We start from the raw sequence: 72089 nt of genomic DNA, 5'->3' as shown, positions 1-72089 counted from the left end.
TATTCCTGGACCAGCTCCACTGATTCCTGTCCCTTCTGACTTTGATGACTCAGTACCAGAGCATGAAATCTCTGCACTAAAGGCCCTTCTACCAAACATCCCCACATTACCTGACTCCACAGCTGCAGTTGAAAATACCCCACCCTCCATTACCCCCACCCCTCCTGACTTGACCCCACCTCCAGTCTTTATTCCAGATATTCCTGCTCCTGAAGTCCCAACCCCAGAAAGTGAAACCCCACTTGAGATAGAAACTCCCGCCCTGTCTGTTTCCACACCTGACAGCCAAGATGAAATCATTACCAGTACACCCAGCACAGTCCCAATCCCTCCACCCACTGCACAACCAGCCAGCTCTACTCCTCCTCCAGTGGCCCCCACTCCACCTCCTGAGCCTGAGGTTGCAGCTGTGGCATGTGAAGAGGCTGTAGACATCGCTGTGGTGGAGCAGCCTCCTCCCCTAGTTACAGATGCTCCATCCATATCACCATCTCCCAAAGCTGAGCGCTCAATCTCAGCACTCTCATTCTTGGAGAGGGCAGAGGACATGAGCCCGGGGAAAAAGACCCCAACATGTGACCAGAGGATCTTCAGTGCTCTGGAGAAGGCTCGCAAGATGGGCACCAGGTATATGACCCACACCTTTATCCCTGCAGAAGTTGTGTACCATGCTTCTGAAAAATGCTAACAATTTATAATGTCTCATCTGTTTTCAGCCCACTGACAAACCCCACCACCTCATCATACTCCTACACCCCACCTCCCGAAGAGATTCCTCCTCCTTGCAGCCCCACCCACTCTATCCTAAATCTCCCACCCATTGATTATGAAGATCGGGGTGGGCATGCCCTCCCACCGAAACCGGAAGAAGTTAACGGTATTGATCATGGTAAATCCCATCTAATCCCATCTCTCTCTCAGACTCTTCTCCTCTCTGCTGTCTTGCTTTTAAGTATATTTGGGGTTTTTTTGCATTTTACTGTTTACCTCATCTCAACCTGAAGTACAAGAGAACATATCTCTGCATCAGGACATCAGGTACATACTGTACAGCTACAGATCTCTTTTTGCCAGGGTACGCTTTGAGATATACAGAAAAGCATAGTATGGCTTTTGCCACAGGGTTGCCTGAAGTGTTGATTGGGTGTAGCAGCTTTAAAGTTACACATAAAAAAACACGCATACAAACATTGAGAGCAGTCCTGACATTCCTCCTTTGTGCCAGAAACAACTGAGCAGCAGGTAGGGCAGAGCTGCAGAGGTATGTCAGCAATGACAGAGAGGAGGAGCACTGACAGGAGCGTGTCCATCGTTATGACAGAGCTGCACTGACAAACACTTTAATGCCAACTATGAAATATGTAATATGACATGCATATATATATATATATGCATTGAGCCCACTGTTTTGTTGACAGTGACCTAATATACTAATTTACTATATTAATTGTGCATGTGGGTGCATGTTTCTATTTTAAACAACCTCATGTCAGTTATTATATCATCAAGAGAGTTGTCATATAGTATTATATATTTGTACATCTCTGCTTTCAAAAAAATCCAAATTATCCTTTGAGTCCAAATGATAATGTTCTTTCTTTTTAAACAAAATGATTGTATGGTAATGACTGTGAGGTAAAAATGCATTGTAGGGAAGAAAAGTAGCTAAATTTAATGATATTGCACCTTTCTAGTGTCTTATAAGTACTTTAAATCAAAACAAGTTGCAGAAAAAAATGTAAAAGTCTTTAGCATATCAAGACTGCTTTTTATTTCTTTGTTTAGCTGTTCGTATTTTTCTCTCATAATTATGTTATCTCTGCTCTGTTGAGTTATATCACAACAACTTTCACGATGTGTTTGACTGGTTTGGTTTCTTCCACTCAACTTTCCTCCTCTTTTTTTTCTTTTCTTTTCTATATGTGTTCAGAAACTTCCTTTGGGTGTTTCAACTGAAGTTTTAAGCATTTCACTGCTTTTACTGCGTTGCATCCAAACGCTCTTGATGCTAAAATATGGGAGAGAGATGTGGTTGGAAAATGTCAAACTAGTCAATGACAATACATGAAATTCCATTGAGGACACATTCATATTTTGGGATTAACTTCTTGCAGGGCAAGCCTCTCCAGTATTGGAAGGCATCTCTGAGGAGGGTTCTGAAGTCATTCCAGAGTTGTTGGTGGTTCCACCTCCTCCACCCAGGAGGACCCCCCCATCCCTTGAGTCTGTGAGTCCTGCTCCAGAGACACCTGCTAGACCTCCCTCTGCCACCCTGAATGAGTTCATTCCTCCCCCTCTGGAAGGTAATGGTTTGGTCACCTATGTCAGACTTTCAGCTTTGTGAAACCAGACTTGTATCCATTAAAAGCTCCCCTAACCTCAGTTTTAAATTGTTTTGTACCTCCGCTACAGAGATCCCTGCTCCTGTTGACCTCTCAGAGACCTACAACACCGATGTTTCAGAGTTTGTTGATGTGGCTTCAGATGCCCACTCTCCAGAGCTGCCAGTGTCAGAGTGGGGAAATGGGGAGTATCTAGATCCAGATGCTCCAGATGAACAGAACCTTCCAGAGTTGTACGCTAATGGAGTAATTGCTACAGGAGTTGGGAACGAAGAAGCGCCAGCATTGGAAGATGAATACCAAGATAATCTGCCAACCAGTTTACCAGAGTCCTCCTCCCCTATCACTCAGGACTCTCAAATAATAACAGAGTAAGATACACAAATTCAACACTAATTTCTTTGCTTTCAAATACTTTAATCTCTGAGAAGTTAGTTGTGATTCCAGTTTATACAACTTTCTAACCCACCCAGGCCCAAAGCAGAAGTTGGCAACGGTATCTATGAGAGTACGGAAAATGTCTATGAGGATGTCACCACATCTGTGACAAAAAAGAAAGGAAAGGGTGACGGGGGCAAGAAACGCAAGGGACCGCCAAAGAGTAAGGACTCTTTATGGTTATCACACAAGCTATGTCACACTTTTTAAATAGCAGATATAATATAACATCTGAACATTTATACTACTACTGCATCAAGGGAGACATTTAAGTGAATTGTGCAATTCTCCATTTGGATTTCTTAAATATTTCATATACCCAATAGGAGATTTGAGTTAGCATTAGCATCCTAGCATGACTTTGGTATGATTCTATCAATTTATGATATAAGCAATATTATTATGGTAGAAAACTCAACCAATCCAGCACTGCCAGAAATCAGTTCTTACTTTAGGATTCTATCAAAAATGAACATTATAAAGTTTCTCATTTTAAGTTTACTCAAACAATTTTGCACCCTTCCAACTGTGTGTTTACTACAGATCCATATGCTGAAGCACCACAGGAAACGGTAAGTAACTCTGTCACCCTTTTAAAAGGAAATGCTTTTTGTATAGTGAGGTGTTGCTTACCTGTCTGAGATTTAGTGTAAAAATAATCTAGCCTTATCTCTTTGTTGGTGTTTACAGAATGAAGAGAAAAGCAAGACGGGCAGGTTTGGCAAGTAAGGCCCTATTTTTTTTGACCCAATTCTCTTTTCATCTCAGTTATCCCAGACACTGCTGGTGATGAGAGAGTTTGGTCTGCCTTTGTTTTCCTCATAATCTCCTCTGCTGTTTAAACACGCTGCGAGGAGTCCCTTTCAAACAAGACCATATCATTTATTCTCTCTTCCACAGAAGCGACAAGAAAACCGCCACAGAAGGGCCAGATGAGAAAGAGCTGAAAAAGAAAGAGAAGCAACGCCTGGAAAAGGAGAAGAAGGAGCTAAAGGAGAAGCAAGAACGGGAAAAGAAAGAGCAGAAAGAGAGAGAAAAGAAGGAGAATGAGCTGAAGAAGAAATTCAAAGTGAGTGTTGTTATTTTGACAGAGTAGAGAGGTATGAAAGGTGAGAAGGAACATCAGGAGAGGAGGGTGGGGTATATTTCTTGGCATAAAAACCTGTCTGGATTCATTCCTCCCAGTGGAATAGTTGAACTGAGCAGTGAGTGTAGGTGTAAGTGGAATGAGTGTAAACATAGTTTCATTGTTGATGATATTTCTGACAAAAGAGCAATAGACTATTCTACTGTTATATAATTACAGCATAAGAACACACTTTCTCCACAATCCATTTGGTCCTGCTTATGTACACACAACTCTGTCTAGAGACCAGTGTGGCTGAACAGACAATGGGACAGTTATTAAAGAATTGGCAATACAGTCCTCATATACTAAATATGTAATTAGCATTAAAGGGCTGGTTCACAATTTTTCAGGTCCGTCCTTAAACAATAGTGAGGTGCCCAAATGAACATTGACCCTTTTTTCTTATTGTCATCATCTCTCCTGTTCATATTGATCATTAAGAGATCCCTTCATCATACGCTTTCAAATCAAGTGATGGGGACAAAATGTACTTTGGAGCTTCAGATGTTAAAATTTGTCAGATCAATTATACAAACATAACCATAACCACCCCAGCTCCATGCAACTCCTGGGTCACGAGGGCAGTTGTTAGGGCAGTTCCACACAAGAGCGCACTTGTACCACCAGGTCAAGGTGAAGAGAAAGATGAGCACGTAACATAGACCCATCATCAGGGTCTGTCTCCTGAAGGAAGCTGAATGAGGCAGTAGTAAAGACTGTCCTCCTCTGGAGCCATATAATAGTAACCTCTGACTCCTGAGGTAAATAGTACATCAAGTACAACATGAGAAGATTTATTGACATATATCTATTGCTGCTTCTATTCCATTTAAACTGTTTTAATGCACAAAATGACAGAATTGACGGGATTACATTTCACTGTGATTGTACCTTATGTTTCATGTGACAAATAAACTTGATTGATTGAGGAGGAGGCATAATAATAGTGAGCAAAACCTTCAATGTTCATACTGTATGGGCACCCGACTATTGTTTTAAGATAGATTTAAAAACTTGTGAACCTTCCTTCATCATCCTTTCCAGATGTTAACACACAGTCCAGTATATTTCAGTATATATTTGCCAAAATAAGGTCAGTAGTTTATGTAATTAAGTGTAAAACTCCCAGGATTATTAAATTATGGTCATATTTATCACTGTCTATAACAAGTGTAATATGTCATGTTAAGTTGAACTTTTAACCTGTAATTGTATTTGTCAGGTCACAGGACATGAGGATGCCATGTACCAGGCCAAAGTTACAGTAACGACTAAGGGACGCAAGCACGATCTGCCCGTCAAGGATGGTGATAGTATCAGCATCATACGAACAACCAACTGCCCCAAAGGGAAATGGCTGGCCAGGGACAGCAGCAACAACTGTGAGTCAGAAAAATGAAGACAAAACTGTTATCATGAGCAACATGTGCACGTCAAGGGCAAACAGGAAGAACGCACGCAGTTTAATTAACCTGTTAGTTGCAGCATGGGTGTGATGAGAATAGAAATCACACAAGAAAGCTGCTACATTTTTAATACTCCCTTTTTTATGGTTGTATAAATTCTAACATAAATTACAATGGACAGAAAATCTTAGGGAAAGTAACTCAAAGTCCTGTAATACTTGATTGTGGACCTCATCAGTGACTGTGTGTGTTTTTCAGATGGATACATAGCAGTGGATCATGTGGAGCTGGACATCAAGGAGATGTTAGAGCTGGGTAAGAAGGCAGCAATCACTCGCCAGAGCAGCACCAATATTATAGAGCCAGAGGTCACCAGTATGGGAAGCAGGTATGTGTGAGAAACTTATACTCATCTGTCATTACATGGAAAAGAAAAAGAGGATTTACAATTGTTTTGTCTTTTTCTCAGGACTTCAAATCACTACCCACTATCAACAGAAAGCTGTAAGTATTCTTCTAGTCACATACACAATAACAGTACATATTTGACTTATTTAGCAGCAGTTTGAAAGTGGTTGATGTTGTGTTTTCAGTTGAAGATGACAGTGAGGAGTGGACCTGTGATGATGATGAACTTCTCTCCACTCCCACTGAAACTGTGGATGCGCAGGCGGCTCAAGTGTAAGTCCACGTTAGCCTGAATCACACCAGCTACAGTTTTGGTTCAGTTCACATGACTTTATAGATACAGACCTATCAGGAGCACTTATAGCCATTTATCACTGAAATGATGTGTTTTTCTCTGCAGGAGCCACACCAGAGCTGTCTCCATGCCAGATATGGGTAAGACAAACTAGACTATTTGAACTGTGTTGTATGACAAACTATACTGATAATGCTTCAGGTGGCAAAAAGAGTGACTGCTTGGTTATTATTGTTACCTGACAGTACGTTATTTATCAGTAATGACCACCCAGAAAAATGTGACAGATGGAATTGTGTCCTTTCATGTAGTATCTCCTCTACATGTTATCTTTATGGCGGTATGCAGATTCAATAAACAAGAGATAGCACAAACATCTCAACTCTGTAAACCTAACAGGGTTATTACTCGCAGTACAATGTTACATTAGAGAGGTTGATGAATGTTTCATATTTGCACAGTATTTATTTTTCATTTTGCATCCAAATGGGTTTGTACTGTGAAGGCATATATTCAGAGGCAGTGGAGGCCTTTCATCATCTATCACTTTGTGCCTGTGAGCTGATAGCATTACACAGTTCTTGCAAAGCTTTTGGTGACACATTAGGATTTGCATTGTTGACATGAGATCTTACAGCTGGTATATGCAGGTCAGAAGATAAACAATGACATGTCAGACTCACATTTTTTTCACTTGTCAGTTTTAGTGTTAGCTTTGGAGTTCAAAGCAGTAAGAAAACTGAATCTGGCACATGCACCCACATCAAGGTTTTCTATAAAACTGGCACAACAACGATGTAACTGAGATTCTCCTCTGAGCTCTCAACAAAATGGTCTCACCTATAAGACTAACGGACTGGCAAACTGGCTGATTTCTCTTTTGACATAACAATTCCATGTTATAAGATACTGATGTCATGCAGTCCTATAAAAACTAACTTTCCTCTGAGCCCTGTTTGCAGACTTCATATGCTGAATCACGGCTGTGTGACTCATTAGATGAGCAGGTCTATTAAAGTGTGTAATGACAAGCTAGGGGTTTATTATCTGGTGTGATTATGGATGTAATTAATACTGCAGATATGTGTCACGACAGTGTTTTATATTTAATCGTCTTGTTTTTATTAATTTTCTAAGGAAATACAGATCTGAACATAATCCATCAGCACAGTCACAGTGACATCAGCCCAGATGGGCCCCATGTCCAGTGAGTTTACATGCTTTATTATTATTATTATTATTATTATTATTTACAATCAATTACCCACACAGACAGGCTATGGATGTACAATGCATGTTTATTTGTCTTTTTTATTAGTGCAAGACATGAAGCACTTCAGAAGTTGGCCACATTTTTCTATTCTCCCAAACCTGTGGAGCCAGCTAGCAGGTAGGCATGATGAACCTGTGCACCTACTGCATACTACACACACACACACACACACACACACACACACATACACACACACACACATATATATACAGACACAAATGGGGTTTTAATCTCTGCTTTTCATTCTTTCTTTCATTCTTACAGCAGCACTGAACCTGAGACAAGTAAGTGATGCCTGAAAAAGCTCCCTTCCTAAAATACAGAACTAACGTATTGAAATACTGACTAGAAATATACATTTCATCTGTATAATCATGTTCAATGTTATCAATCTGTTTTATAAAATATCACAAATATTCAGACTCATGAAAAATCCTTCTGTCCCATTTATAAAGCATCTGATATGTTTGATAAGTGGATTTTCAAACTTTAATGGCAAAATACTTTCTGGTTCCATCTCAGGTCATGTGCTTACAACGGAAGAAGCACTTCACCTGTAAGTAAGACAGACACGCACACACACACACATGCACACGAGCACACAAAAAAAATGCTGAACATGTTGTGCAACCTGTAGAAATACGAGTCGTCTTCCTTTTTGCATTGAATGGGTTGCTGCGTATGAACAGAGTGAGTGAGTTTGTCTTTGTGTGTGACGGGGAATCCAAGCCTCTTCTACCAGGAAGTGAAGCTTAATGATCCTCCACCTTCTTTTTCAGTGGTGTCATATGGATGGTCACCTTGTGTTGCTGCTATAGTTACATTGACAAACACTGCAGCTCTTACATATTGTCTCTGACGAGTAGGGAGTGGTGGAGGAAATGTTTGTGAGTGATCTTTAAATCTTTAGGATTCACTCAAAGAGAGCAACTATGTGAGGGTTGTATTGTTTCTTCACAGGCCTGAAGCTGGTTCAATACAGGAAATCGAGACACTCATTTTACCCCCTCCTGACGTGTATGCTGATTAAAAACGTGGAGTAACCAGCGTGAAACAAGGTGAGGATGAATAGACTCTCCTCGCTGCTCATCACAGTGCACTTCACATGCTGACATGATTGTTTCTGTTTGTAACAGAGGAACAAAAAGCAGCCAGACAGAAGGATTTTATCTATCATGTTTTTCTTCACATTGTGACCGCTGTGAGTCACTTCATATACTGTGAAAACAACTTCAACATCTTGACTCTGACCTTATTTACCTGGTGACTTTACTAATGGGTCAGCTCGGTGATTCATCTAACAAGCAAGAAATGTGGATTTTATGGACAAGCTACGCACCATCTCAGCAAATGGAGCTCTTTGTGTGCTGTTTCTGCTCTTTGAAGCAGTCTGTGGGAAACCAAGAAGGGAGAAGTTTGACTGGTGGCTCTTTGTGACTTTGAACATTGGACAAAAGTGAACTGCTGATTCCAGGAAGGACACAAGCTGTTACAGACACACACACAGGTTTTGAGGGTACTGTGACCCTGGAGGCTACAGAATGAGAACGACCAATGTATTTAGGATATATTCAGGTTGAGGCACCATCATGAGGAAATACATAGAGGACACGGGTGGTGAAGAACAAAGGGAATTTGTTTACTTATCATTTTCATCCATGCTTCCAGCTGTCAGTTATCAGTTAAACCAGCCTGTTCCTCAGGATTGACCACTAATCCACAGTCCAGAGTTACAGAACAGTTCAAACAACCTCACAGGTTATTACTGGTTGGGTTGGATGAAATTAGTGTCCAACTCACTAGTTACCAGTTTACAGTGTTGGTAGGAAGGGAAATAAACATACAACAATATAGCTAATAATCTTATAAATAAAAATAAAAAAAGAGATTTGTATTTTTAGTCATTGGTAATAATTAGGAAACTGGAAGTGATCTATTTTCACTAATTTCCTGCTCTGTTCTGTATGTGGATCTCTGAAACAGATGAACACTGTTAAAACCACCTTCCAAATGTACAATTTCTACTAAGTATTTGCCTTATTGTGCTTTTTTTGTATACCTGTTCTGCTTTGTGTTTTTTTTATTCACCCTCATTATGTTGTTGAAGGTCATTGTGGATTTTGTGGATTATGGATGTTCTTATTGTAACTACTCTAGTATTTAAGTGTTTTTAATAAAACCTTATAAAACCTAATAAAATAATTATCTAAAATGGCACAGTGGTAATCAACAGCATGTAGACATACAGCATCAGGATTCTGCTCGCAGCAGTTTCTGCTTGTTGTTCATACTTGCAGCTTCTGGAGGGAAACATCATCCATAAACCTAATTCTCTTTGCTTTTTATGGAGTTGATGTCTAGCAGGTGTCACTTTTATTATTGCATTAAAGAGGAATTAAAGCAGTGATGATCACCTGAGGTCCTGTTCATTTTTGTCTAGAAAAACAAAACGCAAAAATAATCCTCTTTAATGGTGTATGAAATATTCCAAATGACATACTTCCAAACAAAAAAATGTTTATGTTTGTTTATTGTTTTTCAATAAATACTCATTAAAGTGCAAATCATAACAGCAATATCATGCAGTGCATAACAAGAGAAATCCAAACCCCAATCAGACAGAAAGACAGGGAGAGACAGTTGAAACGCACTGTTACATTCACACATCCTTCTACACATTCACCCTCTCTCTCTCTCTCTCTCTCTCTCACACACACACACACACACACACACACACAGGGGTGTTTTTAAGGTTACACTAATAATAAGAACCCCACCACAGATAAACAGAGAGCTGTGAAAATACTCACTTTGGTACAACACGTAAAGTTTGTAGTTGATTAGGCCCTCTGGCATGTGTGTCACAGCTCTAAACACATTAGAGTTTACATGACTAACATGCCACTGGTAGTTGCATACAGTTGTAATGGTACAGTACTACATCTGACAGTAAATACTGGTTATATCAGAGGAGTTTTTAAAATGGCAACATGACTTCTCCAGGATAGTGCACTTCATTGATCAACATTTCTGTCACAAACAGCAGAATCAGGAATAAATGCATAACTGGCCAGATGTGATCCTGATGTGACCAAAGAAAGCTCACTGTACAGATGTCACTTAAGACACGGCAACACAGTGTACTCAAAGAACAACATGGACTGGTGTTTACAGAGGTGTGTGTGCAGTTGCATGTGCCTTCCAGCAGGGAGCAGAGTTTCTCCCCAACATCAAAGTGTATTCAGAGGTGTGTGTACAAACATGACTCTGCGGCAGACATTAAAACAGAAGACATGCACTAAAGGGTTTTAGCAGAGAACAAAAGATGTGGCTTTCACTGTTTCAACCGTAAGCCTTCACAATGCTCTCATAAGGCAAAAAATGACTGGATCGATGGTAAACATGAAGCAGACAAAAATGATTTAGAACAACTGTGAGAACTGTGCAGAATAACCAACACATGTAGTTGTTGAAGGTCCAACAGAGTACTCAGTTCACATGTTTTTGGTTGAATAGTCCTAATCTAGACTGATGTGTGTGAACCTGCAACATGGCCAAACCCCTCACATTATACATTTTTATCTAATTTATTATATAATTTTTAATTTCTTGTCACTTTTCATGACAGCTTTATCACAAAATAAATTAATGATAAATAAAACTTAATTTAATGAGCTCAGGGTTAGATTATAGTTATATATATATATGTATATAGTTATATAGTTTAAAACAAAAGCAACAAATCCTGGATTAAAAGACAGAGAAAATGATTGATCTGAGCCGCGCCGACTTACATTCAGTAAAAGTTTTCATGAATCTTTTCAATTCAAAAGATTCTCAATAGATACGATGTTATGACAACAGCGATACACACCTCACTACAGTGCAGAACACTTATAAAACAGCGTGGCATTCATCAAAATCTAGGCCCCGAATACAACAGGTGCAGTAACGCTATGTGTGATGCGATCTGCTGGCCTCGACGACCAAGTTTTAAAGTGCAGACTGAAGAGACGACGACGGCTAAACATAAGATACAAGCTCAGACGACACACCGAAGCGACACATTTCGACCTTTCCACGCTCTCTACTGCTCTCACGGGTGTTCAAACCACTGCAAAGATCCTCCTAATAAACCAGTGTTAAGTCAGTAAGAAAACAAGACAATCACGTGACACACTCTGCCCATCTCAGCTCTAGAACACACACTGGCTCACACGCATGCTCCCCATATACAGATCCACACGATTTACTGTGTTGCATTTTTTTTAAGGCAACTGGAGAAAGGTTTCTGTGGCTTATTCTGTCCTGCAACAAATAAACACCATCTCACATGTAGTCTTCCTCTTTTCCTCCTCCTCACTCATCATATCCTTATTATCTATTGGATGGACAGAGGGCTGGTTTCATTTATTATGGCGCTTAAGCCCATAGAAATTAATTAAAACTACTAAAGTAATTTATCAAGTAAAAATAAACAGAACATTTTTTTTAAATGTCTAAATTAATATATAATAGGTGATTTTGGTCACACAAATGCATTTAAAAGACATTTAATTAGGTATAAGGCTTTATGATAAAATGAAAAAGGAATAATAAATAATGCTAAAAATAGTGAACTGTACATGGCTTCAGTCTTCCTTCAGTTTACTGCATATGTGACAGACTGCCATGTCTGTTCTCCTAATGTCACAGGGCTGCTTGGTCTGTTTTTTAATTACATTCAGTGCATGCATGAGCGAGCGGCGTATTAACAGTTGCTCAGCTTGTCATTTGTTAAGGATTCAACTGAGGTGAAAGGACTCTGTATGTGCACGCGTGTTTCCCTGTTGCATATTTGTGACGGCTATATATTGATAGTTGCGGAAACGCGTGGTAGCTTTGAAATACATCTGGATAGGCCATTGCTCTTCAGAGAAATTCAGATCATTTAAAGGTTGCAAAAATGCACGTGAGATGGTGTGTATCTGTTCTTAATATTAAATGCAGCACACTGTCAGTACCATGCAGAGTATTATCGTCTCTCTAAGTTCATTAATCATCTACAATCTATTTAAAATCAGAATAAAACTCCATATGACGCAGTGTTTAAACAATGTACCTACAGTGCCTAAAAAAACAATCTCTCAAAAATAAATATGGATCTGATATCTAAATAATAATCATCTTTTTATGATGTATAAAGTCTGTTATTTGGTATGCCTCTGTCAACCTTTTCAGCTACGTAGTGTGATTGTAATATAAATATAATATACATGGATAACAAAAGCTGTTTCTTTACAAACCATATAAAACCTGAAATAAAATTGTACATGTGGTAACACTTCCTCAGACACTAATTTAATATCAGTTCTAACAACGGGTGCCCTTATCAAAATATAAGACAAGATGAAAACTGACCTCTGATCAGTGTCTGGGGAAAACTCAGCAGGATGTCCCGCCATTAACTGTTATGGTGGGTGATGACATTTCAGCAGTTGATAATAGATTGAGGGTATTTGTGACAGTGAACTTGACCTTTTGCTGACTCCGACAAGACTGAGAACTGGCCCTCCTTGCTGGCTTCCACTAGTTCACAGATTCCAGTCCCTGGAACAGTTTTCAGAGACCGTGACCTGATGTTTTAACACCAAGACTCCAACCCAAAGACTGTGTTAAAAGCAAGGGGAGAAAAAAAACTATTAATCCCTCTTGCTGCTAAGGGCTTCCTCTTTCTCTCTCCTTCATCTGAGGTGAACACCAGACTGACATTGCTTTTTCACTTTTCCGTTCACCTTTTCCAGTCCGTTACAACTAGAACAGAGATGAAGAGGAGACAGAGAGAGGAAGTCGCTCCAAACACCTACACTCCCTACATCCCAGATCTGCACTTGGCTTAAAAACCCCACTGACATCCACGTTACAGTGAGGTTAGGAGTCGACAGGTCTCAGCGTGCTAGTGTGGTGATCAGACTGGCACACATTTCAAAGAAGTCCATGGTGTGTGATCCCTGACGTGGGGTGAGTAGAGGGGAGCTACCGGACAGCGAGCCTGGCAGAGAGGAGCTGAGCTGAGGCAGATCCATTGCTGGGCTTGCTGAGTCAATGCTCAGTCTCGGTCTGTGGAGACCGGCTGTAGAGCCCGACCTCTGAGGAGTGGACGAACCCGATTTAAAGCCCGCTGCCTCAATGATGTCATCTGTGGGCCAGAGGAGCAGAGGATTGCAGCATCAGAATTTTGGTCTTTTGAATTGAATTGAATTTTTATTTTGTTATTGAATTAAAAAAGAGAGTTATTGAATTCAGAATCAATTCCAACAAAAATCTGTGTCTGAAAAAAGACTCTTACTATTACCTATACTTGTATCATCCTGTTTTTCCACACTGTAATTTCTCTATGTGGGTCTGTTCTGTAAACACACTGCCTGACTGTCCTGAGAGAGGATTGTGAGCTAACCCTTTCTTCTATTTTTCCCCTGTGAAAGGTTTTCAGGGGAGTTTTTCCTTACTCAAATCAAGGATCTAAGGAGGACTGTAAAGCCACATGAAGCGAATTTGTGAATGATATGTAAATAAAAATTGCCTTCACTACTCCAAAGGCTAAAATTTCAAATTCAATTCACTCAAAAACAGAAGATGAAAAAAAAGCAGAAGTAGAAGAAGCAGAGGCCAAATTAGTGTGCAATAGCTTATCAGTCTTGTGTATAAATATGTCAAATAAATGAAAAGACTTAGTATGACTTAATATGAGTCAGTGCAGTGATGTTTTGAATCAGTTTTGTTTATCACCAACCATCAATGCTCTTGAAGTCGAGGAGGTAGGATCTGTTGTCCACCTGGTATAGCTGCAGGCTCATTTTCACCAAGTTGCCTGTCACTGGATTCTTCTTCCGCACTCGCAGATGGTACGGGTTCACCACCTGCAACACATATAAAAGTCCCTTTAATTAATGAGTAAGCTTTTGTAATTACTTTGTGTTAATTCACTTGTGTGTGTGTGTGTGTGTGTGTGTGTGTGTGTGTGTGTGTGTGTGTGTGTGTGTGTAAGACATATCCTGTTACCTTCCAGTCAAAGTTGAGCTGTTTCATAGCCCTGTACACCTCAGCCATGATGTCATAGGGTCTGCTCTGGCTCCTGATGCCCAGGTGCCATTTGGCTTTCTTCACTGCCAAAGGTTTAGGCCGAGTGGTGTTGAGAGCATCCAGTGGGCAACGAGCCTTGGGGCTGTCAGCCAGTAGTGGAGGCATCCTCTCTGGGTGGGGTTTAACCCCTGGGGGCAGCAGCATGCCCTCCTCTATAAATGACCCCTGGGGAGGACTGGAGGCCAAGTAGAACTCACTGGCCTGGGTCATGATGCGCCGATTGTCTATGATGAGGTGATAGGCTACTGCTAGCTGATCCTGGATGGACAGATTGAGGAAAAGAAGTTAAAAAAGAGAAAGAAGATAATTCACTGAGGCTACGAAGAGACCTTCAGATTATTAAACAACTCTTATATTATTCCAGAGAATACACTTGTTTAACTTAGTTATAATGCCCTAATCTGATTCATGTATGATACCTAACAAAAGATAAATAGAACTTAATCTCTGCAGGTCTCTGTCCAGTTTCATCAAATTGCAGCTGACTTTGTAACTTTAGACTAATATTCTCCTCTAATATCTCAGCAACTGTCATATCCCTTGTCCATCTCCTAATCCAAGGACTGCTTTACTTTAGAAAGACGTTTTTTTAGCTTTTAACTTAATGTCAAAGCATTCCCTCTATATTTCTGTCGCAGTGCAGAGCTGCTCTGATGATGCCTCAGCCATATTCATCTTTTATAATTGTTTTCAGTCTCCTACTACTGACACTTCCTTCCTTCTGGTCTACTGATTTCTGCACAGTGATTTTTCTCTTTTTTGAAATTGAAACTCGTCCACCAATGGAACATGGAGCCTTATATGAATATTTTAGGGGTGTGGATTATGCTATTGATAAAATCTCATGAACAAGCATTCATCAGAATGAAATGGGCAATTTAAGACAAGTTCAAGTAGTTCAGAGGGTTTGTTAAATCCGACTTGGAAAATTCATACAAGCAAACCTCACAGAGAAAAGTCCAACAGTTAAGATAAAAATACAAAAATGTTCTTGCATGAGGCCTATAGTCACATTGTTTGAAAGCCAAGTGATTTGTGACAAGGTTACACCACCAAAGATGTCCCTGAATGTATAAAAACATAGCATAACAGAGAAAATACAAATATCTTTGTGAAAAGACAGTGAATATGTGTTGTGTACCTGTGGATCCCCGCTAAAGAGACTGGACATGACCTCTGACTCATTGCATTCAAACTTCTCACACACTTCTCTGACTGCCTCTTCGTCCAGGACTGTAGCGTCGTATGATGGGTCCTCAGGGAACAGGTAGCCTGGCAGTTCCTGCTTAAACCACTCGTGCTCCCTGACAGAGAACAGGATAATCCATCAACTCAAACCAATGTCAAGTTGACTCTTTAACTAAACCTAATGTTGATTTTATCCATCGTAAAATGTCATTTAAACTTGAAGGAAGTCAAACTGTTGTCAAACACAGTAGTCTGTTTGAATGACACCTGAGAGGGGGGAGCATTAATGTTACAGACCAATATAGATAACATTTTCTATCGTAACCATAACAAGTCCTGCCTCAAACTGAAAATAATGAACAGATCAATGTGATGTAAAGTGATTAAACCATATGTTGCATTAACCAAATTAATGTTGCTATATATCCATTAAAAATGCAATACTAAGACTAAACAGATAACACTAAAAAAAGCCAGCTATTCATTCTGTAGGGTCAAGTGGCTTCTATTGAAACCACTTGACCCTACAGAATGGCGTCAGTACCTGATGTCTTTGATGGTGGCTCTTTTCAGAGGGTCCACCTGTAGCATGAGCATCAGCAGCGAGGCCACAGAGCGGTTCAGGTACTCTGGGATGTAAAATACTCCTCCTCTGATCTTCTTAAAGAGCGTGGGGACATGCTCATCATCAAAGGGCAGGGTGCCACACAGCAGGGCATACAGGATCACCCCACAGCTCCAGATGTCCACCTCTGGGCCTGCATAGAGCCTGACGGCGAGATGAAAGGATGAGACGGATAAAAAAACTGAACATCCAGACGCACTTTGTTAGTGTTGTAGCTGCAATGAAGAAAAAGGTGGTGCTTTATTTTAACCCCCATTAGGTAGCATTTACGAGCAGTACATAAATACATCAGCTATCCAGTATAATTCAAATATTCATAATTACTGCAGCTGTAAGCAGGTATGATGCCATTCCTCTATGGCCTTAGAGGTTCATTAATGTATATGTCAGCAACTATAACTCCTCCAGTGTTGCAGCCATAACTGCTGTGTAAATAGATAATAGGGGCTTGATAACACAGCACAGCTTGGTTGTTATATAGTAATTGATTGATTTGTTTTGGAGTTTTTGTTTGATTATATTATTGAGTTCAAACATAGAGAGACTCACTTTGATATGTATAGAGGTTTAAAGCTTTATCATGTATTAAGTGAAAATTATAGCTTTTTTATGTCAAGGTTTCAGTCCAAAACATTTTGTTCCTAAAGCCACATAGCTTATTTAATGATGATTATATACTGTAATTGGAATTTATACATTGAGGAAATAAGTTGTGATTATTACTGCAGTAGTACTGTGATCTCACGCACCTTCCTGAGATGACCTCTGGAGCGGCATAGTTGGGTGAGCCACAGCTCGTCCTCAGGAACTCCCCATCTGACATCATGTTTGACAGACCTGTTGGCCGATGACAAACAAACACACGTTAACTTCCCCCTGTCTTTACCTTGAGAGTGGTACAGGCAGTCGATATAATACACTATTATCATACTCTCTATCAGTCCTTTTATAAACACAGGTTACAGAGTACATGACCCGGAGCAGGGTGAGAACTATACACTGAGGATGCCGCTGATATCTTTATCCTCCTTTACCCACCAAGACTCTATAAGCTCTAAACACAAAGCTCCTCTAATTGGATGAGCTTCACTCTGCCTGCCAAGGCCTCAGCCAAACGCTAAACACCAGACACCCTGTAATGTGCTGACCCTTCCCTTTATCTTTTATCCCTGTGCCTTTAACACTCTCTCTCACTGCTCACTAGTGTCTGTTGCTCTCAGCCAAAACACTTCTCCTGCTGTATACCCCTGCTGCAACAACCCCCCCCCCCCCCCCCCCGATTCCTTGCCTATCAGATGACACTGGGCCTCAAGGCTTCCTGCCAGACTTGATATGAGACCTTTCCGTTGCTAGGGGACCTCTCTCCACCCTACACACCCTGCTGTGCACAAGGGTCTTCACATGTTTTTAAATATTTCGGTCTTTCATGGTCATATTACATCAGGCACTGTCTCCTAACCAGTCAGCTTGAAGAATTATTGCACAAGCAATAAGAAAATGTATTCAGTGAAATTAATTCTCATTTAATAATGAGGTTAACAGGTACTTGATTGTGATTTCACACTTTTCCACAGGTGTATAATCAAGTGTGTAATTATGCTTTTCCCTCAATAAACTGTCGTGTGGCTCTTGTCAGGCTGTCTATTACTAGATTAATTCCACTCAACACCACCACCACCACAAACTCTGCCCCTTTTCTCTTCTTCTTCTCCCCTGAACATATTCTGTTATGTTTTCCCTCTTCTTAAATTGCCCCTAACAATTCTTCTGCCAAGCCAATTCCTCCCTCCCTGTAGCTGTAACTCTTTCTCATCCTTTACAAATCTTACCGAAGTCTGCAATCTTGGCGTTTTTGCTGGCGTCCAGCAGGACATTCTCCGGTTTGAGGTCTCTGTGGACCACCATGTGTCTGTGGCAGTAGTCTACAGCTGAGATAATCTGCTGGAAAAGACGGCGTGCCTCTGTGTCCTCCACCTGAAAGACACAATATGAATGGAGATGGTTGGACTGTGGTTGTACTTCTATGATGTATACGTGTTTAACTATATATGAATGTGAGGCAGAATATTATAGAGCAAGCTCAGAAACTGGCCTATTGCACACAAGTGGAAACAATGGTGGATAATGAAGTAATGTGGTGTTTGGTTAAGAACAAATTTACCATGTATGGGTTTGGGCATAACATTGCTATGGCTCAGAGCCCAGATAAAGCTCAAGTAGGACTGTTTTATTAAAACTAGAAGCCAGCCCCAGAAGTGATCACCTCTATCTAAAACAACTGTCAGTATCTGTCTTGAAGGTGTGTGTGTGTGTGTGTGTGTGTGTGTGTGTGTGTGCTCATGGAAGACCATGCTTGACTGTAAATCTCAAAAAACTGCGAACATTTAATGGCGCAGATGTTAAAATAATCATTTATAGCTCTCAGTTATGATGGTGCTGCAGTGATGATGTGTGGGAACACTGCTGTCAAACCAATTTTCATGACTCATAAACCACAAATCAAATCACTTGGAAGTTTGCAACAGCAGTTAAAAGAAGGGAAAAGTGAAAAGTTTTATGCTAAATGTGTGTGAGTGATGAGGATAGGTGCAGTATAAACAATGTGCAAAATGGGAGCATTTTAATCCCTCCAAGAGAATAAGAATAAATGAGTAGTACTCAAATTTATTAAGTAATATCAAAAATATATAAATAATAACATGTAGAAGTATGCATATGACGGCTAATGTCAAGAAAACACCAATTTTAAAAAAAAATCAATGAATCTGTGTTTAATGAAAGGTAGTAGTGCACACTGCTTCACAACAATATTACCATCTTGAGCTGTGGCTGTAAGCTAACAGTTTCTGACTCAGATTTAGCAGTCAATGAATAGATTAAATGACTTACCCGTCCATGTTTGCAGATGTAGTCAAACAGCTCACCCCCAGACACATACTCCATCACCATGAAGAAATCTGTGGGTGTACTTATCACCTGGTACCTAAAACACAAACATACATTTGTATTATTTGTAATGACAAAGACTAACTGAGGATACATTAACCCTTAAGCCTGTTTCATGTCCTAAACCTATGTAGCCATAACTATAAAAATATATCAATGATGGGTTTTTATCTCATATATAAAGTATATCAACACAGTCAAGTGCAGCATAGAGCTACAGAACCAAGCACAAAGAAAGGTGAGGCTGTAACATATGGCTGCTGAGTAAGTGCATTATTTTCATAAAGGTCAGGTGTATTAAATCCTGGCCCAATCTCATGAATGGTTGCTTGTGGGAGATTCTGCACTTCATCACAATCCACTTCATTCCTGTCAAGCTGCGTGTAGCACAACACTGCCAGCACTGTGGGAAAAAATCACCAAATCACTATTTCCTTTTCTGTGTTACATATACACATAAAGAATTTGTAGGAAATGTAAACAGTGAGAGCACTTGAGGGAAATGTTAAGTCATATGATCTAATTCATTTCATTTATTGCCGATTTTACAAAAAGGGCCACTATAATATCACAGTCTGCTTGGTTCAGCGTTACTTCCATGCCTGAAGCTACCTATAAAAGTGCAAGCAGACTGTTTGTGTGTGTGTGTATAAATTAATTATATATTTTTGCCTGTGTTGTATATGTCTATCTCCTCAGTGCTCCACCATCCAGCTCACAACATGAGAGCTCACATATCTTCCATAGCTTACAGAGTGACAGAGGACTAACCCTAACCCTGACCTAAAAATAACACACAGATTGTTGTGAGAGACACAGAGACATGGGCGGACAAGGAGAAAGAGGCCAGTGAGAAGGAAGGAAAGGGAGAGAACGACGGCAAGGTCAAGGGAAAAAACTAAACAAGAAGTGCCAACACACCTTGATGAGGACAAGGATTTAACCATCTAGGAATTACAGCAACTTCTATCATCTTAACTGGAGAGTTGTACTAACCAGAGCAGATTTCTTTTTCTACTCCAAAGCCTGTGTGTGTGTGTGTGTGTGTGTGCGTGTGTGTGCTCTTGCAGGGTTGTGCGTTCTACCTCCTGGGAGCCCTGTGGGCATGCTCAGTACAGTGCAGCTGTAGTAAACAAACAGGAACAAGCAAAGCATGCCACAGCACACAGAAAACATGACCTAGTGCATGGCCCCAAGTTACAACAGCAACTAATTTAACAGAGCTCAGCTATCTCTTGATGTAGACTGTCAGTGGTGAGAGAAGGAGGACATGTCGCCGTTCTGCACTTACAGCTTGATGATGTGTGGGTGTCTGAACAGTTTGAGATTCTGAATCTCTCGTTTGATCTTCCCCACAACATCGAGGCTGCGGATCTTCTGTCTGTTCAGGATCTTTACAGCCACTTTATGGCCCGTCAACTGATGCTCGCCGACTGGAAACAAAAGAATACAGATATGAAGCAGACGCAGCTTATACATAGGCAGTCAGGCACAAAATATGTGGATGCACAATGGAGGTAGAGAGAGGTAATAAAGGTTTGATTTGGAGACTTGTTGCATAGCAGGCTTTCCACAAAAGGCAGCAAATTGTGTTTTTAAGTATGTTTTTGGCTCTGATGTAGCCCTTATTTCCTGGCTTTCTCATTGTTTACGGTGTTGAAGCTATCTGCCTGCGGCTTTGTGCCCACATTGTTATTATAGCTGCCAAAACCCCATTTACAGCTAGACTACAAACACATTATCAGTGATGAAACATTAATACAAAATGTGAATGAAATGCTACAACTTCCACCTAGGGATTTGCCTAAAACGAGTAATCAGTAGCACAATTTTGATTTGAGAATGATTTTAAACTGATTTTTCTTTCTATTACTTGCCAAAATATGCAGAATAATTCCTCCTCAACCGTATTAAAGCCCGATTAAAATGTAGTCATGGCTTCGGGTGGGTTTCCAACCCCTGCTATGTTTAGTTACATCCACCAAACTGCGCACTACAATAACAGGCGAGGTGAGAACGGAGTTAACGCTGAAAGCTCACAAGGTCACACTGGGAACTCAAACACTAGCTAAGAAAACTGAATAAGGTCCTGACATATGCTTCTCTAGTAAAACTTTAAGCCTGTAATGTTTTTCCCCCCGACTTGGTGGGTACTTCACTAGCTAACTCTGGCTATCAATGTGGTAACATATCGGACTATCATTAGCTATACCGTGTATACAAATATTGTCAGTTAATTAAGCTCACACGGTGGGCAAGCTGTGAGCTTCACTGCTGTCCTTTACCGTAAGACAGGGCAAAGAAATGCACCACAACACAAAGTCATACCTGGATATACAATGATAATATGAGTATGACTGTGCATCTCCTCGTAGCCATTGTCTTCCAGGTAATTACACCTGCCATAGCTGATAACAGTAGCTGCAGATAGGCGCTTGGGTGAAAGAATTTGACTTTCAAGCGGCCGGATTCTCAGAACGAATTTACGCTTTAAATTCCTTCCGTTGCTAGCCTTACACCATACAGCTACGCAGACTGCTCACTGACCACCGGTAAATTCAATACTGTCCGTTGAAGGGGGGAGTTGGGGGGGGGGGGCACAGCAACTACTTCATACTCCAGCGGAAACACACAGACGTTCACACTCCGCTCGGCATGACATACAAACATGACTTAACTCTTTACTTTGCCGAATGTCCCCACTCCGAGCGTGTCGCCCAGGATGTAATGGCCGATCTTTACCCTGCCTTCGTGCTTCTGTTGTTGCCGCTCTGCCATCTTCTCCGTTACCGACGGCTGGGTTCGCTCGGTGCGGTGGGTGGGTGGGTGTGCTGCCTGCCTGCCTGCGGGGAGCACGGAGGGGCGGGGCAAGGGAGAACCACAGATGACGGTCAGGTTTTTACTTTGAATATTGTAGCAGGAAAACGCAGTCGCTTTTCTCTTTCCATATGCATAAACGATGCGTACGCACACAAAAAAACATGCATACGTAATTCCTGGTATTTGTAAACACAGAAGGTGCGATGAGAATGAGCCATTCTTCACACCAGGCGCACACATGTATTTTCTAAAAGGCGATCTGAGGGTGAGGCGATGAAGTGGACATAAAATATGAGGTGGGAGGTGGAATCTTAAAGTATAACATCGTTCTTTGGTTTATAACCAGCTACACGTATGGTGTGATTTCTTGCGTTTACACAGCAATTTACAAACGACATGTTTATTAATAATTTGGTGTGATTCATTTTTATCATTCTTTTAATTCACAGGGGAGTAAGAAAAAAAGTCAATTTTAACAATTTTTTATCCTTAGTTGTGACACACCTTGTGGAGTCGGTTTAGATGTGAGAGTCGAAACGAATCGTTGCATTTCTTAGATGGTTTACAGGTCCATGTAGGCTAATGAATTAATGATCAGGACGGTATAAAGAGCCGCACAACCGTGCGTAATAGTCGCGCGTAATGACAGCTGTTCTGCTGTTGGGGAACCTCGCAACACAATCGGTGAAACTGCACTTCTTCTTTCCCGTTTGTTTCATTGCCAGGTGTAGACTACCGATCGGTGGGGCAGGCGGCGAATTGATATGGAAACGGGTCGGTCAAGGCGTGTCTTCATCCATTAGTGGTTAATTGTGGGAGTGGAAATGATGCTTGTGCACTTGCGCCCAGTTCCCTTATTGGCTGAGATTTAGGCTATATGTACGCACAGCTTTATAAATCTGACGAAAAGATTGCGTATGCATATTTCTGACTTTGTGCGTACACACAGTTTTGGTCGTAAAGTTATATAAGTTATACATGTGGCCCAAGGTGTCATCTGTCATAAACCAGAGCCTGTGTGCCATACAAGTGTTCCGGCTGATGACGTCCGATATGGGTATAAATATGAGATGTACGATTGATTTCTTGGGTTTGTTGTAATAAACAACTTCAATTCTCGGTGCATAAGTCTTCTCACATATCGTGTCACATTTATCTTAATTTGCTTGTCCCAATCTCAGCCCTATATAGTCTCTAACAGGCTGGTCTGTGAAGTGAAATTACTGTTGGGTTGCCAACAAGGTAGGTGAGTTGTTTATATTTAACCACTAGATGGCAGAGCGACTTTAGGCTATGTCATTACAATCCAGCATGACTGTAACAGCTGCTTTGTCCTATGCACACTTGAACCTACTCTGAGATTGGAAAACAATAGTTGAAGTGGTGTGTAGTAGTAGTAGTAGTAGTAGCTAGTAGTAGTAGTAGTAGTAGCTTTATTGTCATTATTAGATTAGATTAGATTAGATTAGATTAGATTAGAAACATTTTATTAATCCCCTAGAGGAGAAACTCATTTGCCACCAAACCGCTCATACATTCAACAATACGGACAATACAATCGGGTAAATAAATACATATATAAATAAATAAAACACATTAGAAACGTGATCTACTGCATTGGATCAGAGCTACAACTAAAACTGTTGAAAAACAGAGAAGAGAACATTTAAGGCACTTAAAATCAATTTAAGACATAAATAAAACTGATAATCTATAAGGGCAATGAAAGTACAATATGCAATATAAAAAGGTGCAAACACAGCAAACAGCAGCAATGCTTGTTGTAACACTAGGCCATATATAAACAATTGAAACAATTTAAGGCACACTTAGATATTATTACACAAAAATAGTTTTGATTTGTAGTCCTCCAGGCAGTGTGTGTGGGTGAGTGGGATCAGGCCATGTTCATTAGTTTTACAGCTTGGGGGAGGAAGCTGTTTTTCAGTCTTGACATTCAAACATTACTTTTCATTCACTGTGCTACATTTTTCAGCGCAGATTTTAACATGAATATTTCAAAAGAAAATGACACAGCAAAGAGCTTTAATTATTCTTAGGATGAAATTGAGGTTAGGGGGCATATAACCCCATCTCTAACAACATGACCGCTTTGAAGCGCTCTGGAGCAGACGCGCCAGTGCGCTTGTCATACCGTGCGTTCTCGCTGGGGGCGCTATGGGACTGCACTGTTGTGTCCCCCGTCCTGGACCTCTCAGTCTGAGAAAGTTTTCCATGAAGGGATGGTGGAGGTGATTACCAACCGCTAGCGGAGAGAGAGAGGAGGGCTGAGCCTTGAAGCTGCTGGGGAACTTGAAGAGAGCAGGGGGAGGAGGAGAAGAAGGATTGATATAACAAGAGCTGTCGATGCACAGCGCAATTCTCACTCACTCCAAGTCTTTGAACCAAGACCGATAAAGGGGAGCGGGCTTTCCATTCATTTCGAGCGCACGCAACTTTTCTTGTGTGGCACTAAAGCGTAACGATTCACCAGATATTATTCAAGTGTTTTTTTATGTTTTAATTTTTTTGTAAAAGTGAAATACGAGACATCAGCAGATCAGAAACGTTTACGAGACCTCCGAGTTTGGGAAGTTTTGTTTCCAGTAGAATTGCATGACATTTCTTTAAAGGACTTGAGAGCCTGACAGAGTTTCTTCACATACCGCGTGGTGTGGGATTTGGAGCTGAAACGGGGAGTTCTCAAATGCAAAAGTACATGTATGAGAAAGCAATGGCACAAGAGACAAGAAACGGAGGAACCTCTACGTTAAACAACAACAATGGTGTTGACAACAGCAAGAAGAAACTGCTTATAGCGCTGGACATCATCTGTCTTCTTCTTGGTAAGTTTATACATAAGTTTAGACTAAATATTCCACCCTGTTATAATTTGAAATGTTTACTGTTTGGTCACACATCAGCTGATTGGACTGGGGGGGATAATTCAGACACTTTGCGTATTGTATTCACACTAAATAAATTGTAACAATAAATAAGTTAAACTGGCGCGCTTTCTAATGGTTGCCAATAAAAGCCTTATCGTTTTAAAAGTATTGCTTGTTATCTGCAGCCACAAGACAACTTAATCTGCAACATCCCCTTATCATCCAGCTCCACCTCACCATCCCATGCCAGAGAGGCACTGAACTAAACACTGGCTACGCTCAACACAAAACTGTACTGACATCTATCAAATAAGACCGCACAATGAAATCAACTAAGCGACATGTGTATTGACCCATTCATAAGTATATAATAAAGCGGGTTGTAACAAAACAACATCAATTTTTTCTGACACACTGATTGACTGACACACATATGGTTGCTCCCAGCTGATGTTGTCATCATATAATATATTGATCATGTCAAAGTCCGCGCAGCATCACTGGCACCGATGTGTTTGTGCTTCTGTAGCCCTGGGCATTAATGTTTTGAAGTGTTGTAACCTGCCCTTTTACTGCCCTTTAAATAGCCCACAACACCCCTCCTGTGCCCCCATCACCTTGTTCATCTAACCCTAAAGCTCCAGAGGTGACACTCCAAAAAGAGCTGTCCATAGATTTTACTGAAGTCAAAAAATCGAAGTCTAATTACGATATTGATGTGTGTATGATTAAAGTGTCAGTGAAGTGGTCTTTACTCCTCTGATTTGCTCTAACAGGCAACTTGTTTGTGATGTAGAGTTTGTGTGTTAGTCCCAACTTGTTATTCTACAAGCGTCCCATCCACATTGAGACCCCCACACACACACACACATCAGTTATGTGTGTGTTGCTTTGATAGCTGGTTTGTTTTTGGCTGTTGTCACTGTAGCCCAGTCCTTTTACTTTTCTAGCGCCAGTGGCCCCCCTTTCTCTTCTCTCTGTTTTCAATCCCCCCGTCTCTCCTTTCTCTCTTTTAGAAAAGGATTATGGGAGTCGTGCTTAACTTCTACACATTCTCTCCCAGAACCCTGCAAATCCCTGGCCAGCTGCCCCTGATCACTTGAAATTGCTTTCTCTCTCCCTTGCTGTCTCCAACTCTCTATCGAGCCCTCTTTCTCGCTCTCTGTCCAGGGGAATGCGTGGAATAATTGCTTAAGCATGTGTTGTGGCAGGGGGAATGCCTCTCCAATCTAACGGAGAGATGGAGAAACGGGACCCGTGGCTGACCAGGCATTAGGGGAGCAGGTGGGAGCCTCACCAACAGCTCAATGGAAAAACTGAAGCATCACCAGTAGTAACTAAATGTGACATTGCCACACAGGAGCAGAATTTTATTGCCCGAGATGTTACAAATGGTGCAGATTAACTCCACATTCTCCTACGCACTGTGTAGAAGATCTGCTTGACAGACACAAAGTTTTCCAGTGGGTTTATATTGGTTTTCTTATTAAAGAACCTCAGACAGTGATAGGCTGTTTTATCTGCACTCTTATAAATGTAGATGAGTTTTTAGCGCATGTGGAGTGAATTTCCTGCGTAAACCAACTTCCGTCAGTGGTAAAAAAAAAAAAAAAAGGCTTTACAGTCAGGGTTTTTACCATGTAAGGAGAGCACACACACATATGCATGTAAACACACACACACACACACACACATTACATGTAAACATGCAGATACACACAGACACAAATGGTCACACGCATTCTCCTTTGTCATGCTAAACACAATCTGGCTGTCCCGTGATGATTGGTTGGCCCACTTTAGTGGTTTGTAGGGGTGTGGGGGGGGTACACATGGGGGGTTCATCAGTGAGTGGGGGGACAAGGGGGTTAAAAGAGGGAAGGAGAAAGACCAGGAGAAAGGGGGGTTATCAGGGGGTCCTGAAAGAGGAATGTGGGTGTGTAGTGGGCTCAGAAGAATGCATGATCTTGAATGGGCTTTGTTCTGTGTATGTGTGTGTGTATCAGTAAGAGAAAAGAAAGACATAGTATACACCATACAACACCATACAACACCATACAACTAGTTAATGCATAAATATCTCGTTACCTTTAATTAGTTCCTATCTGCCAGCTGGTGCTGGTGGTCACACACGGACACCTTTCCATACATTGCCAGTGTGCCCCACAGTCACACACCCTCAGGCATGGCTAATGATTCTGTTTGCATAAAAGACATCTGAGGCCATCCATAATCACACACATGGGGACAGGACATGCACACACCAACACACATGTACAAACTAAAAAAGGGTCCCTTCCTTTTGTTGCTTCTGGTAATCAAAGCTAATGATGCATAAATACAGCAGGATCGGGACGGGGAAGGATAACCACACACACATGCACACACAATCACCCGGCACTCCACCTCTGAGACCAGAGTTACATTGTGCGCTTTTGGCAGCTGAGTTCAAGCATCATCTGCTGATTCCACCTTGGCTCGGGTTCCACTGTTACTGAGCAGCCGAACTGATTTAGAAACACTATAAGGAGCTCGCACAAACACTGTACACTATAAATACACAAACTACACCGCAGACTGTTGAATTTCATTCTTCTCTGTCTCGCATGCTCTCCTGAACATGGCTGCACATGACCCGATACCCTGCTATCATCCAGTTTAAAATGGATGTTTATTGTGAAAACACTCTGTGAAGAGACACCGACTTGAGCTTTGCGGAAACCATACCTCTAAAAGTAGCCTCACCGACAGACTGATTAACTTTTATACCATTTTTGCACAATGTGTGTTTGCCTCTGCGTGTTTATTAGTGGGAGTGAGGATGCGAAGGATGGACCATTCAGAGTTGAAGCTTTTTTTTTAAAAAAAGAATATGAACATGGATTATCCAGGATTGGCTTAATTAACACTCAGCTGGTTTTAACAGCTCCAGAAGGGATGTTGCTATAGAGACCAATTACTCTATTTATTAGACAGTGGATTGTGTAAGATCGCAAAACTTCATCTACGTTTGTTAAAAGCCTTTTTCTATCAGCATCTCACATATTTGTTTTTATCTGTGATATAGTCCGGTGTTCAGTGACATGATTTTCCATGAGCGACAGACAGGCAGATTGTTATTAGCAGCAGAGGAGTGAAACCTTTTGCTCCCCAGGAATCAGCTTCATAACTGACCCTGGTGCATTAACCCTATATGGCTCTAACCCACTCCTGCCTCCCCATTAGCTGCTATAGCATTACAGCAGTCAGTCACACAGCCCCTCATTAAAGCTGGAGAGGTTTAACCTCTACCTCTCCAGGCCTTAGCCACTTCAATCCTAAGCCGCTCTACAAATATTTCCCAGAATTTCTCAAATTCTTCATCTTGACTGCAGTACCGTGGCCAAAGACTCTTGATGTGACATCTGGTACAGTTTTGTGAGCAAGTTAACCAGGGGGCATCGTGTGTGTGTGTGTGTGTGTGTGTGTGTGTGTGTATAGCTCAGGAAAGGGTGGGAAACGGAAAGGTAGTGTCGGTCAGAGGTAGGTGTGGTTGTGAAACGAAATCCTGTCCATTTTTTGCCGCACAGCCCATTTCCATTCTTCCCCCCTCTTCCTTCCCTCCCTTCGCCCTCCCCACTTAAGCCGGTCTTCCCTCTTCTTGACTTCATCTATATCAATAACGAACCCAGAAATGGAATGACAGAGCATTAGAAGAAAAAGCCTTGAACCCTATAAAAAGAACAGATTAATTAATACATTGTGTATGATTATAGTTGAGTACAATTCAATATTTCGTATAATGTACCAAAGAAATCACATTTAAATGTAAGGGAGTTTTTTAGTACCTCAGAGAATCATTCTGACAACAGATTAGTAGTTTTTGCCAAATGTCAAGTGGAAAACTGTAATCAAACAGAATGTGGGAGGGCCTCACACACAAACCCAAACACAGGCTCACATCCAAAGCTGTTGACCTTAATCTCAGGTCAAATATTCCCACGGGTTTCTGAATGAGTCTATCTGTGCAGAGGCAGCAGTCGACTGAGAAGAGCAGTGCACTGGAGTACCTGTGGCTAGATTTTTATAGATACATGAAAAGAGCAAGAGATAGATCTAAATGCCTGCAGGTGCACACTAATTCTGTTAGACTTTGTATTCCCACCCAAAAGCATTTATTTTTCCATAATCTGCCATGTCAAGCTTCACTAATTTGGCTGTTTGAATAGTCAGCAGAACTTGTCAAGCTCCCAGAGGGACCATGCTAAGATCTGGTGAGAAGAAGAATTGAAGTTATATGGTTTTTTTGTGAGTGTTTCAGTCCCAATATTGATGCTCCTTGTCAGTCTATTCTTCTGTTTGACAGATAAGGTCAAAGGTCAAGCAGAAAATAGACTCATATAGGACAAGTGCCTGCAGTGCTCTCTGTATGACATTTCCTGCACTCAAACACTGCCGTGGGCTTGGTGCAGACATTCAATGGACATGCACAGAAGAATATGTAATATCAGTCTGAGCATTCACATATATTACCTCATGAGTAGCCTATGGAGAATCGTTGTATGTATGGTATTTACAGTGTGATTACATCAGTGTATGCATGCCATTGTGTTATCTGTGGCTTTAGGGAGCAACCTGTGGTGAGTTGTGGTGTGAGTTTTATACCTGCAGGACAAGGCGAGGCAAGGCCTATTTAGAAGGTGAGGGGTGTCCTCTGGCAGGAGAGCATCATTGTGTTATGTAACAGATAGAAGATCAGCAGATGCTCTTGACAACAGTCATGGCCATGGGGCTACTGGCCCTCCAAGAATGTACGTAATTTTATGCATTTTTGTGTGGAGGTATATTTTTGTATGTGTCGTGATGGAGAGTAGTGGTGGTTTTGTGGCAAGACTGGTTTGTGTCACATTCCAGCCTGTCGTTGTGACATGTGGCTGGTTTCTGCTGGTGCAGGAGTTAAATAACAAACCCCTGGGGTTTGTGTCTGCGCAGGGTTGCTATTAGAGGTGTGTGGGTGTGAGCGTGTGCATGTGTGTCCTGTGGGGTTTATGAGGGAGAGGGAGCACCCAGAGCTGTCATTATATGGACTCTACAGCCTGAAGGGTAAAACGTCTGTTTATGTGTGTGCTTATGTCTGCAATGTGTGTGTGTGTGTGTGTGTGTGTGTGTGTGAGAGTGGGTATTATGCGTGATGCATCTGTGGCTCCTTTTGTGTGTGTCTTGTCCCATGTGGTTCCCGTGGGCAAGCTGTAGGCATCAGGTTTATTGATGTGACTGTCTCTTTGTGCTAGTACAGAAACCAGACACACTCATCTCTTTTAACTCCTTAATCAGGGTCTCCATCTTAGCAAACAGTTAAATTGCACAATAAAACAAAGACTGAATTTTGGCAACAGTTGAGCAACAGCTTGTAGTTTACACTTTGACTACAATAGTGTAGTGAAGCCCCTCCTGTCTCTCTCCACGCTCTCATCTATGATTATATCCTTCTCAGGTAAACACCCTTTAAATGCTTATTTAGATCAACCAGGATTACTGGGCAGCTCCCTACCATAAACTTTTGTTAGCAGTCATTCTTGTATGTGTTTAGGTGTTTAAGTGTGTTTGAGTTTGCATTGTGTGTTGTAAATGAACATTTTGTAGAATTCTGTGTGTGGTCACTAAGCTCATTCATAAACATATGATTATCCTTAACATCCATCAAAATGTGAACTCTGAGGTTTGCACAGTTGTGTTTCTGTCTTTTTAGGTTACATGCAGTTCTGTTAGTTACAATTGGATCAGCTTGACTCTCTGAGTGCTGGCACTTTAATTTAAATGAGAGCAGAGGCCGTAGATGATCTTAAACAGCAGTGTTTCATCATAGCAGGCAGGCTGAGAGTTGCAGTCCTCATTACATCTCTCTGTTACACCACACTGTCCTTGCCCGGGCCTCCTCCCTGCTGTTACACAGGCCTCTCTGTCTGTCACTTTCTCTTACTACATTGCCCACTACAATCCTCTGTATTTGTGTGTGCACATGCTGTGTGCATCCAGAGATGGGGGGTTGGGGGTCAGGGAGATTTCACTGAGAACAATACCCCTTTTGATGCATCTCAGCGCTCTTTGTTTCGTTAACGAGGACCAATAGGCCAGTGGCAGACAGAAGGAGGATGAAATGGAGGGAGGGAAAAAGTGAATGAGGTAGAGATGAGAGAGTGAGAGACCCTCCTCACAGGGCACTCAAGGCTGCTTGATTATCTGTCAGTGGTTTATGGCAGTTGCTGCTTCTAGCTATATTGTTAGCTGCATTGTGGGCTGTAGTGCTTATCTGCTCAGCTGTGGCCAGCGCAGAAGAGTAATCAGCTCAGCATCTTTATTGGTGAAGGCCTTATCTGTGCTGCAGCCACTGAGCTCTATCCTGTTTACATACAAAGAAGAGGCTGGACTGAAGGGGATCTTCTGCTACAACTAAACATCATGCAGAACATTCACACTGTAGCTCCAGTTTAACACCTATTGTCTCTGGTGAAACACAGTCCATGATGTACACAGAGGTGTAAAATATATTGAAGGAGCAGATGAGGGGAAGGAGTGCAACAGAGGAGGAATGTAATGATTGAAGTTTTAGGAGCGTTATCCAGACAGAGGCGTCAAGTTTCAAAGACTCCACAGCCCTCTTCTCTGCAGCCAGGCTTTTGTCCCAGGGGGTAATAATGCCATTATGGCAACAACAGAGGAACGCCCAGCCAGCCACACAACCAACCAGCCAAAGCCTGATTTGGCCCCTGGGCACTGCTCAAGTTTCCCTTCACTGGAGCAGCTGTGCATCCATCCTCCTCTTTCAATTGACAGTGCAGCCAAGTATGAGGAATGTCTTGATAGTTGTAACTGATCTTTTTAAAACACATTATAAATATCCTCTACTTGCTAATGTGGACCAGAGTTGATTTCCCACAAAACAGTGTCGAATCCATCATCTCTTCAAATGTACCTACAAGCCAACAGCAACAAGGGACCGGCAGCTATGAGCCCCTCATTCAGAGGCTGCCCTCACAGGTGCCTGCTGGTAAAAGTCCCCTAGAGAGTGTCCCGACAGATGCCTGTGTGTAAAAGGCATTTATTCCTCTGAATAAAATCTCTCTGAGTAAGCACATGCTTCAGCCAGCGGCCCCCCGGTCACCGCAGCATTCACACAGAGGGGGAAAAAGGACAGGGATTCACTCTGTACACCGCTCTGCTGACCTCAGCCACTCCTGTGTGTGTGTCTGTGTGTTTGTGTTTGTGTATTAGTGAACTTTGTACATGTGTGAGACACATCAGCAGCTTGTGGAAACAAAGAATTGATATCTAGAGCCAAACATCTGTATCAGTATACATATGTCCATGTTCAAGCCTGTTTTAAATGTAAAAAACAGCAATTATGCGTATGAATAAATCGTGGGTGTTTTTTTTTTTTCAAAGCCGGGTTTATTTATTTGGATTGCGAGAGCATTTTTAAATCCGTTTGTGGTTGACAACTTGAAAATGTTTGAGAAAGGCCTTGCTGAAGTTGCCAGTGGAACCACAGTATAATCCACTTTAACACCCACATCGCCACACACACACAGGCACACACAGATATAAAAGGCTTTGCTGCAGTGACATTTGTACCCTGCTCTTGTGCGTTACAGTATAATCCTACAACTATGTCACATCCCTCACCTTTGACCCTTGGCCCTGGAGCTACTTCCAGAGTCTGTCAAGAACCTCAGCTAACCTATGCACTCTATCCCCAAATGTCTAGAAGGCCACACATACTCTTTCTCATGGCTTTAGTGACCTAAAGATAAAGTTAACTGTGTGGGCTCACAGCACTGTGTAGTGTTGGATGTGTGACAAATTTCATAACATCCAAGGCATCTGCTTGGGCGGCTGTATTTAAAACCTCAGTGGTCAAAGCAGAGCAGTGTTTTATTTGAATGCTGATGAATGACCATGTTTGTGTGACCTCCTTAAATGTGAAGATGCATATTAAAACAACCTCTTTTGCTAAAGATACAGACCCATTGGGTTAGTATTAATAGATAGAAGACTTTGTACCATATCTCCATAGAAACCTTCCTAAATGATGATGTCCATACACTGTTGCCAAAGAACCGGCTTCCTTCTCACCTGCCTGTGTTTTTGGCAGAACAATGTTCACCAACAAGTGGACCTGGCACTGAGCCTCTCATTCTCTCTGATGCCGGCTTCTTATCAGATACACACAAACAGCACGCACGCTCTTACAGTTAGCACACACAAGGCGCCAGCTAATCTCTCTCTCACAAACAAACACATTCATATATCCCCTCGAGATTGCACACACATATACACACCACAACCGCACTGTGACTTGTAGCTGGAAGACGGCATTCATTCAAATTAATGGACTAGAGAGACCCTGCAAATGCAAGTAACTGAATAAAGATTCTCTCTCTCTCTCTCTCTGTCTCTCTGTCTGTCTGTCTTTCTCTCTCTCTCTCACACACACACACACACACACACACACACACACACACACACAGTCACACACATATTGAATGACCACAATACAATATCCATATGTACTTCTTTTTATTGATGTAGGGCACTATGGAGGCTCTTTTAGCCACACAGGTTATGTTGCAGGGTGTGTATGGAACTGATAAAAGTATGTCAGGCGTTTCCTCAAGAGACTGGGATAGGCCTGAAATAGACAAGTGAAGGTAATGGATCTGTGCACATCCCTCTGTCACACACGCACACGCACACACACACACACTCACATACACACACATATACACAGATCAAGTTATTATTTGGTTTGTGGCAAGAAAAGTCTGGCCACTGAGATGTATTGTTGTGTAAAGGGGTTAAAGGGCTTAAATACTCTCTTATATACACTACATTTCAAATAAGGTTGAATTTAACCATTGTTTTTATATTGCTTAACCTGTAAATTTGTAGAGTTAGCAATCAATAAAATTGTATGTTTTGTCCAATTTACAGTACGAAACACAAAGATATGTTTACAACATAAAACTGAGAAAAGAAGCAAATTCCCACATCAGAGAATCAGGAAACACAACATATTCAGCATGTATGCTTAATAAATGATTAATCAGTTATCAAAGTTGTGGTTAATTTTATGTCTTTTTTTTCTTTTAAAAGAAACATTTTCACAAGTAGTCATGAATAGAATAGTCCAATATTGGTCAAATCAAACAATAAGAAAACGAGATTACACATCTAACAAAACATTTTAGATTTTCTGTGATGAGGACATATTTCTGTGTGTTTTCTGAGTGTACTAAAATGCAGTGATACACAGCTGAGCTGAACCACTGATTCTCAAACAGTCATTGAATCCATCGCAGAGCAGTGAGAAAACTCTGAAAAGAAAATGTTTGAATGATTGTCTGGCTAGTCTATGGAGTCAAGGCCCCCTCAGCCTCCACCCTTTTAAGCTTTCCTCTGAATTGTCCTTTCTCTCCTTCTCAAGACGGGTCACATGGCATGTTTGAGAGACAGGAGGAGGAAATCCTCCATTAGTGCAGACCACAATACCTCTTCCTTTACCCCTCTCCGCCTCCCATTCACCTCTCACACTCACTGCTGACACTCGCTCACTATTATCACGATATCACTCTAATTCTGCCCCTGAAAGCCATGAAGCCCATTAAAATGTCAATAGAGGTCCAGAAGGGTGAGAGTGATGAGAGTGAGAGAACGGGAAACTTGCCACTATAGTCACTACAGACACACAGGTGTTGCTCTACACGGAAATTAGTGCTGTGTCAAGAGGAATTAACCTTTTGAGCGATGCAGAGCTTTAGCTGCCATAAGAATAGCTATTGTGTACTGTTTTGGCAAGTACAGTCGGTCTTAAGATGAGAGAGAATAATAAGATTGATCCAAAGCCCGCAGTACAGATGAACTTTGGACTTTATATTAATAAAGACTGCTAATATGTGAAAAACATTTAAATGCAAATCCTGACAAATTCCAATACAGTCTTGAGCCAATGAAAGAAAAACATTTTGTTTGTTTATGTCTGTATAGGAAATACCAAATCAGACCTGAAGGAGACTCGCTATGTGAGTTAGTACTGCTAATCTAGCTGCTCACTCGCTGTACCAAATTTAACTCCAAAGCCAATCAAAAACAGACGCCAGTTGGATAATCTTGTTTACACACACGCAAATGCATGTTTACATGCACATACATACCAAGCCCCAAAAAGCACACACACACCACAAATATAAACACACATACACATATACGGCTGTGATTTCTAGCAGGCAGTGGAATGTGAACATGTGAGTGGATGGAAAATGACTATGGCGCACACACACACACACACACACACACATACACACACACACACACACTAAAAGGCCCTGCCATGACCTCTGCATATAAACACTGATTCAACCAACCAAAGAAATACCTCTCTCATTCTCTCTTCATTCATTCATTCATTCACACACACACTTACACACACTTACACTCTCTCTCTCTCCATCTGACTTGAGGTGAGTAATCTTTAGTGGTCTGCAGAGAGAATGCATGACAGGATCTGATAAGACAAATAGAACTGTTCCCCAACTCTCCAAGCCACCCACTTAGGATGTGTTTTTTTTTCTTTCTTCTGGCTGCATTCGCCATACTTTCTGGCCCTCCCTCCCTCTCTCTTTCCCTTTCTCTCCAACAAGGGGTTTTTTTAAGCCCCAGTTATTCTTGGGCGCCTGTTTGTGCAGTTTAAAAGCAGCTCAGTGGCTTGATGGCTCATCAGGCTCATTAGTCCCAAAGAACACAAAACACATAACCGCTCTGTCACGGCGGAAACATAAAACCAAAGGAGGAAAACAGGTTGAAATAACTGCAAAAGCGTTATGGACATGTACTTTTTCTCTGTGTCAGTAGTGGAAGCCAGGCAAGACTGTTTGTAAGCAGTAAAGCTGCCTCTCCCCTTTGTTAGTGAAGATGTGAAAATGGCAGCCATCGCTGACTGTTACTGACCTCATGACAGCTTGTAAAATAGTTGTTTTTTAATTCACTGGTGCACTGCAGGCCTTTGCCCACAGCCCATCCCACTTCTTTCTACTTCTCCCCTCTCTTTTTTTTATGTCTCCCTCTTCTGACACTTCCCCATGTCTCTCTTCCTCTCTCTCCGGGTCAATAGGCGCTGTGAGGGTCACCCTCTCTTTATCCCTTTAGCATAAAAGAGGTCATATTTCCTCAGACCGACATGGCACAGATGGGCTACAGGGTTTGTGCAGGAGTGTGTTTTAGTTTGTGATGTTCATGGACTGACTGTGGTATGAGGAGAATGCCCACATACTGGGCCGTTTTCAGGGAGATGGCATGGAGGGCAGCACAAAACAGTCTGGCATCTCAAGGCTGGGCAGCAGAGAGGGAACGGCAGCATGTGGACAGAGAGGCTTTCATAAATTCTCAATAGATAGTGTTGAGGTGCTCAATCTCTCGCTCTCGCTCTCGCTCTCTCTTTTGCAGTTGTTCAGCTGATGGACTCCCAAGTTTCCCATGCTGCTCTCCGATCGGTTTCAGCCGTTAAGCACTGGTTAGCATGTATGTGTGTTTGTGTTTCCCATGTCTGTTATGCCCATGACCTCCATTCACTTCTGCTCATTTGCATATGAATCCCCCTTTCCACAAGTAGGCCAGAGTGAAGGGAAGGAGAAGGAGGAGAAAATGGGAAAAGCAGAGCACAGACTGGAGTGAGAGAAAGCATGATCCGATTTATAAAACTTTTTTTTTTCTCCAGCGAAGTGTTTACCCAACAGAACTCTGTTTGTGCACGGACTTACCACATGGGGGTTCTCACTGTGTTTAAGGTATTAAACTGTAGCCAAGTTCACTGGGGCATAAAGCTGAAAGACTCACATGAACACAGACGCATATCTGCACCAGAATCCACTCGTCTCAAGTCATGTTGATTATCCCGCCCTAATTCTGTGTGAACAGGCTCACCCAAAGCCAGCCCTGTCTGTTGTATGGACAGTGTGGTTCTTAAACACCACCAAAGCCCAGCCCAGCCCTGTGTGGGCCCACCAGCAGCCCTGGCGCTGCACCCTGTTTGTGCAGGTGCCTGCCTCAGTGACCATCCCATCTGCTGCCCTCTGCCAACCGCTATAGAGAGAGACAGGGAAGAGGGAGACGGCTTGCCTCATTTACACTGAGACAGCAAAACAATAGAGACATCTCCTTAAGCCATTTTATGGTTCTGTTATGCTCAGATGAGAAGAGGAAGGGTGTGCAAGCTTTGAAGCTCATTCTCGACCCTGACGAAAGCAGTTTGCTAACAGTCAAACTTCAAGGTCCATTTAGTAGCAGCTCTGGAGCTTCATATCATATCGTGATCTTAATCAACATTTTGAGTATGTCGATGTTCACATTTCAATTTTTATTCCAATTGTTTTATGGACCTCTTGATCATGTTGTTTCGAAGTTCATTCTTGGCATCAAAATTCTCAAACAATTTGTCAAAATGCTTTGTTGTTTGGAAAATAGTTTTCAAAATGATCATTTACTGCAGCTATAACCCAACACCACCATCACATTGTTTAATGTTAAGAATGAAAAAACTGAGAAAAATAGATCATGTTTCCAGTTGAGTCACATTAGTGTGGACATAGCCTAAATGTCCACTCACTGGTCAGGTAGACACCTGAGACAACATGTTCTTCTTTCAAGTGGGAGTACATGTCACTGAGTCAAGGAGCCTGAGAGCCTTTAGTGCGTATCTGCATAAAAAAGTCATTCTGAGGTTTTTAAGAATGTACACATTCACACTAGTGGTTACTGGTGAGTGCTGTGTTTTTGAGGACAGACCTGTAGCACAATCTCCGTCTCGCCTTACTGGTGAGACGACAGCCGTGGTTCTTGGCCGCATTAGTGGATCTCTGACTTTGACCCAAATGTCAAAATTCCTTGTGATGTGAACTAACCACATGAACCACATGCGGTAATACTTTCTGTGCACTCCGATGTTGAATGTATATGTTGGTGTCTCTCTGTGTGTTTATCTTAAGGACGCCTTCATGTCTTGAGCTCCCTCTATTTATGAGCTACTACAGTCGTACAAACGCCAAACATGCTCTCATGCAAAAAAATGTTCCAGAGTTGGGTGGGCTTAGTTTTGTTTTCCTTGGTTTTCACACATTTTAAAATGCCTTAAGGGAAACTCAGAAAGTTCCAGCCAGAGTTTGCACGCCTGTGTTTGTATTCCTTTGATTTGTAGATATGTGTTTATTTTCCCTTTGTCAGGACAGAATGTGGTTTTGTAAGCTTGACCAACCAAGCTTGTAGCACTTGGCCTGTTTGTCCATTTGTTGTTGAGGCAATTCAACAAAGATCCTTAATATTGAGAACAGTTTACATCAAATAAGACATTTCACTGTATCTCTACCTGGATTTGCACCTTCTTCCTCTGCAATCAATAACACTAAACTCCTCACATTGTAATGACATAGTCCCTGTGTTTCTTTTGTCTCCAATAATGGACCCCCGGCCCTGAATGTCAGCATGTATTTGCTCTGTCAGTAGGGGGGGGGGATCCCCTGATACTAAAGGATAAACCTCAGTCCTCTATAGCTGGGTGTCATAGTCAGTGTCAACAGGAGCAGCAGGAGAGGGCTTGCTGGGTAAACAGCTTGTTAGCATGAGCTAAAGCACACCTGTGGAGGTTAATGTGTTCTCTTAATGTTTTTTTTCTTCTTCAGGTTACAGGTAAGTGGAGTATGTAATACAGTTTACGATTCGAGGCAGAAGGTGTGCCTGTGAGTGAACTCATGTATGTGTGTGCGCTTGGGTTTATCCATCCATCCATCCATATGTGCGTGTGTGTGTGTATGTGTGTGTGTAGCTATGCTGCCCAGCCTGGTTCTCCACCGAGCCTCTGTTCGTCCATACCAGAGGGGTCTCTACTGCAGTGACTCCAGCCTGAAGTACCCCTACAAGAACAGCACTGTCTCCTCCTCGGTGCTCACTGCTGTTGGGTTGACACTGCCTGCGGTGTCCGTAAGTCCCCCGCCCACAATGAGCACTCCGCCTTGGGGAACACTGAGGGCAGAAACAGGGAGGGCTGGAGGTTCATTATGGTGTCTGTGAAGGAGTGACGGCGCTACATGAGATCTAGTAAAGTTAGGAAAAGTTGATATAATGTTAATCTTGAGTCATAGTTTGTATGGTGTCAGTCGCGTCCTATTTTGGAAATCTGTCACTCCTTTGCTACATTGCCAATACATGACATCCTTAAGCCACCCATTTCTGCCAGATCCCATGATCCCCGGGTGCTAGTGTGCTCCTTGTGCCCCCCCCCCCCCCCCCCTCCCCGGCCCCCTCCCCCGTTCTCTCCTGTTTATGTCTGTGTCACTGACCTGGTGCTTTTATGCTTTCTCTCTTCTCTCCCTCTTCCTGTCTTTCTCTCTCTCCCTGCTCCTCTCTCTCTTTGTGTCTTTTGTAGCTAGCCTGCCTTTCCTGATCATTGAGACTAGCACCATAAAGCCGTACCAGCGCGGGTTTTACTGTTCGGACGAGTCCATCCGCTACCCCCAAAAAGAGGGAGACACCATTAGCGATGCCATGCTTTGTGGTGTTGGCATTCTTATTGCCATCATCTCTGTAAGTCGACCTCCACACGTCCCTCTGTTTTCTTCTTTTACTCAAATTTAAAGTAACTTCTTTTTTTTCAACTCTTAGATACCTAATAGTCCAACATAGCCTTACTAACATAGACTCTAACTTGGAAATTCGTAGCATATATCCCTTAATCAAAAAGTTTGAGTGATTTTCTTATCATGCAGTATTTTCTAAAATACTCCAGTCTTTTTCTCTAAATGTGCTTTATATGTCTTCCCCCTTCCATTCTATAATGTTTTCTTCATCATACTTTATTCTCCCGTATCAACTTTGAGTCATCCAAACCATTTGTGGCCTGTTTTTTTATTACTTGAAAGGCCCCCCCAAGTGACATTCAAAAGTGTGTGTTTGTGTGTGTGTGCTGACGCATGCATGCCAAAGACCAAAGAGATTTTATGAGCTCCTGGATCATTCTCAAGCCTCCCACTGGTATCCCTGCAACCTGGCTCCATGCCCCCAGTGCCCTGCACATTAGTCGGGGTGAATATGTCAGTGCTCTCTCCCATGCTTTACTGATAGCCTGAGGAGGTTCACTAGTTAACGACAGAATGAAGTCTTCTTTCCATGATTAGACTCCTGCTCCACTGAGGGAATGGCTCTAGTGTAATGCCAGCAGAGTAGAGGGGGGGTCAGGGTTAGTGGAAACATGTCATAATGACATTTGGTGGGGTATGTGTGTGTCAATTAGAGCCACGTGGTTAGGCTAGATGATCTTTACAGCCCCCAGACTCTTTGTGGCACAGCCCCCTCATAAGTTCCCAGACTGAGACGCTTCACCTCCATCTCCTCACCATCAGTGTGGTGGGCACACACCCACACATATACACACACTCACTGTACCAGCTCAGCTCTTCTGCTTATTGGAACCAGGAGGCTGTGCTTGGGTTAGTTAGTCTCCTTACATGTTCACGTGTGGGCAAAGCTGGCGTGTCTCACACAGCTGTGGTCCATTAGTGGCGTCTACTGCCATGCCGACACCATTCCTTTAACGCACACACTCATTCATGCAGGCGCACACACACACACTCTCACAAACATACTATATATGCACACATATACATGCACTGGTAGCAAATTCCAGTTGGGCCCGTTGTTTATCTCCACTGCAAAGGAAATCCCAACAGTCCTGCTGGTCAGACGTATCCATGTCTGACAGGCCATGTATCCACTATGAGAAACAGAGTGAGCAATAGTGAAATAGAGTTCTGTAAGCATACACATTGACGATCCAAATAAACCAATCAGGCATTTGCTCTGATCAGAAATGCCACTGTGTCACACATACAAATAAACCAAGATGAGGTGATAGAGAAGAGGTTTGAATGCAAATGTAGACAACTCAAATAAATGTCTCGGGTCTGTATCAGCCCCCTGTGGTTCTAATCTCCAGCTTTCATCAGAGCAACTCATTGACAATAGCGCACAAACACTCACACAATAATACACCACCATGTTTATTTGTTCTGGCTGTGAGCCTGCCAGCTGACCACCCAACATGCAGGATAAGTTCATTTATGAAGCCTAACAATAGACACACATAATACATGATCATACACAAATAGTACAAAGATAAGATAACCATTATTGTCCCAGTGGGAGATTTGCCTTGGACACCACAGTGTCAACAATAAACAACAACAAATACATAAATTGCACAGACTCATCTAGATAAGAAAAAGTACAAACATACGGGTGTGCGTATCTGCTTTAACTAGGATGTGCGGGAAACACTATGCCAGTAGATGTGTACACATTTAGATTCTTAATGCTGTTCATATTCACAGCACTGAGATGGACAGGTAAATATTTTTCTGAGAGATTGGGTGAGAAGGTATAGAATGAAGAGTGAGGCCTTGTGTGGAAAGAGGAAGGAAAGGGAGATGTGGTTAGCGGTGGAAAGTAGCCGGTCCGTCAATCAGATACCCCAGGTGGCACATATATGATTGACATCACCGTGCCTAGAGGATTGACTCGGCTAAAGCCCCCTCACTATAGATGGGGCCCAACGCTACTTGAAACCATCTGGCTGGAATACCAGAGGAGTCAGGGTTAGCCCACTCCAGTTTAGCATTCAGGCAGACCATTACCGTCCTATAAGTCCATATTATATCAAAGTCAGGTCATCCATGATTAAGATATTAACATTATATATATTATTTGTTTTCATCTTTTTTCCATTCCACTGTCTCATTATCGCTGTCTTCATATCCCACATTGAAGACCCTATCGCCATTTATCAGAGCATCACCTCTTCTTAATAATCCCACATCACATAAAAACTGCCTGAGGGAAAGGCAGGCCATGCTCATTCTATATGTTTGTCTTTGTGTAAATCTCACTCATTTTGTCTTTCCTGTCTGTTCTTCACACATCCTCTCTCCTCCATCTGCTCCAGCTTCCATCTGCTTCAGCTTCAGCCTGGAATTAAATTAGATTTCCTGCATGATACACACTCAAACATTACTGCATGGTTATCTGCATCTAAACCTACTGTATGACTCATGAATTCAGCATGGCTAGAATTTTGCACATACATGTGATCAATGTTATTTTCAATGTTATATTCTTTTTTCAGATTGTGATTGGAGAATGCTACAGGATTCATCAGCTACACGTGGGAACCAAGTCCTTTGTTGGGAATCCCTACGTTTCAGCCCTGTACAAACAGGTCAGTCCATTAGAGTGAATTTGTTTGTTACATTATTATAAAACGCATACTTTATATTGTTATTCTCGTAATATAGTCTAATGTAATCTAATCTAATCATTTTTATGTGGGATTCTGCAGGTGGGTGTGTTCATCTTTGGCTGTGCCATTAGCCAGTCATTCACAGACATTGCCAAGGTGTCGGTGGGTCGTATGAGACCTCACTTCTTAGATGTGTGTAGACCTGATTTTTCCACTATCAACTGTTCCGTGGGATACATCACCGAATACACCTGCAGTGGCAAAGACAGTGACGTACAAGAGGCCAGGTTTGTATACACACATTATATGCTCAATACATTACAAATATACACACTGTATTTTTAAAAAAGTGTTTTCAAAAAGAGAAACTGACTGAGGATAATCTTTCTCTCCATAGGAAATCCTTCTTCTCAGGACATGCCTCTTTTTCAATGTATGCCATGCTCTACCTTGCTGTAAGTATCTATTAAAATCTTTTGTGTACAAAGCACAACACACTCAAATTCATGCGAGCACATACACGCTACAAACCACAGGAACAATGGTTTACAGATTGTAGAGGAAGTTATGGGAGGAAGGTTGGGCTCTAAATTGGGGATTCGTCGCCTGAGGAAAAAACAAAACATTGTTTTGCTTCTCCTCCTCCTCCTCCTCCTCCTCTCTTCTACCCCTGCACCCAGTTTATGAAGTGTTTTATTCTCTTTTTTAAGGCCTTGAAGAGATGGATGGACACTCCACCTGTTTTTGTTAGAGCAGCTGCGTGTGCACTTCCTGTCCTCTCCCATTTCTCTCCATCTCTCCACCTGTTGTGGGTGTCTGGTGGGACTTTGCACCCCTGAGGCATTTCATGCTTCAAACAGTCTAATTACACACACAGACAATTGCCAACTCTTAGCTTCCCCATTCATCTCCTCCACCCTTCCTCTGTTTACACACCACAAGGTTCTACATCACTCTGCATGTTACACTCAGAGTCAGGGGAAGAGAAGAGAAGCAAGTAAATGTTTGGGGTCTGGTTAGCCTGAGCTTGGTTTCAAGGTGGTCTTGGTTGTCATGCTGGGTTGATAGTTGAAGGTCTGGTGTGTTGTTTTGTATTGTCATGCAGTGAGAGCTTGCTGTGGGTATTTCCCAGCCTCTGGGTGAACCTACAGCTGCACTCTGGTCTGAGCAAGGAAAAGGGATACAGTGAATAAAAAGCAGGGGAAAGCATAGAGGGAAAGGAGATGTGCTGCATCCAGACCACAGAGCTGCACACTAGTCAGAGACCAGTGTTCCAGCTGCGGCAAGCACAGGACCATAGCCAGAGGAGGCTGGTGAAAAACAGTGAAACAGAAAGAGAGAGGAGAGCAGAATGAGCGGAAGAGAGTAGGAACAGTTTGTAGTTGATGTTTTGGAATACAAAACCAGCCTGACACAAAGCCCGCAAGTGGTAGCATTCCAAGTGGAAATAGGAATCTGCGGCATCTTTTGTTTTTGCCAGCTGAAAATCATCGTGTTTTCATTCACAGAATCACCCACTCACTTAAAGTATCTTTAAATAAGTCGTCTTGTAGAATTTATGGAATTTTAGATGTTCAAAATCTTTATGAGCACTTTGAGGATTTCTCATTTGACATACTGCTCAATGGATCTTGTAAGAGAAATTCAGTTTTCAGGGTCATGAATGAATTTTCCAAATCAAGAAAGATGTTTCCACACAGGATGCATGGAACAATTAAGCAGTTAATGTTCAATCATTCTCTGTGGATTGCCCCAGTTGATTCTGATTTTGTAGTCAGATGGAAAGAGGAAAAGATCTAAGTGACTTTGAAAGAGGGTTGATTGTTGGGGCACGGATGATAGGAGCTTCATGAAGTGATATCTGCATGATATCTACGTGCAATCTATGCGAAAGACATCAGTAAATAGGGTGATGACCATAATGCTTCTGCATTAGTGTGAAAAGTAAGGAAAAACAGAAGAGCAACTTTTTCTCAGTTGACTGAGAATGTCAATGCAGGACATGATCAGACTGTAAGCAAGAACAGTCTGTAGACAATTACATAGAGATGGATATTATAGTAGGGTTGCAGTGCACAAACCCCTCATTACAAAGATGAATGCACTTTGCAGAGTTCTGTAGTGCAGAAAACATAAACACTGGTCTACAGTCATGTAGAAAAAAGTGATATGGTCAGATGAGTCATCCGTTACCATATTCTCGACAAATGGGTAAAGGCATGTGTGGTGTACACCAAGAGAACAGGACAGATATGAATGTTTGACCCCTACAGGGAGGGGATCTGGTTGCTCTGTTATGCTGTGGGGGGCATGTTGCCATGGTTTGAGTCCATTTGTCCCCTTAGAGGGAAGAATCACTACAAATCAATACAAGGTGGTTGTGAGTGATCACTGTTATCCTATAATGAAACATTTCTAGCTTGATGGGAGTGGTCTCGTCTGTGACATCTTATAAAACACTGGGATATAAAACAGAGAAATACAACAAATCCTTATATTTGAGAAGCTATAACCATTTAATGTTTGCCATTTTTCTTGACAAACAACTTATACTTATCGTATAAGTTGTTTGTCAAGAAAAATGGCATAAGTCATTACACTTTATATTCTGTCGCTTGAGTCATAAAGCACCAACTATTCATTTCTGTACTGAATGTGTTACACCGACAGTTCCCCTTTGTTGTTTGCCAGTGTGAAAGTGACATATCAGTCGTGTGGCTGTCACCTTGTCCTCCCACAGCCCCCAGTCATCAGCTAATTGGCACTCTTTGATTTTGAGGTACTTCATTTCCTGCAGAGCGTGCCTGAGTGCTGTGTCTACAACTGATGTGGTTTGAGCTTAGACTTACCAGCATCTTCAGAGATGGCACACAAAAACACTGGCACGTACTCTACCACATGCTGAACAGCTACATACCGCAGCCACAGAGAGCAAGCGTGTGTGTGCCTCCTACTTGGCTATCTTCTGTTTCGTCTACTGTGCACAAAACATCTCATGCTATTAGCAGATGCAGTAGCAAAGGATTTGCATATTTCTGAGGGTTATTCATCCTACACAACCTGCTATCACCGCAGCAGATAGTTGTAAAGAATAACATGTTTGTTTGTGATATAACTGGTTTTAATCACAGCTATGCCCTTGTCACAGCATGGTGTGAACCAGAGGAGAGGAAAGAAAGGGGGTTGGCGTGTAAAAAAAGCCCTCGTTCTCATTCTTTCTCACTTTGTTGTGTTTGTGAGTGTTTTCTTTAATTTAACACCGACTTTGAGTCATAGTGAGAAAGAGACAGAGAGAGAAGATCTTACTGGAATGAGTTGGATTCCTTTAGAAACCACCAGACTTTGTGTCGCTCTTGTCTCCCTCCGTCATGGGAATCTGCTGGGACTCCTTTTGTTGTTGGATTTTATTGTTGTTTTCCTCAGATCAGACTATTTGTGACACACAGCAAATTTTTTGGGAGGAGGAGGTTCAGAAAAGCAAATGCCCGAATCTCTGTTTTTAAGTGTTTGTTGGATTTCAAGAGGAGGCGATGCACTTTAGAGGGTCATTAATCGTCTTTATTGCTTATCATGACTTTGTGTCTACATGCTTCTGTTAAATCAGGGATGGATTGGATATTTGGGTTTACTCACATCAGTCTGATAGGGCTCATTTGATAGGCAGGTCACTGTAACTCAGTTTTGGCTAAGTGCTCAGTTTTTACTCCGACATCCTTCATCAAAGCTTGTGATGTTGTGTGAGAGGTTTGTCGGATGTTGCATTTATGGCTGCAGGACGTCAGACAAAAGTACTTATTAGTAGTCCCCGCCCGCTACCTGAGAACCACTGCGGAGGAAGCCTGAAGTCTAAACATCCCTGCCAGGGAGGAGAGAACAAGACTGGAAGGGATGGGAGGGATCCCTTCCTCCGCTTCCTTAAAGAGAAGAACAATGATAAAGTGTCGTAGAGGAAGTGCAAGGGAGCTTTATGTCCACACCTACGGGGGCTCGTAGTGGACGAGGGTTGGTGGGAGGCGCTGCGGTTGTCTGTAGCCTAGCAGATTATAAGACACAAGTCTGGAGCTTTGGGCTGGGCAGACCTTGGCTGAGGCTGGCCCTCCCAGGCCCTCTGTCTCTGGGTGTGAGAGACAGGAAGTAAAGGTCTACGAGTGCTGTAGAAACACAGGATGTCTGAGAAACCTGGGCTGACCTCACAAATGTGGGTATATGTGGGTAAAGAGAGAGAGCCTATGCATGTATTTGGACTTGTGTGAGTGACTGACCGAATGTGGCCTTGAGCTTCGTTGTTCCTGTTTTGGTTCCTGTCAGTCTTTATCATGACCCAGAAAGTGGGATTTCACTGCTAGTGGAGCAGGGGGTGCATCCGTTTTGTCTTTTATTTACTCTAATAGAGGGTAGAGAGTTCATCCCAACAAGTGTTGAAATGTGCATGGCAGGGTATGCACATATATAAATGCGTGTATTCCAGTGGCTCTCTGTGGTCTTGTTGTTTTTACAGCTGGGATGTAGAACCATGAATCAGTCATGTCCGGATCGCTGGCGGTTGAGTGTGTGTGTGTGTGTGTGTGTGTGTGTGTGTGTGTGTGTGTGTGTGTGTGTTAGGGAAGAGAGTATGTGTTTCTCTATGGGTCTGGCAAGCCTGCCCACTTTGATTCAGTCTAGACCTCTCAGACAGTAATAATACACACACACACACTGCAGGTGCAGGGTTAAAAGGGCAATACAGCATATGCAGAACATAATGACTGTTATGAAGTTGTCCAGGCAGGTGTGTTTGAGGGTTCAGGTCATTATTGGAAACAGAGTGTGGTGAGACTGGCTTTGATACTGTCTTCAATAACATGGATTACATGTTTTACATCATAAACACTAATTGTTAAATCAAAAATGTTGAGTCTTGTATAAAAGAAATAACATGTTTTTGTATGTTCTCCCCCTCTCTCTGTCCTCTCAGTTCTATCTCCAGTCCAGGTTTACATGGCGTGGCGCTCGTCTCCTCCGCCCGTTGCTCCAGTTCACACTGTTGATGATGGCCTTTTACACCGGCTTATCACGTGTCTCCGACCACAAGCACCACCCTACTGATGTCCTGGCAGGCTTTGTGCAGGGAGCCCTGGTGGCCTACTGCATAGTGAGTGCACACATCACACTCAAAACACACAATAGCACGCACACTCATATGAAAATATGAGATATACTAATAAGATACAGGGAGACCATCAAAGCTCTCTGTAACTTAAACCTTTTCTATAATCCTACAAATGGATCAACCTCAACAAAAAGTTTGCCTCCAGCTTTCATAGTCGGTCTCACTTCTGTTCCCCTCTGCTTTCATAAAAATAAAAAAAGCAGAAAAAAAGAGAAGTAGTGCGGGCAGTGAAGTGAGCAGAATCTGATTTTCTTTAATGAATAACACATTGCTTGGAGCCAGACCCTAGTTCAAGAGTCTCTCTCTCTCTCTCTCTCTCTCTCTCTCTCTCTCTCTCTCTCTCTCTCTCTCTCTCTCTCTCTCTTCTACTTTTGTGACATATTGTCACAGCCGTTGCCAGATGATTTTTTTTTTTAAACCGTCATCATTACACTGAGCTAGATGGAGCAAAGGAAAATTGAATTTCTGTAGAGAGGAAAATCGAAGGAGTGTATAAAAGAAAGAGTGAGAGGGGGCAGGGGGATTAGCCTTTGAAATAGGAATGAAGCTGTTAATTATTTTGGGTTTTTTTATTTGGCGGCTCTGGTTCTATCAGCGCAGCAGGCCCACAGCTAAACTCTGCTACCTTCGGGGAAAAGTATGGAAACACACAAACACACACACACACACCTTACCTTTCTGCACGGTCCAAATCATGAATGTGGAAAGCATTAGATTCATAAAATTCAGCAAGACCTTAGTAGTGGCGCCTAGGCAGACCTTGGCACAGCTAAAATGCACATGCACACTCATTCACTCACACACACATACACACAAAGGCACAAACGCGCCCACACACACATACACACACAGCGCAGCAGGGTCCTTGAATGCCAGGATTGTTGGAGGAGCAGAAATCAGCGAGTAACAATAGCATGTAATGCTCTGGCAAAATCAGCGCTCCTCCGGTTGGGCGTAACTCCTGGACAACATCAGCTTTGACAACAGAGGAAAATGAATGTCTTTAGAAATACGCTCAACTTATGAGCTTGACCACTGAATGGGTAGATCTGGCAAGAAGAATGAAGGGAGGGAAGTGACAGCAGAGAAGAGCCTTGTCTGCATCTTGGCTCGGGAGGAGTATGAGTTTAATCCGACTCAGCTATTCCACAACCCTCCCGCATGCGGAGAGACAGCTTAACGCACACACACAAACATACACTATTCACATCCACATGTATACACACAACACACATACAGTATATACACACTGACACACACATACATATAACACAAACCCCTGCTGATCAAGGCGGTGAGGTTAGTTTTACAATCCTTGACGCCCCTTCTGATTTGCCCCAGTCTTAGTAGAAACACACATCTGTGAGTACTTTAGCTCGGCTGTTTCAGCCTCTCAATAAGCAGCAGAGCAGAAAGTACCTGACAGGAGATGAGTTTAGGCAGGGCAGAGAAGTATGAAGCCTGTGTGCATCAGAACAGCCAAAGTTTAAAGCAGAAAGTACTAAATCAAAGAGTTTTCAGAAGTTACAACGTGTGAAGATTCAGTCATTATTCTTTTGAAGTATAAGTCAGAACATATATTTTTAACCACGCTGAGGCATTCATAGTACTAAAACAGTCTTTTAAATGTGTCTGATTGTTGTATAAAAGTGTGACTTTGATTTGTCTGGATGTGTAACTGAGAACAAACTGTTACAACATGAACATATCTCACTGATTGTTAGCAGCATTTTTGTTATTTGGGAATTTTGTCTTTTGGCAATCTGTCCCATGAGATGTTTTCATGAAGCAGAATCAGCTGATATCCAATAGCCATATGGCAGTCTGGGTAATGTGGTCCATTCATTCTTAATGCTAGGGGAATATGTGTCTTTGCCAAAAACAGACAGTACACCTGTTGCAAATAAAAATTCAGATTTAACAAACAAAAAAAACATGAATTAGTTGATCTGCACATCAGTCCCAAGTGTGTTATTGTGAACAATTGTTCTAAATATCCCATGAGGAGTTGTACGGCCTTGTGGAAAAGTGTCTTCCTTTCCAAATACATTCCAGGCTGTGTGTCATTCCATGACTTTATTGTGTCTACTATTCCAGGTTTTCCAAGGCTACAGTTACCTCTTTAATCCCAGTGCACTCCCATTGAGTACCAGTAAATTAACAATACAAAACCAGGGCAAGTACAGACGCATTCATATGTAGTGACAAGTCAGACTGGGACTTTGATGGCTTTGTTGTAAGTAAGATGCTGCTTTAAAATGTCTGTCCACACGTTTGATGATAGATACTGTCTGAGTCAGATGTATGCACGTTTTTTGAAGAATAAGTAGATGAATATGTCTTCGGGGTGTCTTCGGGGCTGTTATCCAGAGAATCATGAGGAACAATGAACCACAACAGGAAAATGTCTGTCTGTCCTACCTGACACTTCCTATCAGACACAGTGACCTACTTTTCAACATGTGTGGTAATGAATGTCAAAAGGACCAAATCCAGCAGGAAGCAGCTGCCAGAGAGAAAGCCAGGACAGCGTTTATTTGTTTTTCGAAGTTCATTGTCACAGTGGTGAGGAGATGGGTCAGGCGATTCTGTCTGTCACTCGTTCTGACTTAAAACGTACAAGGGCAAATACTGTCAAATACTGAGGCTGTGGTCAATGAACTTGTAGAGAAGCAGGAAGCCAACGTTTATCACTGCACAGACACAACTTAAGTGTCTAAATAAGGAGTTATATGAACCATGCTCACAGTTATCTTTTTATACTTATGATAACCACTCAGACACTACGATACTTAGAAACTGTCACCACATATATTTGAAGTGACATACGACCTACATTGGTGCATTTACAGATGTATCGCGTGGTTGGGCTGAAAATGTAGTCATGGTTGGTTTCATGTGCGTGCCAAAAAATTCAGTTTTATTCTCACACACACAAAGGGGGTCTAATGAGTAACTTTTTTTCCCCCCCTGCAAGTTAGCGTATTCACTTCCTGTATGACTCAGTATCATTATGTGTATTGCATGACATGACATTTAGATAGCGGCCATGAACACACAATTAAAAACATAAATGGACACACACACACATATACACGCCTTTAAATGTTCCCTTGTTGTTTTTTTTTCTTCTCTGTGTAACTGTATTAAGGAGCCTAATTGCTGAGTCTGCATCACTCATCACAATAGGCCTGCAGGCTGTGTGTGTGTGTGTGCGTGTGTGTGTAATGTGCGTGTGTGCATATCACATGTTCAGGAAGTGGTGAGGTTGCGATAAGTTTTCCACCATGGCAGGTTCAGGGGTGTTGGGTTGGAGACTGGGTGACGTGGTAGTCAGGCCAGCTGCGATTGGACACAAAGTATGCTGATGGGAAAAGAGGCTGCAAAGTTTTCCATGACGGCTTGGGTGATTCCCAGAGATATGACTCCACATCATATCTTTCTCCACTCCCGTCATCATGTCATATGTTATATACCGTATAATGGTGCACTGAGCCCACTGCACAAACTAATTGCTGTATACACAAAGAAGTCTTTTAAAAGCATGAAAGCAGCTGTGTGTTGCGGAGGTATCTATCTATGAATGATGCCATCTGTCAGTCAAAGGTCACCTGTGACGGTCATTTTATGGTCGTAAATGTCAAACTATAATAGAAGAGAATGTCTTTGTGTTTAATCCACCACTCTGAATGAGACGGTCTTTGTTATATAAATAGATCAATGACTCAAAGTGAGTGATGAGGACATCCCTGTATGCCCTTTCTCTTATAAGATTTTTAGTGTAGTTTCTGCACTAAAAGTTATCCACATTGTTTCTTCCCTGAGAAGCTGGCCTGGTACACAGTAGGCTCTCTTTCACAGTGAAAAATGGCAGCCTATCCCCTCCACCCTCCCTCTTCATCTTTTTGGCATAGGCTCTTTGCTTGCCCTCGACTGGCAGGGAGGAAGGAAGAAGGAAAAGCTGCTGTGGCTGCCAATTACATGTGTGTATTTGTGTGTGTTTGTCCACAGCTGAAGCCACTGTTGATCATCAGTGACCCCAGCCCCTTCTAAGTGGAAACAGTAATCCACTCTTACAGTGGACAGTAGTTTCCACGGTCCTACTTCCTGTCCACCCCTGCCTATTTTCCTGTTTGACATATGATGTCATCAAGATCTCAGGAAGAGATTTCTTTTCTGCCATTATTTTTTTCTCTTCCGGCTTTTGCCACCAATGCCAGGCGGGCTGACCTCAAGCTCTCTGAGTTGATAAAAAAGGGAATTCACCTCTACCACTGCCAGCAATGACATAATCTAAAACTGCATTAGCAAAAGTCAGTTGACCATAATTTTACGATGAGCTATACCACGATCACTTCCTTCAGCCAAATTAGTCAGTGTTGCTGTTCTGGGATTGCACAAAGCGTGTTGGAGAGAGGTGATTAACGATGAGGGAGTTTCTCAGCATGGCACGGTGATGTAATGCAACCCTCACTTTTACACTTTTTGCTGGCTCACAGCTCCCGCACAGACATTTGGTTAATGTGTAATCGCATTAGCCCTGTTCTGACTTGCCTTTTTTATCCAGACTGTTTTTAGATCTAGCCGAGTCATGCAGTTCACAGCTGGTATAAGACGAATCTAAAAATGTGTCTTGAGAAACCATTTTTGATCAGATTTCACCCCCGTAATGAGATTTATTTTCTCTTTGAGGAAAGTATGACTCCTGTAAAAACATGTTTGAGCTCTGCTATGTAGCTGAAGAAAAGAAATGTGGTGGTTATTTGTCATGTTTGCCTTGAGAACACATTTTAAGTAAAACCGCACTGATGTTGTCTGGCTTATATGCAAATCAACTCAGTGTTGATATGCTCTATGGAAATTACAACGGCAACTTGGCTGTCCTGTTAATTTGCATTTAAACCAAATAGCCAACTCCAAATGTGGTTGAGCAAACAGATCACATCTTAAGTTAGAGATCATTTTGTCCTTGTTCTTCGCATCTCTTCTCTTTGCTGTTCTCCTTCTGTTTCCTCACCTCGCTCCCATCTGTGTTTCCACTAGGTGTTCTACGTGTCAGACCTGTTCAAGCCCAGGGTGAAGCCAGCCACGCCCCCGCCCTCCCCAATCAAGAAGGAACTGCTCCCTTCATCCGACATCATTGAGAGGAACAACCACCACAACATGGTGTGAGAGAGGCCACAACTCTTCCTGTGACTGAGGAGCCGATCACAGCGCTGCTCACCTCCCATCGGACAGTAGAATGTAGCGACGAGAGACTGTAGCTGCTCCTCAAATGGCATCCTCCTCCCTTTTGCAACGCCCAGCGAGGTGCTTTGTGGACTAGGGTGTCAGATTTGAGATTTGCACAGCAGAGTCCACTCTCACTATCCAGACTTATTATTTACTATTATGTCAACTACTAATCAACATTTGAGCCCATTGTTTTGAGCACAAACAGAAAAGAATTGGAAGCTAAAAGAAAGATGAATTAAGAATATTGATGACTTGACAGGCAGAGCTGAGGGGTGTGGAAGTTTGAAGGAAGTGTAACCACATAAAGGGAAAACACTGACGAAAAACAAATGAAGAAAAGAGACAAAAAAAGACAACCCCCCCCCCCCTGCCTAGGAAGAGAAGAATTACCAGTGATGCTTCCTCTCTGAACTCTCTGTGGCCTTGGAACTCCACAGAACAACAACTTCCTTAGCTACAGGAAGGATATTACTGCAATAACTAGCAGCATAGAAATATTAACAGTATAGAAAAATATAACTTATAGCACTGTTTTTAAGTCCATTGTCCATTATCACCACTTGCTGCCTGATGTGTCTAACTGAAAGAAAACTTGATGGTGCTGACATTCACAAGACAGAAATAGTTGCTCAGAGAAGAAGCTAGCATGGTATTGCATGGCTTTAATAACAATAACCCTGTAAGGATCATACACTGATTTTACTGGACCTTTACAACAGGTTTCAGAGAAGTCTCTTGCCTGTCTTGCAAACATTTTTGACTGATTCGCAGTACTCCGCTAAGAAATGGGGTCCTCCAATCTCACTTCTGTCTCAGATCAGCACATCAAGCTTTTTGCAGTGGACTGTCAGTGCAGCCTAAACTCGGGATGTTGCATTTTTTGGGGGTTAGATGTAGTAAAGGGGGGATATTTTCTGTGGAAGGAGGGAGGCAGATCTCACAGCCCCCCAGCACCTGTACAAGATGTGTGGCTGTGCCATGCTACTTCATGGTGCTGGGGCCATCTGTTTGGCTTCCTTAACAGGAAGGAAGGGGTGCGGTCTGTCACCGTGGAAAGAGGGTGATGATTTACAGCTAAGCTGGCACATTATTTTGGGATGATTTGGGCTCTTTCCGCTGGCAGGGAGGGGCTCTCACCCGCCCAATCACTCATTGGCAATGGATGTTTGTACCAGTCTTTGTGTGTGTGTGTGTGTGTGTGTGTGTGTGTGCGCGTGTGTGTGTGCGTGTGTGTGTCCTGTACACTCTTGTGCTTGCGTGGGTACGCTTGTGCATGTACATGTACATCTTGTATTTGTGAATATGTGTGTACATATGTATGAGCGCTGTGCCCTGTGAAAAAAACCCTAACCCTCCTGATAAACTATATGTGTGTCAAATAAACCCTCTCACACACACACTGTCAACTGTGCCAAGTGTGTGTGTGTGTGTGTGTGTGTGTATGTGTGTGTGCCACTGTGTCAAGGAGCAGGAGAGCAGGTGAACGTTATAAAAACTGTGGATCTAATATTTTTATTCTCTGCTAAGATGCATCTTTAACCTTGTATGTTTATAGCCTGTCTTGTATAATCACTAACAGTTGTACAGTACCAGATACAGAAGCCCTTTTTATTTACAGCCTACTCAGATATCCTCCTCCAACAACACACTCCGCCATGTTGCACATCTTTCTCATCGTATAGTCCGTCCTATCACTTCACAAAGCCGTTTTCACTCTTTTTATAAATATATAAATAATGTATAGATCACTAAAATTAACTCTGTAAGATAATGTTTCTTAACATGTTTAGATATATCCACTATGATTACAGACCTGTGTTCTTTACATAATGCTGCTTAAAAAGCATCAATTGACAGATTTTTGTATCTAGATAACTAAACTATTGTAGATTGTAATAGTTAAGTTTGTAATATGCATTGAAAAAATACACACAATTGTATTAAAAAATTCAATATTAGTATTTTTGTATTGTCTTGTTTTTTGTACAAAAGAAATAGTAGCAATGCTGTTTTTTTCTGCTAAATGTACCTAGCTCTAATACATGTGCTTTTAAATAAAAAGCTCATTATGAACACACCCTTGGTTTGTCTTGATTGTAAATCTTTTTCTTTGACTACAGGTTGTGAGGATGGATGGATTCCTGTTTTATATAATTATTCCAGTAGTGATTCTCTCAGTATCCTCACACATAATCAAATAGAAAAACTGCATAAGACATGACTTAAAGGATAGGTTCATATTTTTTCAAATCTATCTCCAAACATTACTCTGTTTAAATGGAATTATTTGTTGATGTAATTGTTCCTAATAACTCCACAGACCATGATAATATCCCTTATTCCAATGAAAAAGGGAGACAAAATACACAGTCCTCCTTTGCATACAACAGTTCAGATAATATGAGACATCAACAGTCTGAATGGCTCAAAGTAAGTAGGGTTCATCCAAAGTTACTGTCTTTATCACAAAGTCCTGCTGTTTATTTCTCTGGACAGTCTTGCTGAGTTTTGGCAGATTAATAGTAACACAAAATTGAAATTCCACACTAAAAACACAGGAACTTTGGGAAATACGCAGTTTTGTTCAAATCAGACTGAAGCTTTAGCTTTAATTAAATGTTTGAAAGCATTTTTTACACAGAACGAAGACTGGATTTTGTCATCAATCACTTTTAATGAAATTGCATCACAGAAATGACATAGAAAGCATGACCTAAATGTGGAAGTGACCAAAATAACTTTTTGTTCCACTTCCATGAAGTCGAAGTGACCAAAAGCTGTTTCCATGTATTCATGAACAGTACAAATATTTTAATACAGACTTGAAAAATGGAACTTAGGGAGTATTTTTATAGTGTGATATACCTTTATTTACTGTAAATGACAAGATTACTTTCTCCACTGCTTTAAATAGTACTAATTAATGAAGAAACTGGAAGTGAACTGAACAGTGTTACTTTTTCTGCTGTGACCACACCATGTCCTTAGTTTCTATTGTCAAAAATACCACATGAAGTACGGCTGTAATTACACACACTTGGGAAAGGGAAGAAGTGTTTGTGATTTCATGCTCTGGCGGACACCAGACCAGAGGAGCTGGCGTCATTGTGAACGTCTTTTAAAGCAAAAAAAAGAGAAAGACAGAGTGAGAGAGCAAAGCTGCCATCATGGTTTGTGATTCTGTCCTAAACAAGAAGTATCATTTTCTCCACCACAGCATGTCTCAGCCAAGAGGAGAAAAACTTGAATAACACTTTCTGTCATCCCAACTGTTTGCAAAACACAATGTGTCCAATCTAACGTGTAACACGCTGTAATCATCCATGGTGCATCATTTGCCCATGCATGTATTTAAAACATATGAACTTAAAGATCTACACTTCTAAGCAGATCTGTAACATGGCCAACGAGGAACTAACGTCTTTTTGCAGAGTTTTCATGCAACCTTGACATAAAAAAGACAATAAAAAAGGAGATAAGAAAAAGAACAAATGGCAGTCCTTGAATAAGCCAGATCAGACTCGAACAGTGAACTACTTGATATGTAAGCTAAATGGGTTAAAAGACATTCATTTGACTGATGTTATCATTATAATGACATGTATGTTTCCCGTCAGTGTCCTGTAAAGTGCAGTCCTTTATTGACAGTGACAGTACAGCTGGTCTGAGGGCAGCTGTAAAAAAAAAAAAAAAACAACAAAAAAACCTAGCACCAAACTGAGATTTACGGTGCCTGTGAACAGCTGGTAGGCCTGGGGTCAGCCATGCGTGGCTGTAATAGTAGAGGCCTGCTGCTGAGGCAGAGAGAGGCCCATGTTGTGGTCTTGTCTGGCAGCAGCGGAGCAGAGCAGCGCTGGCACTGGGCCGTCACTGGGAGGCCAAGGCATTACATAGTACTGTACCTCTCTCAGAGTGCTGCTGGGTGTGTGTCTGTCACCATCATGTACTGTACAGCCACTCCACTTTGTTTACTCTCATTTATTACTCATGCTTTACATGTCGTCTCAATGTTTCCTTCACCTTAGTATCCAAACATGTAAAACTTCAAATGTTAGTTCCTGTTGGCATTTGAAACCCCTATGTTGGTGATGTTGACATTTTAACACATATTGGATGGATTACATCGTCCTCTGTGCCATGAGAAATTCCTCCACCCTTGCTTTTATTAAAGCCTTTCAAACCCTTTTTTGAATAAACTCAAAAATACATGATGCTGATGTTAAAAACTAAGCTGTTTTTCTTAGCTTTTTCGAAGGTTTAGATTTAGGAGATACACAATTTTCACCACACGCTGTTGACACCAGGAATTATGGAAAACAATAAAATATGAAACATAATAGAGTAAAATCACAAATCAGACTACATTATATCCACTTGAAAATGGAAAATAAAGCATCATTTCACAGCTGGTAAGTGTCAGCAGCAAGTTAACCCTGTTCTGCTCAATTGGACTTTGTTAGAGATTCCAGTATAATTGCTGTGGAAACCCTTTCTGAGAAGAGAACCCAACAGATTGATAACATGTGTAACCATATGCCCATACACTGAATGACCGAACATGGGTATGAATGTATATCAGGCGCTCAGAGCAACTGGTTTGCAAAATGTATGTCACATGCATGAATGCGCAGGCAGCAGTCAGAATATGCAAGTGTGAAAGAGCAACTTTATTTTAAATTTAACTCCACACAGTAGCTCAGAATCAGCATGTGTAAAAGTGGTTTTGGTGGCTCCCAGCTGGCGATCCAAAACAAGGCTGACTAACAGACTTCCTTTCTTGCCATGTAGTGGTTGTAGTCAAGAAGCCATGAGAGAAATGGCCCACTGGCACATATGATATAAAAAGCACCACGGTATAACAAGAGTGCCACTGTGGGTGCTTCTGGTTTGGCTTAAATGTTGCGAGTGTGTGTGTGTGTGTGTGTGTGTGTGTGGGTGAGAGAGATAGAATTGGGCTGTGGTGAGGGTGGCACCTCCAGGAGAGCTGTCTGGAGGCCTGGAGCTCTGAGGGCCTTTTCTCCGCAGTGCAGTCCAGGGAGCAGAGAGGCAGCTGGGCCAGAGGAAGCACACAGGCTGGCCAGAGAGTCAGAGGAGAGAAGTCTGGGCAGGACTGCTCTGCACTTCCTTTAGGGAAATGGAGGCATAGACTCTCAGCAGTCAACTGTTTACAGTATGTCAGTGTCTGTTATGCAGGTTTTTAACACACATGAGGTGTGTAGACATAATATGACCCACCCACAGGACACAGAGAGTAAAGAAAGGAAAAAATGTGAGCAGGAAGAATGACTGTTTTTTGAAAGTGTTAGTGTCATTTGCAGGTTTCAATATCCTACGTTCTCAGTTGTCAATAAATGACAAAGATGAATGTGAGTAATCTAGCAGCTTCTTTCTAGCAGCTTCTTTCATTGATTGTGTGAGGTGGAGCTTCACAGAAAAACAACTAAACACAGACACATTTGGAAAATGGAGCAGCCTTTACATGAATGAAAAGAAGAAGTATTAACCCAGTTTTTGGCAAATCTACTTTATTACGTGGGTATCACTGATTAAAAGAAGGACGTGGCGGGGTGTTGGTTTCTGCCATCAAAATGCATTCAGTCAATAAGCACTTGTGTAGGCAGGAAGAGGATTAATATCCAGGATTAATGCTGTGTTTTTACGATGATTATCTGGCATGAGAACACTACATCTTTGTCTCAGTAACGGAGATATTTTGATACTTTTCAATATGAATGAAAAATCAATCCAATGAGCGTAAAATGGAGTTAGACATGAATCCCCTGTTAATTGTGACAGAGCGGAAGAATGGATTAACCTATTTTTTGTGTTCCAATTTGAAGGTTTCTTATTTCCGTGTGGAAAATACAATGGGTGTAATTATAGTGAATAGCTGCAATGACTAGTATTCTATTTTAAGTATCAAGTATTCATTCGTTTTCTAAAATCTTATATTCGTTTCACTTAATTCATATGCTTACTCATTTTTTAATGTTTCTGTATTAATAATGCAATTATTAATTCATTCTAAATCCAGTCCAAAGTGTAAAGTAGCTGAAAACTGTTCAAGAGTCTTGTTTTCTAATGTGAAACTATATAAAAACTAATCACCCACTTCACGCATAACAGCATGATCCCTGTGTGACATAGTGTCTGTGCAGGGGAGGTGAGCTAGATGGAAATAGAGGGAGAGGAGAGGGAGACGGATAGAAAGTTAATAAATTGTGCAGATGTTGGCTGTACACGGGGGAAACAGGTGATTATGTCATCTTCACATAAATGGCCTCTGTGTCCATCTACTCTCTCTCTCTGTCTCTCTCTTGCTCTCTGTTTCACTCTCATCCAAATTTTGATGCAACGTGTCCTGCAGATTAAGAAACATTTACGAACTTATCTACGCTCTCTGGCTCAACCTTTCGGTTTTTGTTTAAGGTTTTGGCTTTATTCAATATCCTAAATCTTCTTCTTTTCAGTTTGAACACCACAACATCTTAGTACTCTCACCTCCCTCGGTGATTCCCTGTATGGAAAAGACATCTCCCACCTCCCCTAAGCCCCTTCATGGCCCATATGGAAGAATGGACAGGTCAACAAAGGAGCAGAGGGATTTTGTTGCTCTGAACTTTTTACTAGACGTTGATTTTTACAGATGCAAAAAAGGTTTTATTGACGGTTATTCTCTTTTTTTGGGACTGAGACAGAGATCATTGTACCAAACATCACGGCTTATACAGAAACTTCAAGGAGAAAAGCCCAATGACATCCTGACCTTTTCAAATGCATGCATGCAGGCACTCATCATCTTCACTGATGCAAGCAGACAGGTTAAGTGAATGCAGAGTTGAGGGGAATTGGCTTTCACCTGTCTGGTTCCTTTAGAGCAGATGAAAAGAGGAAGAGATGGAGAAGAAAGGGGGTACAGAGGATCAAGGTAGAGCAACGAGACATCAAGAGGAAATGAGGTTAGACGACGGAGACACAGGTCCCTGTGATCCTTTAAACGTACAAAATGGAGTTAGGCAAGCATCTCTCTACCTGTTTCCTTTTTTTGCTGCCTTTTCTTCTCTCCAAGGTTGCCAGAGGAAATTCTGTCATACAGCCAGAGTTGTTTAAACCCCCATGGTTCACCTGATCACGCAACACTGCAGTAAAACCCACCAACACATATTCTCTCACATGCACACGCACACACGCACAAACAAAATCACATATACACGTACACACAAATAACCCAAACAGCACACAGCCTTGGGATGATTATTAGGAGTCAGACTTTAGCTCAGCCCCTCTGGCTGTGATCCAGAGGCTGCTGCCTGATTTACTGGTCATCCATGTGAGTGTGTGTCTGTAGAGCATTTGCGTATCTGTTGTGTCATCCTGCTGGGAGCCAACTCTGAGCTCAGCACTCAGGGACTATGCATCTGCCTCGCTGACAACGAGCTGAATACCTGCTCCAGACATTTGGCCCATCCATCGTCCTCGTAAAGCTGTGATGTTCACATAGAGGAATTTATTGGAATATGCGCATTTTCAGGTTGAAATATGACCATTTACAGAAAAGCAAGAGTTATTGATTGTGCAGCACATGATTCATTTCTGGTATCAGTTTGTTTTTCTCTGTGGGGGACAGAGAGTGATGGAGCAGAGTGAAGCTTTCTTCAAGGTTTAATAAGTTCAGGTCGGGACTGACATAAGTTAGGAAATGTGCTTTCGACAAAACTCTCAAAGCCCATCCATTAACAACTAAAATCTAGTCCAGGCTTATGTACTTACATGATTATACAGCGTACAGCTTGTTTGCATGTATCTGCATGAGAAAAGCTGCACTTATGCATTGCTCGCATCTCTATGGATGTTGAAATAATTCTATGCTTTATATCACCACAGTATTCCCCAAAAGATGTATCTTTAAATACATGACATGCATGCGCACATGCATACACTTACACCTCAGGGTTGTGTTTTCTGTCAGACTGATTGATGGCAGAGATGTGGGGGTGTTCAAGGTGTCTGTGACTCTGCAATTTGTCTCAACTGACAGCTGAGAGACATGGGAGAAGAGACAGACAGACAGACAGACAGACAGACAGACAGACAGACAGATAGATAGATAGATAGATAGATAGATAGATAGATAGATAGATAGATAGATAGATAGATAGATAATCAATGAAAAGAGTAAGTAAAAGTAAGTAGCAAAAGCGTGAAAGAGAGGGGTGAGAGACAGAGGCAGATGAGGTCTAGAGACGGGGGATGGGGTAACACGCAGTGAGTATAGGCCTCCATGGTAAATTTCACGCTTGTCTCCACATGGCCCGTAGTTAACCCTGTGTGCTGCTTCTTCGTTCCCACACTTTCACACGTTTGTTTTTGTTTTTCTCCAATATATGACCCAGTGACAAAACTATCTAACCGCAACTCATTGACAAAACTCACACATTAGAGTTACAGGAATTGACTCCAGAGTCCCACCACAAACCTTTCATCCGTGACTCCTCACAGAACGCTTTAATTTACCCCCTGATGTGTGCAGATGCTACACATAGAAGAGAGGGGAAGTGAGTCAAACACTGAGATTGTAGACAGACACCACTTTGACAGCATATTCACCTCCTTCAGGAAACTTTTACTGAGCTAAAGAACTGCTGAGGTGTGGCATGGTGTTGTAAACTGTCTCCATTGCCAGATCTTTGTTTGTTGTTTTTCTGAGGCCTGGAGAGCAACAAGATAATTTCTCTTTTGAGAGCTGGAACAATAACTGTCAATGAATATTTATGGCTTCTCTGAGAAACAATGTCATTGATGTCTTTATTGCCCTCACATGTTGAAGAGCTCAATTCCTTAACAAGAAAAAATGTTTGCTGTTCTTAACTGCTGCCATTGTCACATTTTGGGGAAACAATTATGTTATCAGTTATTTGAGGAAATATGCTGTACAATTACTTGCTCTGTCATCTGCTATACTCAAACATCATTGTTACATTGATGGATACAATTATATTAATGTAAACAAGCTAGCGCATTCTTTTTGCAAAACAATAATTAGTTCAAGTGGTTTGCAAAACTAAGACCATTTTGTTTTTTTTTGCCACAAACAGGATGTTGCTAATTGCTCTGTTTGTGCAGAAACAATGGCATGTCTCCATCTCGTTCTGGCATGTTCTTCAGCCTCAGACTCACTCTCTCTCTCTCTCTCTCTATATATATATATATATATATATATCTGTACTGTGTTATTTTACAGATCCAGTCATGCCATACCTACCCACTCTAAGATCTTAATGAGCTCCTAGCCTCTGTTCATCACCTGACTGGCACGCCTACATAGCTTCTCCTGGTATGCTCATTAGCGCCACAGAGCATTGAAGGCAGTTTATTGTCAATGACTTGTTGCCCATTAATGTTGATTGGTTGTTGAATGTACCTCTCTTTGACATTACTAACTTTCTTTTTTCCAACTTTTCTACAAGTCTTAGTGTCTACCTTTAAGTCTGATTTGCCAAAACTGTTGTGAAGACTGTCTTTGTTTGCGTTTTATGTGAAAGCAATGTGTCTTGGTGTTTTAACAAGAGTGTACAGCCATGCTAGCAACTGTATAGGCAGTACTTAGACACAGTGGTAGTTTGACTTAAATAATAATAATAATAATAATGATAATAATAATGCATTTTATTTAAAGGCGCCTTTCAAAGCACTCAAGGTCACCTTACAAGGCAGATATAACACAACAACAGTACATCAAACAATACAAATGCTAACATTAGCATGCTAACATGCTGATAAGAACGACAATAACATGCAGATGTAGAGCCGGTGTTAGTATTTTAATACTAGCCAGTTAGCACAATAGATAAAGTACAGCTAAGGCTGATGGGAATGTCATTATATCATTTGTCTTGATATTTCAGTGGTGAACCAACCGGCTGACCAAAAGACAGACCGATATTACCACCCATAGCGCAGATTGTCCACAAATTACAGATCCTTAGGCACACATAAATGTACTTTGGAGGCTGTTCAAGGTGGCCAGTCTTCTCTGCAGTTGTCAGTGGTCTCATTAGTGTCCATACAAATCATTGATGTCATAGAAATACTCAAAAAAAGAAGAAGATAGAAGTCAGAAGTAATGTAGTATTCTTGATGCTAACATGCACACAGGTCAAATAAATCCTCATTTTCACATTACTTGGATTGCAATGCAATCACTAGTGTTTTTATAGGTCTGGTTGGTCATTACTTAGTTGGGTTACATTTTTTCTTTACTGGAGGACTCTCTGAACATCTTTGGCCATGTCAAGAAGACAAGGCTCTTAGTACACGCTTTTAATTGTGAGAAGATGGGATTGTGAATTTCTTATGTTTTTATTCAGGTGGTTTTTGTAGATGTATATATACAGCCTACAGGCTACATGTGTACTGTATGTAACAGTGATACATATTCAGTTTTAAACATTTTGCCAAATATCTTCTGTTTTACTGTAATGCCAAAGCATGTACTTCCATGGAAATTCTCCCACTCTCTAATTCCCTTGTTCATGCACAATGACTCACTCATCAATAGTTTTGTTCCATAGAAAAGCTCTTGAAACTAGAGGTTAAGTCATTCCCACACTGATTTGCAGATTCAAGATTCAAGATTCAAGAAGAAATTTATTGTCATATGCATCATAAAAACACAGGGTTCAGGCAATGCAATGAAATTCTTTGCTGCTCTCCTTACACACAACAATAACATACACACAACAAAAACATGACAAAAAGATATGACAATAATATATTAAAGTTTAAAAAAGATAAAACGTCTAAGAGGAATAAAATTAAGAAAGATAGATTAACATGTATAAATAAATATCATCGCCTTTCTATGCCTGCTGTCTTCAGTCAGGTAATGAATGTAGAAGTCTGGAGAAGGAAAACAAGAGAAGAAGGCAGAGGCAAAATGGAAAAAAAAAGATTTGTAAAATGAGACGAAGAAAGGCAAAATTAAAGAGGAAGTAAGAGTGAAAGTGATGGAAGGTGTGGCATCACCTCTTCAAAGGGTCTACAGTTTCATGTTATAGAACTTCAACCTTGTTAAACCAGGAAAATGTGCAGATTTACAAGGTGTGGCAGATCTCTACAATCTACGTCTCTACAGGGACGTAGATGGTAGTCAAGACTTCAAGCAGGCAAGCAGGCAAGCAGGGCACTCAGGGGTTACACATTGTTTTTTTCCCTCCCCACCTTCATCTGCCTTCAACAACGCTGCTTTAACTCCTCTTCCTCCCACCTCCCACATCTCGTCATCTGGACATCTGGTTTCAATCTCAACTGAGATTACAGACGTAAGTGCAGCATCAACAACAATCCCCTCTCTCAGTACTCAGTCTTCTTGTTATGTTGTGTTGCTCATTTCCAGGCAATTCTGAATGACTGACTTGGTTTAGCAAGAAGGGCATCAGGGAATATGAACTCATTAATTAATAGCTTCTTATAGGTGTCCACCATTGAGCATGAAGGCAAAGTTATAGAAATATAGTGAAAAATGGGTGATAAACAGCAGGACACTGACCATGACCTCCAGAGGTGAAAGGTTAGAGGTCAGGATGCAGGAGATCATGTGTTAGAGGTCAGGGGTTAACAGGTAGCACAGAGCACTGAGGGATGAAAGGTAAAAGGTTGTTTATGGATGCTGCTGCAGAGGAGGACACAGAAAGGGCAGGAGTGAGCTATGTGTCTCAGCTTCTTGTAGTGAATCAGTTCTTCCTCCCTGGTCTCTGTCTATTGTCTTCACTCTGTCAGTTTGTCTATCTGTTTGTGTCTTTCTCTTTGCTCCCAAGAGCCAGGAATGAACAGACATGTTTTATCTGTGGTATTTGGAATTTGTGTTCAGTGACTTGCTCATTCAGAAAGGAAAAGAGAAAGAGGACATTATGGCACGGCCTGCAGTGATTTTAGAGTAACATCTGGGAACAAGCAAAAACCCCAAAACCAGTCATCAAAACAAAAGCGTAACAAACCCCATTTGGAAACTGCATCTGCTGAGAAAGATTCAGAGATAAAATTTAAAGGCATTTCACATGTGTAGTTTACCATGGAAAGCTAAAGGTATCTACATGACGGAATATTGCTTCATACATGTTAATTTGACAGCTGGACTGGGTAATCCTTGTTTATTACCCACAAACCGCTAATTGTAACAACTGAACAACAGTTAGATATAATTAACTAGTAACTGTGCAACTGTGTTTGTATTCCATCTCAGTCTGTGGCTGATCACAAAACCCATCAAGTCCTTCGTTATTTTTGTACAGTACTCCCTCCCCTTTTTACTCTTTTTCTGTGTATATTCATACAGTCATACATACAATCATACAGGTTTGTGAAAAACAAGTTTAAACATTTTCAACTTGATCTGAAGTGTTGTCACATCAATTTGAACCATAGCTATTCTGTCAGTCTTTGACTTTGTTCAGTGTGGACACAATGTCCAATGTCTCAAATGTCCACCAGATGTGACTGCATCATGTTTTAGTTTCACCACAGCTACCAGAGGTAATCTTTAGCTCCTCCAGCCAATGTGCCCATGCCTGCCCGAAGTGAGAGCAAAGCTTCTCTTTTGTTAGCTTCTCTAGCTTTAATTGCTGGGCATATTTTTACCACAGCAGCTCATGTGCCTGAAGTACATAATCTACTTGTGAAAGTATACATTTTTTAAATTCATATTTAGTACTGCATTGTATTTGTCAAGTTTCCCAGTTTTGTTTATGTCAGTTTTTCTTCACCTGGAAAGCAGAGTGAATGCTATGGTTTTTACCTCTATTAATATTGAGTGTTCAGGAAATACAGATGTGCTGCATACAGTATTTAAAGCTGCAAAAGTAAATTCAGTATGCTAAATGCAAAAGAATCATGTGTGCAACAATGTGTCTGTTCTATTGTCTCCATTGGACTGTGGAACCACAGTGCTGATGTGGAGCCGTGGTGTCCTTAATGTGACAAAACTAAATCCACCAAACATCCAGGGTTAGATTTGAATGATAGGTGCACCAAAGCATATTCTACCTGTTCAAGAATGGATTAAAATGTAAATGTAAAGGGTCTCTACATCAGTATTTGGACATAAACAGAGCGGTATGTATCCAGCTCCAGGGGTGCCAGAGGCTATGCCAATGCTGACAGGGGAAAGGTTCAGAGTGTGTGTCCAGGTTAGGGCTCAGGTCCAGCTGGGTAATGTCCTGTTTCTCTCCCCACTGGCAGCAGCTGTGGTCACAAACCCACAATCCTTCATTCACACAGGATGAGAGAGAGAGAGAGAGAGAGAGAGAGAGAGAGAGAGAGAGAGAGAGAGAGAGAGAGAGAGAGAGAGAGAGAGAGAGAGAGAGAGAAACAGATAGACCGAGACAGTTAGATAAAGAGACAGAGAGACAAGATGAGAGACAGACAGGGGCCTTGGAGCTAAGAAATGTACCACTGACTCTAAGAGGCCCTCAACTCAGGTAAAATGTTGGCCAAGTTCCCAGGAGAGAGAGAACGTGTGTTTGAATTTTTTTTTATATTTAACATTCACAGAAGCACCATTTATACAGTGTGATGTGAAATATGAATGTAATCTGCAGTAAGCCTGTTGAGTCTCATGGCTTAAAGTGATTTATACATATCTCAGTGCTGCTGCCTTTTTGTTATAGCTGGCCATAAAACAAGATAGCAACAGATTGTCAGAGGAAATGCCTCTCCAGACAGTTGCACCAAGCTTATGTAAGTCCTTGTATTCTATTATAAATCTGCCTGTGCATGATTGTGTTCACGCAGTATGTACTGCATGAGGGCTGGCGTAAGACTTCATTCAAAATAGTTTGAGTTTATTTGTGCAATATTATTTCCTCTCGGCTGAGACTGAACATTCTGGCACATAGACGTTTCAGAACTTCAGATGCTCTCACACAGGTTACAATAAATCAAATAATCAAGGAGCTTTTCTTGACTGTTTTCAGCGATCATACAAGTAATTTGTATTTTCTTTGCACTTATTTTTTTAATAACTTAAAGTTTGCAGTGTAGGTGAACAATTTTCATTTTAGATTATTGCTGAAAACATTGTTATAAATAGCTAATAAATGATACATAAAAATGTTTCATAAATAAATAAGTCAATTTCACTATATATATATATTGAAAATGTTTATTCACTGCTCACAACAAGCATATTAAAATGTTTGCTAATAAGTACCTAATTTACTGGTTAAATTTACTGCAATATTTATATTTTTGTTGTTGTTATCACTGACATCTGGCAGCTCACCTGGCAAACACAACATTATGATGAGATTAATTCATAATTGGACTGATTTCATTAGCTTCTTTCCACTTTAAATCACGCTCAGACCTTTGTTCAAGCACACTGGGCGAGTCATTGCTATGCTTGTACCCTCAAAGCACAAATATTCCCACAAACCAAGGCTAAACAATAACATGAAAAATGGGACACATGATTATATGCATTTCACATGTATAACATGATAAACATGTTTTTCACATAGCAGATAGTGTTTTGACAATTAACTCTTCATTTGTGTGCCCATCTATAACTGACATAGGAAACCACTTGGCTGTAAGTACTTGTACACTAAGTGTTTCCTGTCTGAATAGCGGGTTGCCACAGAGCAGCTGGAGAATGTGCGGACAGAGACTGAGGTTTACTCTTAATTGGGTCTGGGTAATCCTTCTGTTTATGGCCCTATTATCGTAGGATGGGCTGTCACTGCACATTTCTCCAAACTGTGTGAGTCTGTTGTGTAAGTCCACTTCACAATTTCCAAATGTAGCTTCAGGATCTTCTTGTAATCTCACCATCAAGAGGTTATTTGATAGTTCACGTTGATGTCTTTCTCTCACTTAGCATGGCGCCAAATCATCCAGGCCATAGACGGTCATAGACCCTGATCCTGGACGTTCAGCACCCCACTGACCAAAGCTGCTCCATATAAGGAGTCATTTAACCTCATCTCCACTGCAAAAACTATGCATTTGAGGTGATATGTCAGTGTTAAACACAGTTATGTCACTTGTCAGATCAGTGTGTGCATGTGTGTGTTTCTGTGCACATGTGCCTGCATGTATGATAGAACATTTGTCTGCTGTTTCGTCTGGGATTCAGAGCCTGGGAAAACTGTGTTTGTGTTCAACCCTCTGTTTGTCTCTGGCTTCACTTACTGTACGTCTTTTTGTGTTATGTGTAGCCTTCACTGTAATCCACTACACACACTCTGCCTGCACTACCCCCTTTTTGAGCCTGTTAGGATCGTTCAGTGTTAAATTAGAGTTGGCACAAACACGCTTTCCCAACACTGAAACTTAACTCAGGCGCCCTCTCACATAGTTAAAGAGAAGGTAGAGAAAGAATAGTTCAAATGGGAGAGAGAGCAAGATCGAGAGAAATGTGGTTCTCTAGTTTCGTAGAAGTGTCTGTTGTTATTAATGATGAAGAGAAGATGGGTTCCTCCGAGAGCTAACGCAGGTCAGGAGCAGAGAAGGTTTTCTGGTCGCAGTCCAACATACACACAGTCATACAGATGTCAGCTATTCCCAATTTATATAAAGCCACTCAAGATTTGCCTAGAACACAACAATATAATGAAAAGTAGAGGCCAATGTGAGTGCATCCTAATGAAGACCAGACAGTTAAATGAAGAGTACTGTCCTGGTCATCTTGCGAACACAGGGTTCACAGTGGGAGGTAAAGTCAGGCCAGAAAACTCAAGGGAGTTGCCGTGTTTTGTGTGATTTATATTGAGACAAACTTATTAAGGATGCCAGGGAGCGTTATTTGGCTAAATTAATGTCTATTAACAATATTGATCCGTATGAGCTAACAGCAAACAGCTGGAGTGCAGACGAAGCACTGCTGCTACCAATGGCGTACTTGGATATCACAAACTATCTTGTTTATGGTATAATGCTTATACCTGCAAACATACAACACATACAACATGTTAGTTTATTTTTAGTTACTAATCTAGGGTTGGTCAAAAGAACAGATAATGTGAATAACTAATTATCAAGTCTGTTTTCATCAGCTTGTTTCGAGCTACCAGCAAACTCAACCTCCTAGTTGTACCCACAGTTTTCACTTTCCAGTAACATCATCATGCTGTATCTCTAGATGCATATCTATTCCTTCAAACAGTTGATCATCAGTCTGAGCTACTTGAACTGAGGACAGAAACAGACAAAAGCATGAGTGGACTAGACAGGGACTTACTTATTTTGCAAAACATAATTCCAGTTGTGTGAGCAGTAAATACTGTGCTTGTTTTCTTCTTGACTCAGTTTGAAACTGAAAGCAGTGACATTAAGTCATACAATAAGCAGTCTCACCAGCCACTTTCTCTGTCTCCCATGAACACCCACACACCCACACACACACACACTGCTGTAACATAGTCAAAATGAAATCAAATACCTCAGTGTGTTGAAAATTAGTATTTCCCCTTGATACTTCTTCTTCACTACAGTTCAGTGGCAAATATTGCTTGTCAGATTAAAGTAGGGAAGTCTATTTCATTCACTTTTTTTACTCGGAAAAACAGAGCTTTTTTATTTTTTTCCAAGTGAATGCAATACGCTTACATACATACCGTACCCTTATTGACCCTGCAGTTGAAATTGGCTAGGAGCAGGAAAATCAGACGATTAGGAGCAGCAGCGGTAGGTTGTTACTTGCAGGTGGGAACTTCTTGCAGGATTTTGAAAAATCTCATTAATTCAGAAAAAAGAAAACAGAAAAAAATACTCAGAAAATCACAAAAGAATTTCCCAGAAAAACAAAAACCATTCTCAGAAAATCACAAACAAAATTATTCAGAAAAACAGAAAAAGAGTTACTCACAAAAACTGAAATTTAGTTACTTACAGAAGCGTAGTGCATTCACTTGAATAAAAATTTTAAAAAATATGTTTTTTCTGAGTAATTTATTTTTTGGTCTGTTTTTCGAGGTAATTATTTCTGTTTTTCGTGGTGTTTTTTTTCTCTGAAGTATCGAGATACTTCGAAATCTCGCGAGAACAGCCAACCTGCAAGTGGCTCCCATCTATGGTGACTCCTGCTCTACACATATGCCCAGTTTCTGAGCTTTTTGGTGGGACTTTGTCTTTTGACCAATATATGCAATTAGAGAGAGAAAAGGCAAAGAGGGAGAAAGATATATAATAATAGTAATACCATCTATATGACTTAAAGATAGGACAATCTCCCAGTGTCTTAAACCCAGATCAAAGTAAAACTTGATTAAACTAAACAAGCAGGTCATGTTTGCTTCCATTACATCGAGCTCTCAATAAAGAGTGAATGTGTCCAATGTTTTGAATGCCCTCTTAACTCAGAAAAGGAAATTACTTAGAAAATCAGAAAAAAATTCCCCCGAAAAACCAAGCCTAAAAATAAATTACTCAGAAAACCAGAAATAATTACCTCGAAAAACCAATCAAAAAAAATACACAGAAAACCAGAAATAATTACCTTGAAAAACAGACCAAAAAATAAATTACTCAGAAAAACCAGATTTTTTTTTTTTATTCGAGTAAATGCAATATGTTTCCGTAGTTACTCAGAAAAACAGAAAGAATTACTTATTTTTTTCTAGTGAATGCAATACACTTCCTTACGCTTCAGTAGATGAGCTCATAAATTACACTACATTGTTAAAGATTAAACCAATCATAAAAACCCACTGATAGTGGTAGGCTATAATGCAGGATACTGGTGCAACCATAGGGAGCAATTTGGGGTTCAGTATCTTATCCACTTTGACATGTGGATGGGAGGAGTCAGGGATCTAATCCTGAGCCACAGTCACTCCATATCACAAAGGCCTTGTACTATTACTTTTTAATACCTACATCAGTTTAGTCGATAATACTTACGTACTTTTACTTAAGTAGAATTTTAACCGCACAACTTTTTCTCGTGATTTTTAATTTACATTGTGATACTGCTACTTAAAAAACTGAGTAGTTCTTCCAACAAACCCAATTCTGCAGAAACAGAGCAAAAACAGAGGCGATATGGCTTCATACTTACTGTAACATTACATCCAATAAACCTCCTCTGCATTTCATGTCTGAAGTATTGTGGTGAAAGAACTCTGCCCCTTTTCCTGGCCTTGTCACTGGTGCACAGTATCACACTACCAGGAAAACTCTGTGGAAGCATTCAGAGCTAAATTGCTATACCATGGTTTGCTGCAGTCATCTAAGATGTGTAAGACTAGCACACAGCTATCATTTTATGGCTACATTTTTAAAATGCAGACTGTTAACACCATCTGCTAAGTATGTTTCTTTAAGATCCTTCCATCTTGGATTTCCACCTGCATGTTTCCTTCCTTTCCTGGAGTTGTGAGTTTTGTGATAGCTGAGAATTTGGACGGGCCTCTTGTTCTAGTTGGAGCCAACAGTGCCTCGTTGTTGTGGTTGGCTGTTTTCTGGATCAGTGGAGATGCTGAAATCTCTGGAAGCCGCACTCTATGAGTTTGGTTTATTTAAATACTGATTCATATTTGAGTGAAACTCAGGGCCATTATTCATGTGCACAAGTTATAATGTCTAAATTATTTCTGTGGTTTCTGGTCAGTGATGAAGAGGGATTCATAGATAAGATAAGTGTTTGGGATGACTTGTGGTCAGCTCACTGTCAAGGCTTATTTTGATTTCTTGGCCATTCGTTACACACAATTACTGTTCCTGTTCACCCTTTACACCGTTATCTGTTTGACCTTTCACCTCATTTGGGTCAAAAAGTCACAGCTAAAGGGTTAAAAGGATTACATAAGCATATTCTGTTCTCCTTGAGCTACCTTGCATATGTTCTGTCTAGAAAAACAAGCATGCGATTATGGAACTGTAGTCTGAACACCATCACTCAAGTGTCCATGTACGGGTAAAATATGTGAGGTGTGCTTTAGAGGTGAGTGATAATTTATCGAAAACACATGCTGTGCTATTCAGCTGCACACTAGGCGCTGCAGTTCATTGTTTCATTTATTCCTTTGCACCTCCTTGCCCTCTCTCTTCTTTATCTGCACTGCTGCCAAACACTGCAGTTATTTCTCTTTCTGTTTCTATCATCCCCCTACAGTATTTTACTTTCCCTCTCTCAGTCTGGGACTGCAAGGCCTACATGGTAAGTCTACTTCCACTTGCTGCACTGTGCAGCAATCCTCCTGCCTTCTCTCAGGGCTCATGTGTTATATCTTAAAGGATCAACAAGCCTGTTTCTTTTGGGTTCAGACCACTATGCAATAAACAAACTGTCCTCCTTAGCATTCTCCTCCTCCCTATCTCACTCTAAATCCCTCCTTTCCTCAATATCTGTCTTAAGTTATCTTTCTATAAATGAAAAACACATCATTTCTCAATTTTAAATTGATTTTGAAGATAAAATACGTGCAGTAAAACACATCCCCTGAGGTTTCTTTAGAAGGGTTATCTGCAGTAAAAAACAACAACCCAGATGCTGAATTTTCTGTGAAGAGCAC

General features: G+C 41.4%; 2 protein-coding genes across 5 annotated transcripts; one reads left to right on the top strand and one right to left on the bottom strand.

The window, feature by feature from the left end:
- Window positions 1–13148: 13148 nt before the first annotated feature.
- On the bottom strand, window positions 13149–21950 carry prkaa2 (protein kinase, AMP-activated, alpha 2 catalytic subunit). 3 transcript variants are annotated; one of them, XM_053322757.1, is made up of 10 exons: window positions 21851–21950; window positions 20464–20605; window positions 19068–19209; window positions 18056–18200; window positions 16976–17063; window positions 16146–16370; window positions 15555–15717; window positions 14333–14671; window positions 14064–14190; window positions 13149–13469 (listed from the first exon to the last, which is right to left on the bottom strand). In XM_053322757.1, the coding sequence occupies exons 1-10, from the start codon at window positions 21948–21950 to the stop codon at window positions 13219–13221; spliced, it is 1722 nt and encodes a 573-aa protein (XP_053178732.1). In that variant the 3' UTR covers window positions 13149–13218. The 3 variants fall into 3 exon arrangements, with proteins under 3 accessions (XP_053178732.1, XP_053178734.1, XP_053178733.1); XM_053322759.1 differs by having other exon boundaries at window positions 14333–14678; window positions 15550–15717; window positions 19116–19209; XM_053322758.1 differs by having other exon boundaries at window positions 19116–19209.
- A 2288-nt stretch (window positions 21951–24238) lies between these two features.
- plpp3 (phospholipid phosphatase 3) lies at window positions 24239–54651 on the top strand. 2 transcript variants are annotated; one of them, XM_053322761.1, is made up of 7 exons: window positions 24239–24838; window positions 39330–39487; window positions 42081–42173; window positions 42294–42481; window positions 42592–42649; window positions 47149–47325; window positions 52387–54651. In XM_053322761.1, the coding sequence occupies exons 1-7, from the start codon at window positions 24700–24702 to the stop codon at window positions 52513–52515; spliced, it is 942 nt and encodes a 313-aa protein (XP_053178736.1). In that variant the 5' UTR covers window positions 24239–24699; the 3' UTR covers window positions 52516–54651. The 2 variants fall into 2 exon arrangements, with proteins under 2 accessions (XP_053178736.1, XP_053178737.1); XM_053322762.1 differs by lacking the exon at window positions 39330–39487 and adding an exon at window positions 38730–38884.
- Window positions 54652–72089: the final 17438 nt, after the last annotated feature.

The sequence above is a fragment of the Scomber japonicus genome, chromosome 7, assembly GCF_027409825.1.
Source record: "Scomber japonicus isolate fScoJap1 chromosome 7, fScoJap1.pri, whole genome shotgun sequence".
Classification (NCBI taxonomy): Eukaryota; Metazoa; Chordata; class Actinopteri; order Scombriformes; family Scombridae; genus Scomber; species Scomber japonicus.
The sequence above is the reverse complement of the archived record's forward strand: the minus strand, read 5'-3'. Positions and strand labels throughout refer to the sequence as shown.

Bases quoted from the DNA above. Each gene is read 5' to 3' on its own strand.
- prkaa2 (XM_053322757.1), bottom strand. From the start codon at position 21,950: ATGGCAGAGCGGCAACAACAGAAGCACGAAGGCAGGGTAAAGATCGGC. The intron at 18,201-19,067 runs GTTAGCTTACAG...TGTGTCTTTCAG, and splicing joins CTAAATCTGAGTCAGAAACT to GTGGAGGACACAGAGGCACG. The intron at 16,371-16,975 runs GTGCGTGAGATC...TCTCGCCGTCAG, and splicing joins CCAGAGGTCATCTCAGGAAG to GCTCTATGCAGGCCCAGAGG.
- plpp3 (XM_053322761.1), top strand. From the start codon at position 24,700: ATGCAAAAGTACATGTATGAGAAAGCAATGGCACAAGAGACAAGAAAC. The intron at 42,650-47,148 runs GTAAGTATCTAT...CTGTCCTCTCAG, and splicing joins ATGCCATGCTCTACCTTGCT to TTCTATCTCCAGTCCAGGTT. The intron at 47,326-52,386 runs GTGAGTGCACAC...TGTTTCCACTAG, and splicing joins CCCTGGTGGCCTACTGCATA to GTGTTCTACGTGTCAGACCT.